The 72,089-nt window shown below is 36.8% G+C and overlaps 1 protein-coding gene across 1 annotated transcript; it reads right to left on the reverse strand.

Annotated features, from left to right (window-relative positions):
- Nucleotides 1-14,446: 14,446 nt before the first annotated feature.
- LOC126370818 (uncharacterized) lies at nt 14,447-50,570 on the reverse strand. The gene is made up of 4 exons (XM_050015840.1): nt 50,565-50,570; nt 47,119-47,665; nt 46,457-46,779; nt 14,447-14,512 (listed from the first exon to the last, which is right to left on the reverse strand). Exons 1-4 carry the CDS (start codon nt 50,568-50,570, stop codon nt 14,447-14,449), a joined length of 942 nt encoding a protein of 313 aa, XP_049871797.1.
- Nucleotides 50,571-72,089: the final 21,519 nt, after the last annotated feature.

The following is a 72,089-nucleotide window of genomic DNA, read 5'->3' on the forward strand; positions in this document are numbered from 1 at the left end:
CCGATGTGCTGCGGAAGTTCGAGGTATCGCAGATTACGTTGAGTGATTTGCGCAAATCGACGACTCTACCGAAGCAGCACATGAAATTCCTATTTTCGGTAAACGCGCTCGGTCTTCGATTGTTGAAGTTAAGCAACTTTCGCAAAGGCCGGTCATAGGATGGGTCACCACAAAAAAAAAAGTTTTCGTCTCGAGCTCCTCCGTGCTTCGGAAGGCACGTTAAGCCGTTGGTCCCGGCTGCATTAGCAGTCGTTAAAAACCATCAATCCGCACTGGGCCCGCGTGATGGTTTAAGGCCCGTTCTCCCTATCCATCCATAGGGAAGGCCCGTGCCCCAGCAGTGGGGACGTTAATGGGCTGATGACGATGATGATTCTTATTAAGAAGTCTAAAGATAAGCTAACATTAAAATAATAATCCGCGGCACAAGTGAAATTCACGGATTTTAATGAAACTAGTAGTAAAGCGACTGCTGGACTTCTTTCGTGACACGAACTATACAGGGTGTTAGTGACATCGTAGGTAACGAATGCTTAGGAGGGTGATTTAGACCATGATTCTGAGTTGATATCAAGTGTATTTTTTATCACTGATGTTTAAATATAGGTATATCAGCATAAGGGTATATTTTGTATGGGTCTTGTAAAGTACCTGGTAAAAATAAATTAATATCGTTTTCAATTTAGAAGTAATACCCAGTATTTATAGAAGAGAAGTAATTTATTTCTTTTAGTTAGACTCGCGTAAGGTTTCCTATATATTTTGTGTAACGCTAATATGATTAATATTTGAATTAAAATATAGGAAAATGTCAACAAAGGAATTGCATAATTAATAAAATGAAGATTTATTTCAATTTTTATTCCCTATAGGTCGCTTAATTTATCCAGAAAATGAGCTGGTGACTTTGTTGAATTAAAATATAATTGGGTAATTCTCTCGACACCGGGTATCTGTTATGTGTTATTTGTACAAAGACACTTATTTTATCTCGAAGTTGAGTGTGAGAAAAAGCCTAGATTTCCCAAGAGCTTATAACACTGATAAAAGTGCGTGTACACAAGTAGAAAGAAAGTTCATGCATCTCAAAGGAACATAACTTCCTCACAAATAGATTACCGTCTTTTCTTTGCAAACTATATTATTGCGGTTATCAACGATAAGACTATAATACAGTGCCAGTAATTTTATAAATGTCATTATTAATAGATATTTTCTTAAAAAAAAATGTTTCGGTTTCAAGCCGTTTTACGTCCAAATATTGGTATGTGCTGGGATATAAATGCGAAGTATATTTTGGTACCATACCAAACAATTATTTATTGAGAAAAAATATTCGAAGATTTTTGTAAGTAATATTGAATGGGTACTACTTAGATATTATAAATAAATATTACCGCTGGACTGAATGTCAATAAAAAACACAATACAAAAAGAAACAGGATACATAATAGGTAATTAGGTACCTAAGGGCCTGACAAAAGCCGATGAAAAAAAATCACATGTGTTGAGCCTCTCTTATTTTGTTATTTTTGTGGATGTTTCTTTATTATTTAATTTTAATATCTTATTATTTAATTATAATAACGCATATTCTGTGTAAGTTTCAACCGGCTACCTTATTAGGTGTTTCAAATCGTATTCGGTTCGAAAAATGCTTACCCCCCTTCACAGACGGCCAGACACACAACACTTTAAGTTTATTAAACGTAAGCCTGTACAGAAATCAAAAAGTACTCCTAATGTCATAGCCTTAAAGCCGAATACAAACATTGCAAGGCATGTACCCCGCACGCTATGCGCCCCACGCCTCTAATATAATAAGCGTCTATTTTAATGTTGTTAACACTTTCAAGGACAGAACATCTACAGTCGTTCCGATTCCAAGGTGTCATACTACCTATTATGAACCATCAATGACCCATGGTCCGTGAAAGGGTTAATAAGTATAAACAAAAAATCCTTTAGTAGCAGAAGTCCGGTTACGAGTCCGGTTGACCGAACTAGCGCAACTTTGTAGTTGCCCTAGTTGAGTCAACCGAACCTGTGCTACTAAAAAAGGCGCTAGTTCGGTGAACCGGACCCAACCGGACTTCTACTACTAAAGGCAAAAAAGTATGATTGTTTTCAATTTAGAAGCTCAATACTGCGGGTCTCGCAAGAATAAATGGCAGGATTATGTTTGTTTTACACCGTATCAGGGAAACTGAAAATTCCCGTAGCAGACGTCTGGAGCTCGAGAAACAAACAATTTGTTTGCAATCCCACCCGTAGGGGCGCGTGAACTTGGCTGAAACAAATATTAAAAGTTACCAACTTCAAAATGAATACCCATTATTCAGTACACTTTTATCTTTTGCTATAAATTAATATTAATATAATTTTGCTTTCGAATATACGGCTTCAATAAACATAATGGCCTTTCCTAAAAAATACTCGTTAAATGGACGGTGAACATATTCAATATTTGAAGTGATGAATTAGCAAAATGAGTTTAAACGTGTGTTTTTGCTCTCTTAACCTCGTAACTATTGTGCTTGGAAACCACAGAACATAATAATATATATATTGTGTTTGGATGTCTTATTTGGATATCTTACGACTTTAAAGTTATTATTCGTATTTATAGGTACATCGTAACGACTACTTTGAGGGATGATTCACATCATGATTCTGAGTTGATATCATGTGGAATTTTCCGACAGGAAATTATCCATACTTGTATGGCTATCTGCATATACCTGTACGGGGTGTAAGTGACATCATAACGAATACTGAGAGGGATGATTCAGCCCAGTATCATGAGTTAATATCAAGTACAATTTTCCATCGCAAACGTATAGAATTGAAATTAATTAAAAAAAAAACTAAAAAAAAACATGAATTTTGCGACGGAAAATTCCACTTGATATTAACTCAGAATCTCAGTATTTGTTACGATGTCACTAACACTCTGTATATGCATGGCATGTTTGACCCGAGAAAAAATAAAAAATAGGTATTATATCGGTTATTACGTATTACTTTCTTATAAGTAACGGATCGGCATACCAACAAGTAAGTACATACGTCATACCCAGAAATCTGTAGTACAAACTATGTGGAATATGCATGAAATTAAATTGATTGACAGATGGAAATTACATTTCAATCTCAAAACCACAACAATTAGCGAAGACAATACCTATATAATGCCAAGCAAATGATTGACGTTTCCAGCAATAGTTATAGAAGAATAAACTCTGAATAGACAGAATGATGTATTTAATTAATACAAACCAACAATATACTAAGGAATGTACTGATTGCTGCGAATCTTCATTCCCTTTAAGTATATCAATTGTAAAGTGAATGAAGCTTCCCAGCAATTCGAAGAACCACAGAAACCATAATCTTACACTGTCGGAAATTCATTAAAAGCTGGTTTCATGATAAGACTTTAATTGCGTTCAAAAATTACATTTAAATTACGAATAATAAGAATCGAAATATCAACGCAATGAGGATAAAAACTGCCTATTTCTCCCATTAAGTGTCGCTACTGTTGAGAGTTCTTAAATTTTGACAGTTCTCCATACTATGTGAGTAAAAAATATATTGTTTTGGTTATATGTTTTTTTTTTACACTATAGCCCTTTGTGCAGCGTTTAAGGGTGTTGGACCCTAGCTCGGCGACAAAAGATGGCGTAAATGTTGCCATGTGTTGTCGAAATTATTATTTTTGTCATAGATAAACTGAGCTAAATGAGCTTTACATTACTACCACTACTAGAAGACCCACACAACCTACAAACAATAAAAAATATTCCTTTTTTCCTTCCTATGTTCTTCAGGTTTACTCTGGGTCTGAAGTTATATCCTCTTTTTGTTACAAATAAACCTTTATAAAACTTTTTTTATTATTAGCCTATTTAAAACACTTCTTTTTTCGGTTTCCGGATTTGTAGATCTGCCTCTCACATTGCAATTTTTATTTTGGTACAGCAGGTTTTAATATATTTAAGAGATTATGTTACTTATATACTTGTTTTATTTTCTTGCTATCTTGAAATCACAAATCAGAGTAATTTATTCAACGTAATTATCATGGATAAACTTGTTTAAGGTCAATATAACATATTTGAATTTACGTCATTTCGCAAGGTGTTATGGCTGATGAGAAGAAATGACAAGAAACTGCAACAGCAACAAATCTTTTAAAAACCAATGAGGGTATACATTACACGTTATTTAATAACTAGAGGAACACATTCAATACCAGACATTTTTATAATTTAGGTAGTCATTAATCTTATAATAAGCTTTTTTACATAAAGTAAGCTTCACATGAGCTTTAAATTTATTTTCGCAATAAGTACATGAATAACGCAATGCATGGAACAAAAAAATACTCGTTCTACATATATTCAATAAAATTAGTCCTCGTATTCTACCTCACTGGTATTTCTATTATACAAATAGGTTTATAATAAGTTTGTTTATAAGGCTGTAGTATTTCCCCAATCAAACAAATTAAACTAGTCAAACTATTACCTGTACTCCGACATGTCTAGATCAATTCCCTAAGTTTATATTGACCTCATACGACCCAATCTCAAGAGAGTATTAACTTATCCGCATATTCCGAAAATCCTTGATAGCCATATTCGGAGAACACGTGACTTAGATCGTAGTGTCAAGGGTTCGACTCCCGGCTGGGGCTTTAAACCACTGAATTCGACTTTATGAGTTTCATGGATAATTTATATCACGTGGTTTACATAATCTGTGCCCGCCTCGCCTCCTACTTATGACATGAGACTTAAATATAGGTATGCGACTTGACAAGGTGTGAGTGTATAATATACTACACACCTCTGGCTACGCCTTTGAGGATACAGGCGTGATGGTATGTTATGTTACAAACTTATCTCAAATACAAAGTAAACTCAAATATACATCCCGGCTGACGAGCGGGAGTTCGTGTGACCACGCCACGCCGAAATATCGGCGCGAAGTAAATGCGACGTGTGCGTACAACCTAGGACCCTAGCCAAGTTTCAAACGACAGAGATTATGACAATCGACAGTGATTGTGATAAAAGAATGTCATAACCATTTGCAACTTGGCTAAAGCCCCTGGAACATCACAAGAGTTCCAGCCTTCTGGAACACACTATTGAGCGTGCTTTGAAATTTAGTCCAAATAAAGCCATGCTCCAAACAGTAAATCTGGAATATGTCGAAACAAAATCCAAAATCATTAAATGTTGAAATAAATACCGTCGGGGCTCTCCGCTTCGTTGCCCCGATCATCTGACGGAAAAATGAGGGTTCACTTACCAAATGTATTTAATTTACGTAGGGTTACTATTGGGAATTTGGAGCGCCGTCCTATACCTATCAAATTTGAGAGGTTTAGAAAAATGATGTCTTTTCTATCTTAAAGCTACAAACTTTTATAGATGACGTTTAAACGAACAAAACGATGTGATGAGCAATAAAACATGAACTACGTCGTGATCGAAGCGTTGAACAAATCTCTATGAAAGTTGGTCTTTCAAAGGATTTCCACCGAGCCGGCTATATTTCATGGCTTATATGGCGCTCCCGGCTCCACCTCGGATATCCTTGCGTTTCATCTCCATTTTATTTTCGGCTTAGATAAGCCTGCAAGATTTTTTTCAGACAAATAAGATACGAGGCGGTCTGGGGCAAGTTAATTTTTCCCTTTCTTGTTTACAGTCAGAGCGTTTCATGGAGTATATTCGAGGGAGCTTCTGTTATAAAGTTGGTATATGTAAGTATTTATATGGATTCCTGGAACGTTTGTACAGAAGCAAACGTGAATGTTGTTGGATATTTTCATTGATTCATTGGTTGATTGAGCATGGTGATTGAATTTCGTGTACATGAAACCGCGTGTGTCGCAGTGTAAATAAATTCGTTAATGGTTGTTATTGCGTGCCCCGTACCGTTCGTGACGAATTACCAAACGAGAAGTCACATAGAATAAGTACTTGGAGTTTTAACTTTCTGATTTGTTCGTAACTAATACTTAACCCTTTTTAGGGTTCCGTAGCCTAATGGCAAAAAACGGAACCCTTATAGATTCGTCATGTCTGTCCGTCCGTCCGTCCGTATGTCACAGCCACTTTTCTCCGAAACTATAATAGCTATTTATAGTTTGTCTATTAACACTGTTGAAACTTGATAAATATGTGTATTCTGTGAACCGCATTAAGATTTTTATGCAATGATATAAAAAAAAACAATAAATTTTGGGGGTCCCCATACATAGAACTGAAACTCAAAAAAATTTTTTCATCACACCCATACGTGTGGGGTATTTATGGATAGGTCTTCCAAAATGGTATTGAGGTTTCTAATATCATTTTTTTCTAAACTGAATAGTTTGCGCGAGAAACACTTCCAAAGTGGTAAAATGTGCCCCCCCCCCCCCCCCTGTAACTTCTAAAATAAGAAGAGGATAAAACTAAAAAAATATATGATGTAGATTATCATGCAAACTACCAACGAAAATTGGTTTGAACCAGATCTAGTAAGTAGTTTTTTTCTAATACATCATAAATCGTAAACCGTAATTTACTTTTATATTATGTTACTTGCTGTTACGGAACCCTTCATGGGCGAGTCTGACTCGCACTTGGCCGCTTTTTATTTCTAAATTTGATTAAGGTCGTTGTATAAGTATTCAATGGCCGTGGCGGTGTTAGCCGTGGTCGTATGACAATTTGCCCTAAGAGTTTGCTTACCATGCCATGCGACGACGGCTATCTACTAAACATCACTAGAAGAATTTAAGATAAATATACCTACCAATTTTCTTGTTGCATACTTTTTAGAGCGTGATTTTTCCGTTTCAGTTTTTAAACTTTTATTATTATGTTTGTCATTTCCATATCTCGGAACTATGGAGTCCCGGACTTTTGGAAGGCGTGCGTGGGGCCGAAGCCAACACGTAGAGGCCGGAGCCCCTTAAGACAATTTAATCTAAATTTTGTGTGACACCAACCGGCGATTATATACCTGTATGCACTATGGGAGTGCACCCAAAGACAATCCCCGGTTCGTGTAGGGCTATTGCAGATTATGGGAACAAAGGGAACTGGGCTATTGGGTTCGGGGTTAGTGGACCGGATACTATTATTAGCCGGTATGATCCCAAAACTTCTATTTTTGTTAAAATTCAAGGAGGAGGATTTAGAGGTATTTGAGCTAGTAGCCTACGGCTGGAGTAGGGTAATAATGGGGTAGGATACACGGCCCCTCCGGTTGGTTATAGTTCCGCGCACAGGCCTGCTATTTAAAGGTTATTTATGTTATTATTACTCGTCATCATCACTTACTTAAGAGCCACACTAATATCGGCATAGCATTCTCCATGTTACTTTTTTAGGGAAAAATATGGCAGTGATTTCCCTCTTGAGTTCCTCTCCAAATTATTAGTCGTATTCCCTTTAAAAAAAGTTATTGCTAATAAACCGTCGAATGAATCTCAAATAAAATAAAAATACTTACTCAACGACAAAATGTGGATACCTAAAACATTGTTACATTTTAATTAATCCAAGCGTAGAGTCTGCCACAAAGCCTTTGAAATCCATACATTTTATTCTTCTTTGTAAGGTTTTCATTCAATTAGTGGTTCACCAGTTACTTTAGGTACTAAGCCAAACGTTGAAATACATAATAAAAAGCTAAATATAATATATATGCATATAAAAACAACACGACAACAAAAGGTTACTTATAGTCATTTTGGTTGTATTTAAATGAATATTACTCAGGTAGGTATTTTCGTTGGTGATGATCAAGTAGGTCTCCGCCAGGGTTACTTTCTATCAACATTATATTCAGTTAATTATTAGACTACGACTTAGACTACTGACGAAGCCTGCAGTGGATTTACATTCTGCTTTTTATTATTATTATTTTTTAGTATTATTTGATTATCTGAATTAAAATAATAAAACTAGACCTGAATAGGAAAAAAATGTTTTTAATTAGTTTTATTTAGTAAGTGTTTAGAATCAGTTTTTATTTATGTAACTATCGATTACGAATACATTACGTATTGCATTTTGTACTGTTTAAACGGTATTTCATAGCTTGGTATTGGCATTTAATTAACAATATTCCTGTGGATTGGAGGCTTGTTGTCTTCTTTTGTTTTTGGCTTTTTAGTTTTTTTTTTTTTTTTTGAAAAAATAAACATCTGTCCTTTTTTATTCGTCTCACTGCTACGCCTCCGCTCGATCAACTCGATGGGGTACAGACAGCATTCCCCACCAAATAGCTCCACTGCAGGATGGTGTAGATTTAGGGCTGAATTAATGTCATCTAAAAAAACTACAAACATAATATTCATCATCATCATCTCCCTGGCGTTATCCCGTTTTTCACGGAGTCCGCTTACCTAACGTAAAGATTAGACATGGCTAGTTATTTTAAAGAAGCGACTGCCTGTCTGACCTTTCAATACCAACCTGCAAAGGGTCACATAACTTCGAAATACATTTCTCAATTATGTGAGTTTCCTCACGATGTTTTTCTTCACCGCTGAGCACGTGATAATCATTTACGATAAACATAAATTCGAAAACAAATTCGAAAATCATTAGTTTAGACCTATGCTAGGATTCGAACCTGCGACCTCAAATTGAGAGTCAAGCGATCTACCACGGCTTTATTACAGAAAACATATTAAAACATCGAATAAAAGTAGTCGATCCGTTTATCCACATCCATGAATACGCATGAAACACGATGTACGTGCTTTATTCGGCTGGGCCCGCAGAACACCAGGTTCGTGGCTTAAGCCGCCGCCGCGGCTTATCCTGAGTGCGGTCCATTTATTGACACCACCATTCTATTTATTATTCATTTTATGTTTCTATTATGTTTAACTTTTTTGATATTTTCATGTTGATACTGTGGCGTCTTCCAACAATAAATACTTTCTTTTGTTTTTATGGTAGAGTTCTCTATCCGAATCAGTAAAGTATAAGTTACAATTAACTAACAGAACTTGCTTTCCGTTGGTAAGCTTCCGCTGTCGGACACTTTGAAGAGTTTTAAAACTTTTGTGCAGATATCTCGGCGTGACTACAACTTTAAGTTACACCTACAAAGGATATGTGATATCTCTGTTCATTGTCTTCACTGTGAAACCATTTAGAAGTCGACATGTATTTTAGAACGTAATTTCTATGCTTTGGGAACGCATTAAGACCCTTCAGATATGTCTTAAAGTAACCATTCCTTGTTTTGGGAGAAAAAGACACCAAAGTACTTAATATTACCTATCAGCCAAATCCGAGCACTACTTTAGTTGTGAGAGAGGAATAAACAAATTGACAAACGTTCTCTTGCGTCTATAGTTAAGTAATCTTCTATTTATCTATTGTCATAACAGAAAATTATCAGAAGCCTAAAGAAGAAATACTCTCTGCGAAAATTTATCACAGTCAAGTTTCGTGCGATAAATTCAGTGTTTATCCTTAGGGAATCCGCACTAGACTCGCGTTGAATTAAATACAGGTCTATACTGAAGCACGTACTTTAATTAAAACAAGATGTAAGTACTAAGAAACCAGGTTTGAACTGGATGGTTCGTTTGTAGAAAAAATCTACTTCTACTATCGTGTGGGTTGTGAGGTGGAATACCAGCCTCATCAACCCGTCTGTCAGCGTTATCATTGAGCCGCCAAAGGCCCCTGATATGGCTCATGTACTTTACAGTCACTTACATCAGTAAGTAGTAACCGGGACCAACGGCTTAACGTGCCTTCCGAAGAACGGATCGTCTTACTTTCGGACAATCAGGTGTTTTTTTTTATATCTCCTCTCCGGGATTCGAACCCTAATTATGTATATAGTCGTGACATTATAAATATTATGTTAATGCTTACTATAAAATACAATCCCTTCTTAATGATTATCATTTTTTTATCAGTGTTAATATTAAATTGAAAGAAAGAGGAATCTAAAATACTAAATCTGCGATTGTACCCGACCCCCATTCATTTAGCCCAAAAAAGGGGCTGCGTTTAAAACCGCATCCCGTTTTCGGTCGTAAAGCGCGCATTGGTTCATTAAAAAAGGTTTCAAAAAGCTGCGCGTAAACTCCAGTATAAAATGTGAGATAAGGGAATTTATTGGAAAATCGTAAAACTTAATGTCTACGCAAATACCCTGTGTTACAGGGCAAAATGAAAATCTTTCTTCCTTTATTGCCGTTGCGATTTTTCGTTGGCGCCTACGGGATTTTATTTTCAAATTATATATTAATATGCGGTATTGCCTTGTACGTAGAGGTAAAAGTAAAACTGCGGAACAGAAGCGGATATAGAAGCCGCTTTTTACCAGTCTCGCTGGCGAGAGATCTTTTTGGTAAAGTCGGCCGTTAAAAAGATGGATTGGTCTGTTAACTAACCGCACAGTAAGCTGTATAACGGGTATTTTTCTCTCTAACACGATTTTTCTTTCAACGTTTTGAATTTTAAAAAGCAACACTACGGAAAATACTAACGAAGTTTCGTATCTTTCCTGAATGATCAGTTAATTAGGTCATGCAGGGTTTCTATTCAATGACAACGTGGTAATTAATGGCTCCCGCTGCTGTGGAGGTCGGAGTAACTTCAATAGATCAAGATAGATAAATAAAATTGTACTTATAATAAATAAAGGGTTTTAGTTTTAAACTAATGAACCGGGTTGAAATGCAAATAGGTTATCGTTAATTATAGTAGGTAGTGGCCCCGATTCCTGCAGACACCTCCTAATTTTACTTTAAGTTATACCTGTCATTTTTTTACCCGCCGAAAAGAAAAGGGACGAATAATTGACAGCTGTTAATTTTAGGAAGAATGAGTAAATGAATGAATATCCCGGGCGAATGAAAAAGGTATCTCGCTGGTATGCAAACCGTTTGACGTGTGCTGTCAATATAATTCTGTCGGGTTATTGACCAACGTAAAATTTTTAGACGGTTGATTTAGATTTGTACTTAAAATAGACGTGTGTTCCATAAATTTTATGCTCGTCGATTACCCGTCCCTTTTCTTTTCGGGGGATAAGAAAATTACAAATATAACTTAAAATAAAATTAGATGGTGTTTACAGGAATTAGCACCAATATTAAACTAAATCTGAAGCCCTTGGGCGGCTTCAAATCTCGATCTATTTTTGAAGTCTTCGCCCACTCGCAATAGAGTTTTTTTAACCTAATATAAGGTTGTTTTATTACATTATACAGGTTGTTAGTAACAATCATACGTAGTTTTATGTCTACCTGTACGTACTTGTACGGGGTGTAAGTGACATCGTAACGAATACTCAGAGGGATGATTCAGATCATGGTTCTGAGTTAATATCAAGTAGAATTTCCTGTCGCGTTAAATTCATGATTTTTTTTTTTACACTATCTATAATTCAATACGTTCAGAATAATGAGCTGGATCATAATCGTCTCACGGTCACTAATATCCTGTATTTATCTTTCAAAGTAGTCTTGAATTTATACAACTCAGAATCTAAAGTAAGTAACAATAATTATGACAGAAAACGAAATCTTTAGCTTAATCTTAGCTAATTAATTAACAGCCCAGACCGTTTACAATGACTTATTATGCTGGTCACAATACAGAACTAATCCTTGCATTAATTAGATATTGTTTCAGAGAACAAACAAAGCCAAATAGAGCAATCATGACGTACAGTAATTGCTTGCGCTATTAACTGTATAAATAGTACATTTGGACTTTACTCCAATGACAAATACTATTTACAAAGTAATATTAGTACACATAGACGATACAGCGAGGGGTGCAGCCGTTAAGCGGGATTTTGTATGATACGACGTCACTTCTGTGTAAATGCAGGTATATCATCATTAATTGAAGCGCCACGCTCTTCTCGGTGTAGCATTCTCCATGCTACTTTTATTGGGGAAAATAGGGCAGTGGTTTCCCTTTGGCCTTCCGCACCGCAGTACTTTGTCTGACGCGAGTGGGATAACGCCCAGAGTAGTCCATTTCAAAGCCGTACTAGGACTCCTGTCCACTGACAGTTACTGCTGTCCTCTGGCAGGTTCCAGGTTACAGTCCCTGTGACTTCTCTGACGACGAAGATTTCCGTCTCAGCCCCTGCATCCGTTGAGGTCTTCACCCGTATGCCTGGGCAAGGCTGTTAAAGCTATAACTACACAGTAAAGCTTTATTATGCCCTGGTAAAAGGCACCAACCTAAGATTTAACAAATAATTATGTGTGATTGAAATGAAATGAAATATTATTCTGTGCATGGTATTTAGGTTACAAACAGCCGTTATTTTTCATTGAGTATCACTAAATACTGCGTTTTCAGGCATACACTCAGATTATTTAAGAACAATAACAAATAAAAATATCAATTTCACAAATATTCTACACGCTTAATACATGCTTTCAATTATACACTTAAAACCTGTTATTTGTAATCTAAATATTCTTTCACGCTGTAAAAGCATCTATCTGCAAGCCACAGTTTAACTGCTACGCAAAACTTATTGAGTTTACAGTCTTTGAAAGTATCCGGTATTTTATTAAATATTTTGGATTTTTATTGGAGTGGAAACATGTTCGACGGCTCCAATTCGGACCTTATTCGAGATCAAACGCGGAGGGGAGGGCTTTGACACCAAACGAAAAAATCTGAATCCGAGAACCAGTGTAGAACCAACCACGGGAAGTAGAACAATTACCTACATAAATGGAGCTTAAAGGAGACGCCATACTGTGAACGCGGTCACCCGGATCAAACCGTATCTGACATAGTGAACGAGTGCCCCCTACACCGGTTCCCAGGTGGCATACCCCAGTTGCCTTGTGTAACGGATGCAGCAGAGACTTGGTTGAAGGAGCTTAAACTGGACATATGATCCACGCAGGATATTTTTTGCCATACGAAATAATAATCATGATCATTTATTTCGCGTTATTCTCGCTCTGTTTATAATAAATACCTTGATTTAAACCTAAACCCCACTTTTACCAATCCTCATTCTCAAAAATCAGTTTTATTTAGATCAATCTTCACTTTTACCAACTTAAATCGGCAAATAAAAGATTAGCAACTTACAACTAAGATTCATTGGTGTTCGGGTTTTTGTAGTAACTTTATATCAACTCGAGTAATCCATAAAAATCCCGTCTACTACATAGGAAATAAAGTGCCGCCGCCTCTGTGTATCATATAACTTTAGAAACGTAAGCACAATATGACCTCTAAGAAAAAACGACCCCAAAAATCTAGATCATTTATTAGGGTTCCGAACCAAAATGGCAAAAAGAAACCCTTACGGTGAGAGTAGGTTCGTCCGGTTAATTTATTACATTCATAACGTAGATAGTCCGACTACAAATTTAGGCAAAAATTCTTCTTGCACTAACTAGAGATGATTAGTTACTCACTAATTAGTTACTAGTACTTAGGCACCGCTACGATACAAAGCAAAGTTTTAATAACATATTTTATAAGTCCTCGAACAGGTTCGAAATATAAAATAAGCATGAAACAATACATAAAGTAAATTTGCACTACAAACAACTAAGTACGTAGTTAACGACGAAAAACAAAATTTTATTACAAAACTGAGAACAGCGTTGCTTTAAAAATCAACATAAAAATTTTCATCATTAATTTAAGAACCACGTACTTGTCGGTGTAGCATTCTCGGATCCTATCTATCAAACGCCAATTCTTTCACTTCCTTATAAGACACGACGTTTACCTGTTCTTTAATCTGTCCCATCTAAGGTCTTCCCCTATCTCTCTTTCCTTGTAGCTTTCGTTTTACCACAGATCATATAATACTAACGGTTTTACGTTTATCAATATATTCGTCGTGTCTTATTAAATGTCCAATCATCTTGCCTCAATAACTCTCAATATTTGCTCTTTTCCCTTACTCTTACTAGCACTTCCTCAATAGTAACCCTTTCTTTCCAGTCTCTCTCTATCTTTCTGTGTCGGTGTCCAAGTTTCACATCCATAGAGGGCTATATAAATGTATAATGTTTCTTTCAACTTTTTTACACCATGAAAAACCCTTAGGATAATCACATATTACGCCGCATGACGAAGACGATCTAAAATCAATAAATCTTCTCTATCCCATATAATGACGAAAAAGTCGGATTAAAGAAAATTTCGGAGCTATCAAAACTTAACATCTTAAAGTTACTTTTGACGCACCATATTTTTATCATAACCAAGAAGTGTCACTTATTATACAGCATAAAAATTGTCCTAACCGCGTTTAAAACAAAGCATAAAACCTAGAAGGCTGTAGAAAATTTACGAGCAGCATATTGCGTTGTAAAAAATGATAGCGGTTTTCTCGGGAGCGACTCATTTGCCGCTTATCACCCTTCGTCTGATAACGGCACGACCGTAAAAGGATGCTAGTTGACGAGACATGTATACTTAGGCTTATCTTTGACGATGACGGGGAAATACTTCATAATATTCTGGCGAGATCAGATACGGACTTAGTCTTAACAGAAAGATTTAATTATCTCATTTGTCGCTTGTTCCTAATCTTTTTTCCACCATTTTGAATTTCGAAAAATTGCCCAGGCTTCGTCGAAAGTAACGGTACTCTCTTTTTCTTACTTTCTGCACCTTTTTACCCGACTGCGGCGAACCAAAAAGAAGGGCTATGTATGTATATAACGTATATACACAATTACACATGCCTATCTGTCCTAAGAGTTTGAGTATCTCGGCTAACTGAAGAATTTTGAAGAAATATACCTATTTTCTAGTTTCATAGTTCATGGAGCATGATTTTTCCGTAGTCGAATTTTAGTTTTTAAACTTATATTTTTTACTTATACTTATATTTATATTTGTAATTAATCATGGACATCATTGAAGGGAACATTTACGCAGCTTATTTAGTAACAAATAAGATCAAAATACCTCTATCCATTATTAATTTGTGGTTGGACTTATTATTACATTTACCAGAAATAAGCTAAGTACTTATTTTAAAATAAAACATTTTTAAATCCAACTCAATGTGCTGAAAATGGTTCAAGGAAAAACAATACAGATTATATACTTACATTATTTTTTATTAAAATAATGCGTATTTCCTACATGATTAATACGTTCTGATGACACGGGATCCTCACCCGGACCCAACATATGGAGTGGACAAGGGTAAATTATAAATAGACAAAAGTGATATTATGATGGAAACAAAAATAATTAATTTTATATAATATACCTAGTACTGGAACTAAACATACATACATAATCTCACGCCTATTTCCCGTTGGAGTAGGCAGGGATCATGGAATTCCACTTACTACGAGTCACATATCGCCTTCACTTCGTCCATTCCCATAAAGCGAGCTCACGGAAAAAATATGAAATAAAATTGAAGTAAAATTGTAAAATATTACAGAAACCTAGAGTTACCTAGTAGTGTGATTATCTAAGGTACTATCATCTGGTACGTAGAGCAACACGGACCTCCGGCGGGCCAAAGGGTATCTGCGACACTTTCTATTTGATGTGACTTATCGGAACACTGAGGGCTCTCACCAGGTAGAAAATGTAAGACAACAAGCCCAGTTCGCGTGTGAACCTCTGCTCAGGGCGTCGTCTGAGAGGATTATATTTGAAAGAATTAATCGACCCCATCGGGTCGGTACCAAGAAGCATTGAATGTGGGAAATCGTCGACCACACCGGCGTGGGCGCTATCAGGGTCCTGAAGTGTTTGTTGTCGCGAGCTGATTGTCCACTTTTATAGATCTGCGACATGTTACTATGTGGTTGTATCAATTCTCGATAGAATCAATTATCGATAAATTCAATAAGTCGTTTCGGGAAATAATTGAACAAAATAACTTAATATTTATATGATAATATGCACGAAAAGCTGTATATGTAAATTCCTTGCTCTCGTCTTTGACATTTCTATTGATAACTGACTACAAACCGGTAAATACTATCCCTCGGTGACAAGATCAACCGGTAAAACAGTTACAAGGATAAAAACTAGTTTTAACACTTTGGCAGAGAATATTTTTTTATTTATTCAGAACAACAGTTTTACTACTGCAATAACGGAAAAATCCAACACTAACAAATCACAAACAGGGTAACTATTATAAAATAAATAATAAAATCTTACGTTGAGCTTAAATAATAAATGGAAAATTGCATAATCAACTTTAATGAACTATAAAATATGTCAATATCTGGATGTTGAGCAATCATGGCATTGAGCAATGTTGCGTATGACTTCGTTCCCTAAGTTTCCCTAAGTCTGACATAAATCGGCGTATATATGAAATCGACACTACTGACCGAAACTATTAATAATTAGATTAAACTAAATAGTTTAACAGTTTTCTTTGACATTGACAGTGACGATGGGCTAGGGTTGCGATAAAACAAAGTTCAGCCCTGGCATTCTGGATAGCCTTTTGTTTATCTGGATTCACAATTCAACCCAAATATCCCTCGAGAGAGAAGCAAAAGTCGCCGGGTAAATCCTAAAATAAATAATAAGATCTTCTAACAAAAAAAAAATAAAGCACCGGAGTATTCAATTCGAGAAAAAACAGTTATTTTGATCTTTCACATTTTCTGAAGAAATCCAGATGTAATAAATTGTAACTAACTAGTCGCTAGTTTATTAATAAAAAGGCAAGTTTACCGTCTATTTCTTTCTTTTTGTTATATAGGTTTTCAGGTTCATAACTTCTGAAAGAAAAGCTTATTTTACTTAAACCTGTACCAAGCGGATTTACGATGTTAAAGTTAAATTGCCGGAAGAAATGATTCAAACTTTTTTGGTAAACAATATACACTTTCAAATATGTTGGAATAATATTAATAAATATATAACGAAGTCCTGAAATGGTTCTTCCGAAATAATAGAGATAATGAAACTTGCACCATTAAAAACTGTATTAAAACCGAATTGCCCAGCTATTATAATTAATATGCAGTTATGATAAAATTATGTCGATTCTGTCAGAAACTTCTCTTTCAAAACTTTAAATTATTTTAAAACTAACACTAAGTTGCATGTTTGCAGCCACGCAAGCATTTTAGTAACTGATTGCTCCGGCGTAAAACTTATGACAAACTCAGGTATTCGCTCGAGGCAAGAAAATTAATTTGAACTTTTAAACTTAGGGTAAGACTCAGCTTAAAACGAATTTATAACTTATCATCAAAAATACAGAATTAAAAGTCTATATCTTATCTTTAATAAAATGGTTATTCAACTTCTAGACTGTTTATTATTCTTTTGGGGTCGTAACTGATGAAAAATAATTTCTAGTCTAGTGAGGAGATCGGTGGCGCAGCGGTAAACGCGCTTGGTGATTGTTGAAGTTAAGCAACTTTCGCAAAGGCCAGTCATAGGATGGGTGACCACAAAAAAAAAGTTTTCATTTCGAGCTCCTCCGTGTTTCGGAAAGCACGTTAAGCCGTTTGTCCCGGCTGCATTAGCAGTCGTTAATAACCACCAATCCGCACTGGGCCCGCGTGGTGGTTTAAGGCCCGATCTCCCTATCCATCCATAGGGAAGGCCCGTGCCCCAGCAGTGGGGACGTTAATGGGCTGGTGATGATGATGAATAAAATAACTTGTTGTAATGTAAACATATACGTAGATGTAAAAGATGTGTTGCTGTCAAGTTTCTTGTCATATTCTTCTCCTCAACCATAACACCTTTAAAAAAGTATAAAAGCCTTCAAAACCATCAACTTTCATCTGTGATAGATAACAATTAATTTGAGTTCGAGTATAATGTGACAAAATATCATGCCGCTAGGAGGTCGCTGCTAGGAGGTCAATATCGAGGTTCTGAAATATACTCAACTATGCAGCTAAAGTTTCCCTGTAAGTGATATTTTATGTGCTCGTATAATAAATAATTAGTACTTATTAATAAATTCGCTCAACGAGAGACTTTCCAGGGTACGTTTGTCAAAAACATTATAGATGGCGCTGTACACTTTTTCCTTCGTTTAACCTTCTAATTTCATGGATAACAGACATAATTATGCATCTTTTATCTTTTTTTGGGTATAAATGATCTTTTTTATTACACCCAGCCACGATTACATCTTCCACCCATTTTTATTCTGATCAAAATAAAGAGAGGCAATATTGGTAGCAACATAATTCTGATCTGATCCAAATATCAAGCAATAATTATGTCTGTATATGCTTCTGCCATTACATTGTATTTTGGAATAATTATGTACATACATACATACATAAACTCACGCCTATTTCCCACCGGGGTAAGCAGAGACTATAGAATTCCATTTGCTTCGATCCTGACACACTTCTCTTGCTTCCTCCACATTCATCAATCGCTTCATACACGCACGCCGGTTCAGAGTAGATCGTATTGAACCTTTTCTAAGGACATCTCCAATTTGGTCATCATAAGTCCTTCTCGGTCTTCCTCTGCCAGCCCTACCATCAACTTTCGCTTTATATACCGCTTTTGCAATCCTATTATCCTTCATCCGCTCTACGTGTCCAAACCAACCTAACATTCCCTTCTCAATCCTAGTCACTATTATGTACTTACCCAAAAATAGGTAATTATCACGTTAAAGCTGTACAACGCCATCTATATTGTTTTTGGTGGACGTACCCAGGAAAGTCCCTCAGTTTTGCGCAAAATATAACGCAACAACTCTGGTTACTAACAGCTCCATAGCATAATTAAAACACATAATAACGGGTTCTTACCGCGTTTAAATGGGGATATGAGACTCCCGATATTTCGACACTGTTGCAAGTGCCATGATCACGGGATGACTGATGAGATTGGAGTGGAGTAGGTAGAATATCGGTAGTCTCATATCCCCCTTTAAACGCGGTAAGAACCCGTTATTAGCTCCATAGCGCTTTTCCCGGGAATGTGGGTACTAACAATTACCTAAAACAACGCTTCACATACTCGTTGTTAATATTATTTAAAAGTAAGTAGCCATTTCACCATGGAACAGCTGTATAATTTAATTCCTAATGATTTTCCTGTACCCAAAGGTTGCCTGGAAGAAATTGCTGCTTGAGCAATAAAGCCGCTTGTTGTGCTTTTCTGTATATGTTGTCTTTATTTCTGTATTTTTTGGCAATTGTGCTCAATAAAGTATTTTTTCTATCTATGTAATGAGTTCTAAAACCCTGCTATATTTTTACTTTATATTTTTTTGCTGCAGTATTATAAAAAACGTCTTCGCTTACAAAGGCAATGAAAGTCATTGGTGACAAAATTCAATGCTCAGTGACTGTAGATAGATTACGAGCAGAAATTACTCGACAAGTTTTGCCAACGGATGAAGTAACTTCAGAGACGATAAATTTCAAGATAACGATGTTGAAGATTAGCACAATCAAACTCCGCTGGTTGGCTGCTCCTAATTGCACCCTTTAGATGTAGCAAGCCTATTTGTAACTATCACATTAATTATCTATACAAAAATATATACGAGCGCTTTTTCCAAAGTATTAAAGACCGTTATAAGACTCACTATCTATCAAGTTGGTTTAAGAGAAAGCTTGGTGAGGCGTAGGTACTCAGTTCATCTTGGGATGGATGTACCTCTTAGCACAATTGGGTCTTGTACTAGGTTAAAGATTAATAATGAAATTCTGATTACTAAATAAAGACAGATCTAAAATAAACGAAAAACATTTTCTTTTTACTATTTAACTTAAGTATTTATGAATTTTAATCAAGAAAAAACCTAAGACCGACATTTTATCACGTTTTTCTGTGACATCACACTTTTTCATACAATCTCCATAGTAATTTCGTGTTTTGACGTTTAGTAAAAAGTAACTTATTTGACTGGAACCCTATACATACAGGCCTGAAAGTACCCTGAATTCCCCGCGCCGCGTCGCCATATCGCGTCGTCGCAACACTTCTAAACAAATTCAAATGACGAAGCATCACCACCGAGGGGTCGCAATGGACCCACAACATACCGATTAAGTACCTGAAATACAAAAAAAAAAAACAAGATAAGAAAGCACAATATTATAGCACAGGCAGGTAAATAGCGAAGCGCATTTTCTGTCTTGCCCTGTCATCTGGATATCCTCAAAATGAGTTTCCTGAACTGCCCTCCGTAAGTGGTGCTATTCCGTAGCCGGCAGCCTCTCACATGCCAGGTCAGCGACCCATAAAATGGGTATTTCCGCACATTTGCCCAAAACAAGGTTAATTACACAGGCAATTTAAGTAGAAATATGCCAACCGTTATAAAGGAGGTGCCATATTATTATATTAAATAAGCCCGCAGCAATTTGTGCATAAAATTATCATTACGAATTTTTGTACGCCTAAGTAATCTGGGAACCTCGGGAGCACATTTTAAAAGAGCTCTGTCTGTGTATGCCAAGTGAGGAGATTAGAATTGGGGTCCTAAAATAACAAACTGACTGAGACCCAGTCATCTTTGTGCCTCCATTAGGCTACGTCTTTCTGATAAAGGAAACCAGACAAAGCGGAAGGGAAATGTGAAACATTTTAACCTCCGCGACGAAATAAAATGTTACAAAGAGACTTATAACAACCAAAATGAAACATCCCTTCTGGCAATATTTAACTCCGTTTCAACAAAACGCGCAATAAATAAAGACATAAAACGCCTTATTAGTTTGTTTAGTGTTCATACGCATTTTATGTTCATGAGCGGGGGACAAATTAAATGATTGTTAAACCTGCAATGCACTTTCGCTGTTAAAATGTATCCAGTAATATTGTTACGTCACATAAACGTTGTAACAATAAAACTTTAGGAAATATTTACATCTGCACTTAAACATTTACTTAAATCTTTTATACTACTGTCTACGAGGGTTTCATTACTTGTGTTCTTTAAGCAACTGAAAAGTCTGAGTACCACTACTGTGAAAAATCTTTAGATAGAATGACGAAGCAGGTCACCTGAAAGCCTTTTGACTTGGCATCAAAATATTTACTCGATGGCCACATATGCAGCTAGTACTACTAGCATTCATACACAGAGTAAACATAATTTGCCTACCAGTAACCGTAAACCCAATAAGTCGGAATCGTAACATTTACTTTGTAAAGCAACGCATTTTGCCATACCGGGTACTTACTATTTACCTCGTGTGCACCTTCCATACAATATGACGATGAAAAGGCATGTAAGTATCCTACTGTAATAAGGAAAACTTATACGACGAGCTCCTCTAAAGTCCCAAGCAAACAATTTATATGCAAATACCTGGTGATTTTATTCCTAGATACTAAATCTCTTCTCTGATTTAATATACTCGTATCCCGTGCTACAATCTTTGTAATTCAAAACAGCAGTATATGGCGGGGCACGCGACACTTTTCCTAAAGTATCTTTTCATCCGAAACAGTATATGAGGAGTGCAGTAAGCCACTGAATCGCCTGCGACGAAGATGGCAACAGTAAGACCACTTTATGGTCCCTCTAAAGTGCACTACCGCATAAAGCCACATTTTCGCGCAAAAGCGCTACACGACTGTAATGCAGAGCTATCTGTTTAAACATTAAGCGAATAACTCATCTTACCACATAATTTCATTATCAGAACTCTTTCTATAAGTAATGTAATACTGCCCTAAGATGTTTGGTTATGAAAAATCCGTATTTGGAATTAAAGTGACATATTTTACTAGCTACTCAATAATTTGAGTAAGTGTAATTTTTATCCTATTTTAACTACACCGTAACATAACATAGCATCACGTTTGTATCCCAGAAGGGGTAGACAGAGGTGTATAGTATACACCCACTCGTCGCCAGCTATGTTTAAGTCCCATGTAATAGGGGGCGAAGCTATTGCTATCAACCACGTGATATCAATTATCTTGTTTTAATTCTTAAATGCAAAGAATTGCAACCCAAACCCATTCAGCACTTTTGAAGATACCTTCTACCTTCCTTACTTTCTTTTAACCATGTATTAATTCATGAGCAGAATTATTTTTATTGGGCTCACATTAAGGAAATGTAGGACAATTTTAATGAAACTAGTTAGGAGCAATTAACGCTATCTTCTTGCTCTAATTGTAACTAATTTCCGCTATCTTCACAAGTTAAGCAAAAAATGTCGTCTTTGATAAATTTATCGTGAATCGAGAATCTTTAACTATTTCCTTATTCTCTTACTTCTTTTTGTCGTTTTCGTTGTCGTAACTAATTAGGTACGAGGAAACTTCGGAACCACTTTCCACGCCAGACACGCCATACTTTTTTTTGACCGTGTGCTATTAACCCGTAAGTGCGAACAAGACAGTCTGTGCGTGCTAGCCCTGGCGTAGAGGCTTACGCGGATGAAGTCGGCGCTACGATAGGATATGGTGCTATGACTTGATAATTACTGTTCTATACGTAGTATTAAGGTTTGTGGTATTAACGTGGTGGTTTAAGGCCCGATCTCCCTATCCATCCATAGGGTAGGCCCGTGCCTCAGCAGTGGGGACGTTAATGGGCTGGTGATGACGTAGTATTTATTATTCTTTATTGTATGCAACTAGTAGACGAAAGCAGCAAGAATAAAATACGAATCCATAATACTTAGACGGAACACAAAATATTAATTGAAAAATTACCACTATGATTTGTTATGAAGCTCTCGCTGTCTAGGATTTATATGAAATCCATCGTTTAAAAACGAACTGTTCAAAACGTTCAATGTTCTGTATGTAATCTATCAACTCACGCTTGGTGCAATTGATCACAAAAGTGTTGCGTATTTACAATCTTCAGACCATCTCTACAAGTATCTTCTACGCATATTTGGCAAGACTCACCAATTTCAATTACTAAGTCAATGAAATGTCAACTGAATCACTAATGAACATAACTTTGCAACCGTCTTTGAATATTCAATCCCAAATTCTTCCTAACTACCCCATTGTGGAAGATAGTCTTTAGTAGAGCCGCTTCATTGGAGCGTTTGTTATTGAACAATGTTAAGTGTAGCGAATTATGAATGATCAAAGAAATTATACTGCTCAGTAATTATGGGACGTGAGTAATTGTTTTCCAAATCATTTGCGGTACAATAATTGTTTTGAGCCTTGAAGCTCTTGGGGTTGCCAATAATTATTAACCCTAAATATATTATAAGTATAGTCCGCTTTACAAACTCAATGGGTTGCAACTCCACCTAATTAACGAGTGAAATCGGAGGCAAATTTAAAATAATAAGTCATTGCTTTAAAACATATTTGAAACTGGGGGGTTAAAATGGCCACATCAAAGCAATTCATCTAAGAAAGCAATATTGCTATTTGACATTTTGTTTGCATTGCGCACTTACTTTTATATGCGCAAATGTCAAATTGCAATATTGTTTTCTTAGATGAATTGCTTCGATGTGGCCATTTTAACCCCCGTTGATTACGATAAGTAAGTATACTTATCAAAACAGATCAACGTCTGAAGGAGACGGTTAACGGTTTTCCAATATTTATATTATAATTATCATTTTGTAGACAAAAAATGTAATTATAATAAAATAAAAATATATATATACAGGATGTACATATATATGTATATAGATGTGGTAGAACGTCACGATCACACTTTGATCGTAATAACGTGGTGGACGCTCGCTTTTTGTTCCACCCCGTTTGAGGTCTCTAAGCCTCCGGGAATTTAATATTTCGAAGTCTGCAAGTGATGTTCCGAGATTCCGAGGTTTAAGATGATCCTGTTTTCGAAAGGGAAAGTTTGACGTAATCCGCAGAATAATTTGCTGAAGACAACTGACACAGACTAATCCTGTGGAGGGATCAACGACTAATCGACGACAAGTCAACCGATCACCGTTCAATTTACTTACTCATCGGGTTTCGTAATTTGGTAAAATTTTGATGGACATGTTAACACAACATTGAACTGAACACAAACAAGTTAGAGAACATGGTTCATCCAATCATTGCATTAAGAACGTCAGGACGAAAAGTATTACTACTTTTGTCGACTGTCCACTTTTGTAATGAAATCTACTAAAAAATCACATAACGTACACACAGGTCTTAAATTGGTCACGTTCTTGAGCTTTTCTAAATTACCTACTAGAATTATTTTGTAGAGCCATAATTAGGTTTACAACTATTATATTAGTACATGTTTTAAGTTTACGCGGTTATTATCATAATTAAAACACATAATAACGGGTCCTTACCGCGTTTAAATGGGGATATGAGACTCCCGATATTTCGACACTGTTGCAAGTACCATGATCACGGGATGACTGATGAGATTCTAGTGGAGTAGGTAGATCCATAATTTTCTACGGGAGTTTTTTTCGGGAGTCTCATATCCCCATTTAAACGCGGTAAGAACCCGTTATTATGTGTTTTAATTATTATATTAGTATACGATCGAAAAAAAATAAGTAGGTCATAGTACTTCCTTAGCTATGTTACATACTTATGATCTCGGATAAATAATGTCTTAGAGATAGACTCACGGGTCACATACTGTTTCATTCAATGTTTTATTTGTGCTGGGCTGGTAATATTCCATAGACTTGTACCATAGAATAAAGAATAACCTGGGGTCCTTTAAATCACGGGTGAATAGGCATTTTTCTGGGTAAGCTCGTTCCATCGTTGATCTTTTATTCTTCTCGTGGAAGAACGAAGTCAAGAGCAAACCCATCTTAATAAAAAAAAATACTACGTATTTGTAGAACGGTCATTCTCGTCTCGCATCAGTGCAGATTAGATTAAGTATTGTAAAAATACTTTCCAGAAAAGCCGTGGTAGCCCAGTTGGTAGAACACGTGAGAGGCAACTCCAACTTCGAGGTCGCAGGTTCGATTCCAGCACAGGCCTAAACCAATAATTGTCGAATTTGTTATTGAATTCATGTTTGGATCATAAATGATTATCACCTGCTCAGCGGTGAAGGAAAACATCGTAAAAGAAACCCACATTCAGAGAAATGCATTTTCGGAGGTATGTGACCTAACCTGTATTGGGCTGGTTTGCCCTTCGCGGGTTGGAAGGTCAGACAGGTAGTCGCTTCTGTATTAAACCGGACCTGTCAAATCTTCAGGTTAGGTAAGCGGACCCTATGAAAAACGGGATAATGCTAGGGATATGTGATTGTAGAAGTGCTTTCTATGGCTTATTCACTACTTAGCCAATATACTGAAACACTGATGTAGGTATAACTGTAAACCCATATTAATTGATTTTCCATGCTTCTACAATTTAAAATGACGGTGCAGGCATGAATTAGAGATGCCTTTCACCTTTCACGAACAGCCAATACATCTCGGATGAACGCAATTTCATATTTTCTCTATCACGTCACGACGACGTCGACATGTCAGAAGGCAATTTGGCCCGATCTTCACAGTAGTTCATATCAATCAATTGGTAACATTTTGGCGTTTTACATATTGACTTTTGATATATCTACTAATTCAACACTATTTACAGGTTAGCCTCAGAAAATATGTAGGTATTTTTTCAAGCACATGAGCTATCTCACGATGTTTTCCTTCACAATCATCCCAATATCTAGGCGTGACTCGTTCCATTTTTGAATATACTTATTTGTGCTCTCTTCTTTCATTTAGTAATTTACTCCAACAGCTGTCCTTATTCCTTAGCGAACAGTGTCGCCGAGATACCTACAAAATTGACTCCATATACAAAAAAAAATCCTTCAAAGGTCCCACTTGAATCGTAAATTGAACCCAAATAACCTAATAATAGAACTCCAATTACTCCTTTATTCTTTACGAATTTACGTACACGCGTATTTGATAAAAGATTTTCTGGAAACAATATCTTTTAAGCGACACACACGTAGTTACAAAGTAAGTGTTTCTCGTCATGACTATTAGCAACATTTCATAAGGTTCATATGAACTGTTCTTGAGAATGTCACTCGAATACGGGAAATGTTCGCATTCGTCCATCGAGATCAATAAGGAGGAAATGAAATACGAACTCGGAGAAATACGTAGCCTGGATATCAGGTCGGTACATAATATATCATCCAGCAGATCGGAAAGAAAATTTACTCCTTTGTTAGGTAGTCTAGAGCGAAATGAAGGATTGTCTAGTACTTACCGTGAAAGAAAAGAAAAGGTGAGATTGTGTTATACGAACCATAATCGAATAAGAAATTACGTCTGTCTAATCGAATAAGAAATCTGTCATCCTCCTACGTATGGTCTGGGACACAATGAAATAATGTCGTAGAATCGACATTGTCTCATACCTATTCATGTTAAACTTTATTATAGTAAATTATTTATATCATTACACAGTTCAAAACTTAAGATTATTAACGTCTATGTTATACTAAACTATACTTTTGGCGGCGAGGGTGTGCTGCCGCCAAAGTATGTTGTGTTGGAAGTTGTATATATGCGTCTTGCCGTGTAAACTTCGATACCGCGTTTCACGACTGCTTGAAGACTGCATTATTGAATGTGGCGCCATCTGTTACATGTGAGCGGAACTAGGTGGCCAACTAGTTGGGTCCGCTACATCCTTTTGCAAACAAAATTATTTATTGGTTACTCATCATTATAAATTATTTTTCTTCATCAATTTGATGAACTATTTATCGGCGATTGGTTGATGACCTGTCTGTTATATGTTATCTTTTGATGCCTTATGCTTGTAATATATTCAAGTAATCCCAAACATAAATGTTATTAAAGCAATAAAGTTGATTTTGAAATTGTCCTTAACCTTGTCTGTTCAATCCAGTGATTATGATTACGAGTAGGTATATTAAATTAGAATATTTATACGGTTCACTTATCTGTTTAACGAAGTTGCATTAGTAATGACGAAATATCATATTAATATTAAGTAAGTAATTTAATAGTAAGTAAGTAGTATATGAGCCATGTAAGGGGCCTTTGGCGGCTCTATCATAACCCTGACACCAGGGTTGATGCGGTTGGTATTCTACCTCACAACCCACATGATAATAAGTATTCAAAAGTTAGCATAGTATTCAAGAGGAATGAGCACCGTTTCTCATATCAACGACAAGTGACTGAACGCATAGTACGTATAGAATAGTCGTTGAGATTAATTATGTAAAGCAATGGAAAGTCTGTGTGGTATCTCTCTCTCTCTCTCTCTTCTCTGAGTTTTATTTTTTGTTACCCAAGGTAGCAACTAAGTATAGTCATGAGCAATATCATGTACCCACTTTAGAACTCTGTCGCACTATCATATTTGACATTTAATGAGACTTACGGTTTAATTTGTCAAAAAAGTTAATGTGACATGGTCCCAAATTGTATACATATTAATGCTCGTGACCGTACATGTCAAACTTTTTAAAATGAAACCACCATGAAGAATGATATCGACAGCAAGTCAACGGGATCTGAAAAAGGAAATAGAACAATAGATTCGGGGCTCAGAACAAAGTAGGTAAGGGTTTTAACCTCTCATCTGTCGAGATAACAGACACAATAGATTGTGTCTGGTCGAGATCTGCGTTCCGTCTGACAAGAAATTTAGAGTATTTACGTAAAGCATCTTGGCCTCATTCTCGAAGATATTTATTTTACATCCGTATTTATACAGCGAAATATTTCTCAATAAGAAATACGATATTATTTTTCGAAGGCAAAAACAAAAGGCGAAAGAACAATATGGGTAGGGGAAAATTCGTTAATCTCATTTGCAGCTCGGGGAAACGAAAGTTTATTTAATGTGTTAAGTGCTGTTAATTGCTCCATAAATAAAGTTTCGGCTTAATCGTTGGCTGAGATCGCTAAGGAAACTCGGCGAGGAAGCAAGATGGTGATTTCTCAATATAAATGGCTTATTAATATAACTTGCGCCATTTTCGTGTTAGAAGATTGTAAGGCCAAGTACACGTGAGTGTGTATGATGTATTATTATATTATCTAGAACTTGTAAACTAGTTAGTCTTGTCTATTACAAATTAACGATAGATTAAAGAAAAGAACAGCGTAAACGCAGTCAAAAAATGAACTTCATTTAAGAAGGTATTTAATTTAGTAAGTAACTGTCTTTTGAAACTTGTATCTATGGGTTAAAGATAAATTTATAAAATGCTAATCTAGAAATAGAAGTCAGAGTACGATGATCAAAATCAATCTCAATTTACTTTTCAACTAATTTTCGAATTTTATTTATGAATTAAGTAAGAATGAGTACGACGTTTGACCGCTTTTATTGATGACGTCACAGGACAGTATTTCCATACACACTCCAAAGAAAACTTTCGTTTTGATGGTTCGTAAAAAGTATCTCATTTGATGAGGTTGTCAAGTAGCCTTTTGGTTAGATTTGTAAGCCCGTTAACAAGATTAAAATTCGAAACAGACAGAACAGGACAAAGTAACTCTTAATGGCATTTCCAATTTAAAAGCATCACTGCTCTAATAAAAGATCTGTAACTTGTAACTTGAAAATACTGCTAAGAAAACGATATATGCTAGGAGAGAATTTAAAGAAACTGTTACAACTAGGTAATATAATACGCTTTAATAGCAATAAAGCTGCGATGACGCGATGGGAGAAAGCGTGCCTTGCATTTCATGTTCGCAGGTTCGAATCCCGCAATGAATTTGTTTTCTTACTCAACATACATACATAAACTCACGCCTATTTCCCACCGGGGTAAGCAGAGAGAGAGAGAGAGTTTCTTACTCAACTTATTGATTAAGAAAAACCTCGTGAGACATCATAATGATTATACATCCAAGAAAGAAAAAAAACATATTCGGGTACATTAACGCCGAAAAGAACATACGTGTTGTACGTAAACGATAATGAATATTTTCGCCCCTATCCTTTTTTCTCAATTTATCTGCTTCGAGGGTTAAATATTTTGTGAGATATTTCAAGTGTAGAAAATATAAAAAAATAAAACTTTAAAATATTTAGTCTTACACATAGGTAAGGTACCTCTACCATTAGGTGACCATGTTTCAAATAAATGATCAGTTAATGTTATTGTACTAATTATGTCACATATTTGATATCGCGCGAAAAACACAATCGTAAGATACCGTTCGTCGTATCGTTTTCTAATTCTTAAAACACAGATTCGTCTAGTTTAAGAGTCAGAGACTTCAAAACATTTTTGTAAATTTCTTTTTGAATAAAGATTATTATTATTTTATTATTATAACACAACATAAGCTCACGACTATATCTTAATTGGGGTAGTCACACCTCACCGAGCTTTCTGTTAAAAATTGTGTCGCGCGAAATACGAAATCACATTCACTATTACCTATAAACGAGGTGAAATCCACGAATTCGTTTTTATCACAAAGAAACACTGTTCCTGTTTGTAACTAGTGCAATTATTTTACAAGTGCTTTTAGGCGATAAGTCTGTACTTAAGCTAAAACGAGCGCACCTCGTTTCACGAATACTTGAATACCCAGGAAATACTAACATTTTAAACGTTGGGTAACTTTAAAGCTACCTTTCTTGACGAAAGTGTTGAAACTACTTACTTTGAACACTTTTCTTGTATAACGATATAATTATTATGAGCGATTACTTAGTAATCACACCTGGAAACCTGGAGAGAGTCCTGGAAGAAATGGAGGGAGGCCTTTGCCCAACAGTGGGACACTTTAGGCTCGATAAGATAATTATAAGAACATGATATTAAAGAGGTACAATTTTTCGCAGTATTAGAATATCTTATCGTACAAAGATTGGACAAATATAGCTCAGTAAATAATGCTCGTTCACCAGAAATGTTCTGAGGCGAATGATGAAATTGGAAAAGATGAAAGAAGAGTGCAAACACTGCGGCGATTCGTGATCGATCCTCGTGGGGTAGGTATTCGGTTAAAGTATACAGAGTAAACACAAAAAGGACGGTTTACCTTAACTTCGGACTTTAATGGTATGCGTTTCTTCTTCTTGTAATTATTTTTTGTCAATCCACATCGCCACAGACGCCTGGAACCTCAATCTTTAGATAAAACTGATTCGATGGTCATTAGACCGCTTTGACTCGGGCAACGGAGATAAGAAGGGCATGTAATTTATTACGTAGTAAAACTCTTTTATTTGACCAGCCTTAGCTTAGAATCTTTTTCTTGCTTCTTTTAGTTTTAATGTCGGATTTCTCCTTCTTGAAATAAGTACTAAAAGAATTTCAAGCGCTTTCTTTGCTTTACAAAGGCGACTTTTTAATGTTGAAGGACCTTTTGCCAATAGTTGGAATTAAATGAGCTTCTGATAGTTCCGGCGAGTTTAATTAATTGAATAGTTCTGTGTATACGATGAACGCAGTTTAACAAGGCCTGCGGCGGGGGTGGCTCATTCGGGGAACCCGCAATATGGCCGGACTGTAAGTAAAATTTGATTAAATAGTTGTACACTGTCGCTTTAATATTACATTCACGTACCTTTTTATTTACTACTTACAACTAAGTAATGTTTTCAAATGAGTTTCCACGGTTCAAATACTTAATACCTGCTACCTATCTACTCGTATGACGAGATTGTTAATTTTCAAAAATATAATTTAGCAAAGCCTATGTATTGTAAATTTTTGAGATGATGATGATGATGAATAATTCTTACCAATTAATGATTATGATGATAATCTACTTTATTACAGCTGCTTATCTCACGGTACCTTACTCTATATCTGTATCGTTGTTTCCCTTTGTGTGCAATAAAGTATTTCTATATTATATAAGTATTTATATTTTTTTTTGTATAAGCAGAAAGAAAAACCTAAGTAATGAAAGCGCATTAGTCATAGAACTGCACTCGAGCGCCTGAATCCAAAGCTTAGAGCGGGAAATCTCAAGACGGAACCATCAACACTATTTGTCTGAACTTTTACTGGCTCTAATAACTTAGAAGATAATCCCATGGCACAGAACACTCGCCATTCTTTCTTATTTACGTTGGATTTAGTGAGTCGCTAACGCTATTGCGAACTAGTTACACCCGGGCAATCAGACTAAGCTGGAAACACATAGAGGCGGCATCGGAAACGTTCACATAATTTGTCGCGCCGTATTTTCATACAAATTCCCGCTCCGTTTGCAGTACTGTTTGTTGGTATGAACACCAGCAAAGTCAACGCTTGGACCAATAAATGCAGCGACTGCCGCATCTACAGACAGATATAGGTAATCCTTTATGTATGAAATTACTAGTTAGTGTCACTATACTGAATTTATTGTTAAGAATGGAGTGTCATAAATCAACAGGTAAGAAACAACAAAATCCTTAATTTTAATTTATAAAATTCATCAAAACGATCAATTGTTTCGTAGTTACGATTTTAAAATATTAGCATAAGATCTTCCTATTTAACTTTAGTGTGACCTTCAGTAACTAAATAACAAAAAAATTGACTAGTAACGTTTCGCTACAGCAAAGCTCTATGCATAAATACATACATAAACACACGCCCATAATCCCTGCAGAAGGTGGGTAAGGTTACTGTGCCCAACTATCAGACTTCCTTGTGTTCCTAAAAATAAGAATTAGAATTGTACCATCTTTGTCTTCTAGTAGCATAACACTGAAACATTCTGTAAAAGTCGGACAGAAATATAAATAAATTGGAAAATCATCGTTAGGCATGAAGTTTACAACTTTACTGGAGTCGAGGCGTCTATGCCTTGTTTTCATTTTGTCGTCAGCAGAAACGGAATCGTATAATGGTCTTCAATGGAACCTCGACTCTCTTACTCCTGGTGGTAAAAGCATGTTTCTATTATGGGATTAACTGTCTGAAAAACTGATATTAGGCAGCTAAATTACTCAATTGTATACCAATCTTTTATGTTTATTTTTATTTTTTTTTAAGAACGTCTAGGGCCCTGTGCCGAAGTTTTTCTTGCAGCTTCTTTTCCCCGGCTATACAGGTTGTGAGAAGCTGCAGTAGTTTTAGGCGGATGAGACGTTCGTTATGTAAAAATTGAGGATTCAAAGTGTAATATGTTACCTACTGAATAAAGATATTTTAGAATTTGAATTTAATTTGAATTCTTAAAGGTAATATAAGGAAGATAAGCGCCTTTTGATAATCCGTGCCTCGACAATTCTTGACGGTGTGACTATCGCACTTAAGACAATATCACGCAACTTTAAAAAACAATACATGAATATGAGTATGTATGGGTAGGCCCGCTACAAGGTGGACCGACGATCTGGTGAAGATCGCGGGAAGCCGCTGGATGCGGGCAGCGCAGGACCGATCGTCGTGGAGATCCTTGGGGGAGGCCTATGCCCAGCAGTGGGCGTCATACGGCTGATGATGATGAGTATGTATGAAAATGAACCTTTCCTGTATTTTATGAAGAATACCAATACAATAAACTTAGGTTCTGGTACAATGCAGGCCGCAACGCTGTCAAGCGCAGAGCCTCGCTCATTTGTCAACAGTCCGATATAACAGGTTAGCTAGCTAACCGCTAGTGACGCCATTTGCATTCGTTCGCAGCTAACTTTACTTCATTATTCTGTGACATAGTATAATTTATAATGGAGCTTTACTCTAGCTGTATTAGTCTGAAGTCTGAGCTGAAATGCATGCGTAGTTAAATGATTTGCACGGTTTTCATGCATTTTGTATCGCCTAATGGGTAATCAAGTTGTACTAAAGAAACATTAGCTGAAGATCTAAAACTCATTCAATATTTCTTGATTATAATGAATATATTGGAGCAGTAGCACGATGGCATTAGCTCTGCACCCATAAAAGCAAAGGCCATTATAACTAAGTACTTTCTTAGTAGTGAGACGAACATTAGACCATTGGGTATAGGAAAAGGTTTTCACGTTAAATACGCCGCAAAATAATAATTCCACTTGTTTAACGAGTACACGATATGAAATACTGTTTCTCTTTAAATACGCTGGAAAATCCTGGTAATTATCAATACCCAGAAATGAGGTTAAGTATACATATTAGTATTTTAAATATGTTTCATTACTAATAATAACTCTTTACAGTTATTACTCATAACATGTGGTTCGAAACGAATATTAATTTCCAAACAAAATTGCAATTACAGCCAATTTATAGTTGGATTTGTGACTGATAATATTTGAATATCTGTAATGCACATTTGTAATTTGGCTCTCTTAATTAAAAACGTAAAATGAACACTTTGATAAACATAGAAATAAATTCAGGTGGATTTGTATTCTCTGTTTACAAACATGACATAACGTAATATAAACAGCTAAAATGTATTACGTCCCACTGCTTGGCACGAGCCTCGTTTCAATCAACAGGAGGGAGAATATGGAGTATACTCCACCACGTTGCTCCAGGACGGGTTGGTGGAAATGTGTGGGATTATAGCCCGGGACTAACGGCTTAATGTGCCCAAAATCATCTTAGCAAGTAACTGGTCCGTCTATATGTTAACTCGTTACACTTAAACCGCTGTACTGATTTCATCTTTCATATAATGGTCGATCATATGGCAATACTTGATATACTTACACACAATCCCATATTCGGTATAAAAAAAGTTTTCTAATTATTTACATTTGTTCTGTAAACATTCTCGAATGTTTCGGAACTTTTAATTTGATTAAACGGGTCTTTTTTGATGGATGGGCGTGCTAGTCTTTAGAGGCGGTTTGAATAAAGCTCGCGTGGGGCCTACCTCACGCCACGATCGGATATCGAATGGGTGTGCGATTTTAGTATAAAGTTGCCAGTATCAGAACATATATTATACAAGTTCGACGTTAGATTTTTTTATGACATCATCATCTCCATCGCCTCCCTAACGTCATCCCGTCCATCACGGGACACGCTTACCCACGTTTACTGTTTTAATGACGTCAAAACTCACAATTTCATGCTAACAAAGACATTTTGTCATCTATAGATATTAAATCTTCACTAGTTTGGCACAGAAATTGCATCGCGCCGTGAGAACGCTCGTATGAAATGAACCAGCAAAACATACGAGTGCTACTATGTGATTGATCGGTTTGTTTTCGTTCATTCGTTTCCATTTTGTTCGAAGCAAATCTATCCCCGCATTCATTTCGACGGACGCTGTTTGTACTTTAATTTTTGTTTTTTACAAGATTTATGTTTTGGAATTTAAATGTCAGAAAATTTTGCTAAAGTAAAACAATACAAAACTGTTGTAGCAATAATTTGTACATAATTACGTTGACAATTGAAAATGTACAAAAAGGTGGCATTTTTAATAACTAGCCATAAATAGATAAACGATTTAGCCAAAGATATATGACATTTAATTATATGATGGAAGTATTCAAAGGCGATGAGCGCGAGGACAGAGTCATTTTACAGTAAGTAACTACATTTTAGTTATTTTAGAAACAAAAGAAGGAAAAGCTACTAAAGTTAAAATTCTTTGTACAATTTTGCGACTCTTCTAGTGTTGTAATAGCTTTCAGTATTACTCACAAAAACATCATCATCATCATCTCCGCTCCGCTTGTTCCGGGTCCGCTTACCTAACCTGAAGATTTGACAGATTCGGCTTTTTACAGAAGTGACTGCCTGTATAACCTTCCTACCGGCGCAAGGAAAACCAGCTCAATACAGGTTAGGTCACATACCTCCGAAAATGCATTTCTCGGGAAACCTCCTCACTATGTCTTTCTTCGCCGCTAAGCACGTGATACGTGTTTATGATTCAAATATGAATTCGAAAACAAATTCGACAATGATTAATCACAAAACCACACAACGGGAGTCCTTATTGCGATTTCTTCCAAGCATTTCTTTGAATTATTTCTATTGGCGAGGTAATTTAAGTACACATAAATAAATAGGTAATTATTTTAGAACCAGGCGGAAATAAGTAATTATAATTAAGTAAGTAGTTACAACAAAGTATACACATTCCAGATTAGAACAGTAGGTACGTCGTAACTTTGCCGTAAGTGGATTTACTGCCATTACTCGTATCAGATACATTGTTGTTGATTGCTATGTAAAAATGTATGTACTTATCAAAATCTCAAGTGTATTGTAAACATAAAGGTAAAAGTGTCTTTTCAATTACAGTATACAGAGAAAACTACCGACATAAAACTAGACACACCATTTTAATAAAACCTGTTCTCATCTGACAACAGACCTTCCTCGCCTTTGCACAACTCGCATTCTGAGAAGTTGGCATTTTGAGAAGTTGTCATATTGAGAAGTTGGCATATTGAGAAGTTGTCATATTGAGAAGTTGGCATTTTGCGAGTGGTCAGTATGAGATGAAAGGCTCCTAGCAAGTGTTTTCTTTGAAAACCTACTTACAGGGTAAGAAAGCTTTTTATTTTATGACCTCGAATCTCGCCTATGAGAACCATCGACCACATTGTATGGAACACAAAAGGATGTCCATGAGGTTTTTTGGTGAGTGATAAACGGGAGCTGGAAAATAGAGACGTGTCGTGTAATAGTACCTGCTACCCGAGTACCGCATACTTAAGTAACACGTTACAACTCTTTGACAGCCGGCAGTAACTAGTACGTAACTTGTTTCGTCACTAAGTTACAGGGTTCTAAGCCTGCAGTAGTGTCAAATTTGCATACTATTCATGTGTAGTGTGGATACGTGCATGTAGTTTTCAGAGAATGCTGTCCGTAGCGCCCGGATTTCCATTCAATTTTATTCACTCACCGTTTTACTAGATATAAAGTTCGAGGGAACATTTTGAATTTGTCTCAAAATATTTAGTTTTAAATTTACACCTGAGTTGCAACAGTTCTAACAACGTACAATTATTATGTATTGTGAAAAAATGTATCATAGATTTAGGAGGAAATTTCTAAGTCTATGATCTGTGTCCTGAAATAAGTGACGTAATTTTCTCTTCATCAGCTGCTGGATATACATTCCTCCGCATTATTCTACTACGTATTTCCAATATTCCCTGTCTACAGTACTACTACAAGGACTGTTCTTATTTAAATTAAATACCATGAACTTATACTACTTTACTATCACATAATTTCAAGTAACATCACTATTTACAGGCGCGGTCCGCCTACACGAACGCTAAATGTATCGCCTATGTGTAGGAGATTAGCGGAGAACCATTAATTTGTTAGCCAAGTGACCCTGTTTAGCAAGACCCCTGGTAAACTACCCGATAGCTTACACAATTTTTGCGCTCCCGGCCGTTTTTGTTAGCCTACGCTACAATATAAATCTCCCTCCTCTTTTTGTCTATCGCCACATGCAGCATCAGCTTAATTGTTCGCCACCCAAGATAAAAACGTAAGTAATAATATTTAGTTATTTTATTTCAGACGTCATTTTATTGTGCAAATGTTCTTTATTAGTTTGTAAATAGGTACATAATTATATGAAAAAAAATGCCTAAAGAACTAAATAGATAAAGTACAAGTAATAAATAGATCCTCGTTATGTCCCAGTAAACATGCCAAAAAGCAAAGCTCCGACAGCGTGCCTACAAAGCTTTTAAATTACATACATACATAAACTCACGCCTATTTCCCACCGGGGTAAGCGGAGATTATAGAATTCCATTTTCTTCGATCCTGACACACTTCTCTTGCTTCCTCCACATTCATCAATCGCTTCATACACGCACGCCGGTTCAGAGTAGATCGTACTAAACCTTTTCTAAGTGCATCTCCAATTTGGTCAATGTATGTCCTTCTAGGTCTTCCTCTGCCAGCCCTACCATCAACTTTCACTTTATATACCGCTTTTAAATTAAATATATCCAATTTAACCTTTCGTTTTTCTTTTAAAATGGAAATGTTAAACAATTTATTGCGATGCTTTTTGCGAGTATATTACAGATCTTTGACGCGAGAATCATAGAATCACTCACTTGTTTAATGTAAAACGGATTTGTCCGACCCTGTTTTCCACTATGTTATTTCTGCCGGGCACTTTTCCTATTGAATTTACATGCACCAAGCGCTTCCATGCCTGTCGCTTCATGCATATGGATGGCGTTATGCAAACTGCAACTCTGCCTTCCATTGAATAAAAATATTTCAAATGTGATATTTCGTCAGTTTTGTGACTGACAATGTTTGTTTTAAAAAAGTAATTTCCTGAGACCATCCACTGCAGAAGCAATTATTAAATCAAGGAAAACGTTTTTCCTTTTAGAATTTAATTTGAGCCGTTCGAACTCAACATCTTTAAATTGTTGGTGTTCTTAGGTGAGTAATGATTTTTTTTAAATGCTTCCTATTCAATTGGAAATAATTGTTTGTATATTTTTAACAACGAGTGACTGCTGGCATATTGAAACGCAAAAAGCAACTCGGAAACACAAACATTGGAACAAATTAAATTAAACCCCTACAATTGCCAGAACTCGTCGCGAGCAACTCGAAATGTTCACCAAAGTGCACAGTTAAGGCACCACACAAGTCTCTATTTAAGGATGTGTTCACCCGACTTGACTTCACTCACGATTGTTGATAACATTAATAAAACTCAATACACTTCAATTTATTTTGAATTACATACATCTCTCGCTCCTGATCAGCAGGTACGGAGTTAAGAAGAAGCAAATATCAATTGCTTTTCATCCCTACCATTTCGTAGACTCACTTCTGAGTTACGTGTTAGTCGCAGTGTCGATGAAAAGGGAGCTGTTTTATTCAGCTAAAAATTTCACTATTTAACGAGCAGTGACACAAACAGCGAAAAATTGGATTTGAAGCTATCCAAAAATTGGGCTCACACATGATATGTCCAATACTATTTCAACAGAAACAAAAAATACTCATATAGGTATTAAAATGTAAAACCAACGTCTATTTTTGGTGGTCGTTGTGTAATCCATTTTTGAAATGATGTTTGCACGTAAATCTACCAGTTAATCAAGAAGACAATGACACACAATATTTGGTAACTACTTACGTACCATCACTGACGAAGCATTAATTAATTATGCATTAATAAAAAAGTTACGACCATATCCCAATTGGGATACATAGAGGAACACTTTTCACCTATTATGATGGTAAATCTGAGAAACGATCCGGCAAGCATAAGTATGTTAAATAATATGTTCTCTATATCTCTAATACACCAATCACCTGATTGTCCAAAAAAGGAAAATGATTCCGTGCTTCAGAGGGCACGTTAAGCCGTTGGTCCCGGCTTTTAGCCGTAAAAACCACCTCCACCAACCCGCATTGGAGCAGCGTGGTGGAGTATGCTCCATACCCCCTCCGGTTGATTGAGGGGAGGCCTTTGCCCAGCAGTGGGACGTATGTAGGCAGTTTATGTTATCTCTAATACAAGAGCAGATAAAGGAACAAATAGACTTCACAAGAAGTTTAACAGGTGCCTACAGCTATCTAAACCAGTAAAACACAAATGAAAAAGTCGCAAGTCGCTCGTACAAGTCTACCCACGGTCTTAGCACCACGCAAGACTACGACGACAAATATTTTCGTGCAAGTTCCAACTGCACCCGGCTGGTTCTAATCTTAATTTACAGTTGCGAGCAGTTTGTTCGCAAGTTAGCCGGCGCCGCTCCGCTTGCAGGTGAGCTGAACAACAACTTGAATCCATGCATTTCTGCTTTATTGGCTTTGACTGAGTTTCCACCAGCTTAACTGATGTCTTGGTAGCGCAAGTTCTAAGTGATATGTTGTGAAGATGTTCAGCCTTAGCGTGTTCTTGAATGTATTAGACTTGTTACGTGTTAGTTTAGGTTCTTTGTTGTTCTTGCGTGACATCAGGTGTTCGTGTTAAACTAATTTTGATGTAATGCAAGTCTTGTTACGGTCTGATTTTCTATTAATTTCAGACGAAGCGTACGAAAGCTCGCCGGGTAGGTTTGTAGGAACGGTATGCGTCCTACATTGCATTATTTACGTCCTCTTTCGGTCAACGGTGACAAATGTAACCAAGCAACCAACATACCCGATATTTCCGAATTAAGCAACTGCCATCGTTAAATGAACTTATTGAAGCTACTCGTGTTATATTTTGAAAGCACGTGTAGTTAGTGTGCTACACAACGGAAAATAGAACCTGTTTTTTTTATTTTTTCCGTATGCAACAGAACTTAAGAGTACTCTAAACCGGCGAGCATGTATGAAGGCTTTGATGAGAGTGGAGGCAACTAGAGCGGTGAGTTAGGCTCACAGTAAGTTCGATTCCGTGGTTTCTGTTACCCCAACAAGAAATAGGCGTGATCTTATATATGTATGTATTCACATATACCCCGACAACCGACAACCCCCCTTCTTGTCGTAGACAATTATATTTATTTTAAGTAATATACAGCTAAAAAGTATCAGATCATCTCTGAGCAGTTCACAATAGCACTATAATAAGTCCATCACACTAGGTTTTTCAAGTCACTTTTATTTTATAAAAAAAATAAATTGTTGCAATCGTCGTCGTTGACGTCACCGTAGCATAATATTTTAACCCAGAATAAGATAAGATCAGTGTTTTCTTTTAAATCTTAGGTGTTTGTTCTCAAGATTTAGATAAAGAAAAAAGATGGTACTTAGCACAAAAGATTTTCCAACGATTGACCAAAGTTTTCTCCCACCGAAAATACACGTAAAATAAGTAAAATAATAGCGTTACATAAGTAAATATATGTATAGTATATGTGTGTAACGAGCATTATCTTAAAATATTTGTATTATAAGATCTACAATAAAAAATACCAATACTTACTACTCAGTATTGTATTGTATTGTTCCCTTTCTACAAATAAGTAATACCTAAATGAAAATAAAATATAAGTTTAAAACCCGACTACGGAAAAATCACGCTTTAAAAAGTATGAAACAAGAAAATTGGTCTCTAAAATTCTTCCGAATAGTGTTGTTTAGGATACTATAGGTCTACCGGAATCTGATGGCAAAAATAAAAAGTATCAAGACGTTTTTATCCAATTACCCGAGTGTTGCTTACTATAGAAATTTTATTTCCCCATTTGCCATCAGATTCTAGTACACCTACATCTTGTTTTATACCTTTTGGAGCGTGATTTTTCTGTAGTCGGTTTTTAGTTTTTAAACTTATATTTTTATTTATATTGTCTTGGGGTCTTATTTATTAAGAAAACTTGCTTCCGATACGTGTTTGGAGGTAAAACCTAGCCGGAACATGTCTAAGCAGCATGGGTAAGCAGTCATGTTATCAATTCAACGTAATTATCGAGTAAATAAAAGAAACCAGCTAGTAATATGTTAATATTTGAAATTTGCAAATTAAGCCCTTTTATTTGATTCCCACCACAAATCCTTTCGATTTTTTTTCTTAATTTATGTCCTGTAGAGGGCGGCGCATTGAATTTAACGTAACGTCACATAGCCTGTAACCACCGGACAATCAATACTCTTCTAGTGACATCTCATTTGTTAAATTCTGACAGGTGGTGTAGGAATTAGGTTAGACGTGCATACAGACACCGGTCAAACACATAACCAGAATATATTCCAGGTAATATTTACCGCAGTCGGGTGTATATTACCTTAAATATATTTGAGGTCAATACGGCTTAAACGAAATAAAGTAAAATGCGCTTCAATATATTTAAAGTTAAATTAAATGGCATCACTTTATGATTGACTGCTTAAGAAAGTATGAACTTCAACTTATTTACTAATCTCAGCACTTAATTTAATTTCCAAGCAACTTTTGCAAATGTTGCAAAGTTGTTTTAAAAACAACAACTTCTCCTTTGAGTTTATGACAGTTTTAATTAATTATTCACTAAACACAAAACTTATTTTCCCGGATAACTAGCAGAGTCAGTCGCGTATAATCAGCGGAAAAGTTCCATGCATGGCCCACCGAGCAAAAAAAAAACTTAATAACTTAGTATTCCTTCCTTTCCTAGGGATGACCTTAAAGTCAATTATGGGCCATATCTCACTATGACACCATAATAGCGCCATCATTAGTAATATAAAATCTAGTAAGATAATAATCACACTTAAGCCCCTCTCACACTCTGATACAACTTATTCTCACATATGATGAAAGACATAATAATTACAAGCCACTTTAATTTAGTAATGTGAACACCAAAATCCTCATCTTTATGCAATTAATTTATGGCCACACAGTTTGGTGGTTTATAATTTCACAGTTAGGTAGAGTAGTTGTACAAACTCAAAGTTAGTCAAAGGGATTCAACTAATTTGATTTCAGTGTTCAGCTGCGGCCTGTGTCTATTGGACCTGGGACGATAAATTACGAAGCAAGAATTACGAAGTAACAGAAGTGACTGTAACAGAATGTTGATGAACTTTTGACAGGTCCGTCGGTAGATACTTATTTACTTATATTAGAAAAGTTTTTGTGTATATTATTATTTCTTCTACATAATCATCATCATCATTGGCCTCATACGGCTGTTTCAGAAGATTTATGACGTCATTTCCTCGAAGGAAAGCACTTTCATATAATCAGTCGAAAAAGTAATCGTCACCAAAACAACAACAAAACAGTATCATATTGGGGTAGATAGGCAGAGATCACTGAATTTCTACGTTATACAATGAACCTGAAAGACCAGTTCTTCATCAAAATCAGTAAGGTTTTTCCAATTTCCAAGGCAAGAGTGAATAGACTCTTTCAGGTAAGCGTATCCATGTCGTCATTTACCATCAGATGAGATTGTGTTCAATTACTTGACTATCTCCGATAACAAAAACGTCCTTTAAATACATAAATATGTAGCTCGATATCACAAGGTATTTCTAACCAGTAATTCTTAACGAAAACTTCCAGACGTCTGTGTGAGTGTTTAACAAATTTTACGATTTACACAGACTCTCTTTTGCTATACACATGTTAGAACTAATAAACTAATAGTCAATCGCATTAGTGTAACCGTATAGTGTTGCTTATTGTATCGTCATGTCTATCACATACACTTAGATACGTGATCATGCTCAGATAGAACTGGATGTAGTCTCAACTACTTACCTAATTAGTTAGGTAACTTGTAGAGAAATGAGAGACTTGTGTAGAACTCAGTAGTACCATGTTCCTTGAGGTCTAAAGACGACAAGTGTGAGTAGTTTTTACACTCATTTATCAAGTAACCGCGGCCAAGTAGTCGAACGTTTGGCTTTGACTGGGAAGTCGAATAGGTATATTTTTCTTTTTGTTTTTCTCAGCTAAGACGTATACTTTGTTCCAAAGCGAGCGCAGGAAATTAGACGGAGTGGAATTGTGCACCGGGCCCGGAACCTTTTAAACGGAGCATTTTATGACCTCTTCAGCTGCCTTATGCTGATATTTCTCGTTTCAGCTTTTAAATGGATTCCAAATGAGTCTATAAATTTCCTTCTATTCAATTAGACATCATAATACACATGTACATGTCACTGATAAAAGTTTTCCAATCGTAAAAAGCGTCGAGTCATGTTCAGTCAGACCCTTTTTTCCTTGTATTCCAATAAACTGAGTTTTTTAAATTCGGTCGAACATTCGACTTTTAAAACGAAATTCAATAATGGTTTAAAGTGAACAGCTATCCAATTTTGTACCTCTGTGTTCGACAATCAACAAATTAGCAACGATGTTTAACATTACTCGGTACAGAGGTTTGCCTGCTTCCCAAACATTATAACATTGAGGACCCAAATTAATTATATTCTGGGGGCTTCTACCCGTACAATTTTGGTTAACATTTTTAGGATTCCAAAAGGCCAATTGAGTGGTATCACGTAGTGCTAGCTCACGCTCGGTCCCGCGTGACTCACTTTAAAAAGGAACTGAAACGATTCCACAATTTTACTCATGAAGATAACTGCATTAATCAGAATCAAAATCAGAATCAGAATCATTTATTCAACGTAATTATCATGGATAAACTTGTTGAAGGTCAATGTAACATTTTTGAATTTACGTCATTTCGCAAGGTGTTATGGCTGAGGAGAAGAAATGACAAGAAACTGCAACAGCAACACATCTTTTAAATCAATGAGGGTACATTACAAGTTATTTAATAACTGGAGGAACACATTTAATACCAGACATTTTTATCATTTAGGTAATCATTAATCTTATAATAGGCTTTTTTACATAAAGTAAGCTTCACGTGAGCTTTAAATTTGTTCTCTGACAAATTTAAAATATTATCTGGTATTTTATTGTAAAAACGTATACATAACCCCAAAAAAGATGAATTTAATTTACTTAATCTAGAATTTTGAACAACAATTTTATTTTTATTCCTTGTATTGTAAGTATGCCTTTCACAGTTTCTCGGAAGGAGAGATACATTTTTACGCACATACATAATGTTTTCATAAATATATTGACTTGCGACCGTCAGTATATTTATTTCTTTAAACAGCTCCCTTAAAGAGTCCCGACAACGCAGATTATAAATAGCGCGAACTGCCCTTTTTTGAATAATGAAAATAGTTTCTACATCAGCGGCTCGACCCCACAATAAAATACCGTAAGACATTATGCTGTGGAAGTAGCTGAAGTAGACAAGTCTAGCAGTGGGTACATCTGTGAGTTGTCGGATTCTTCTGACGGCATATGCTGCTGAACTTAGCTTGCCCGCTAGTGATACAATATGTGGGCCCCATTGAAGTTTTGAATCTACAGTAATTCCTAAGAAAACGGTGTGTTCAACAAAATCTAGTTTCTCGTCGTTAATTTTAATGTTATTATTTGCTTTCTTTACGTTTGGTAGAACAAATTTAATACACTTCGTTTTCTTAGCATTTAGAACTAGATTATTTACTGTAAACCAGCTTAGAACCTGCGACACAGCGCTGTTTGCTTCGTCAAGTTCCTCTAACTTTCTATCGATTTTAAATATAAGAGAAGTGTCATCCGCGAACAGTACAATGTCAGCTTGGTTCTGTACTACATAAGGTAAATCATTTATGTACACTAAAAAAAGGAATGGCCCCAAAATGGATCCTTGAGGAACTCCCATTTGAACATGAGAGCCCGAAGAAGTCGTACTATTGATTTGTACCTTTTGTATCCTATCACCTAGATATGAATTTAACAAACTGAGAGCTCCATTATTTAATCCATAGTGCCTCAATTTCAAAAGCAAGGTCTCGTGATCCACGCAGTCGAATGCCTTAGACAAGTCACAGAATACTCCTACGGCATTCTGCGACTTCTCCCAAGCATCGAAAATGTGTCGAACAAATGTGACACTCGCGTCTGTTGTAGACCGACCCTTAGTAAAACCAAACTGCTGGCTGTGAAGTAAGTTATTTAAATTAAAATGACATAGCAGTTGGTCGAGAATAATTTTCTCGAAAATTTTACTAAGTACTGGTAGAATAGAAACCGGTCTATAATTCGTGGGGTCTGATTTTGTGCCCGATTTAAAAAGAGGTATAACTTTACTGATTTTCATTAAATTTGGAAAAGTGCTATTTTCAACACTCATATTAAAAATGTAAGCTAGATATGGTGCTAAGATATCAATAACAGAGCTCATCAATTTGACAGACAATCCCCATAAATCTTTCGAGGTTTTAAGTTTCAGCTGTTTGAATATTTTAACAATACTACTCGGATCAACGCGTTTAAAATCAAATAATTCAGTGCAAGCAGTAACATTACTTTTCAACAATATATCAGCTTGAACAGGAGAGGACCTGAGAGATTCTGTAGTTTTTACAGGGATGTTCGTAAAGAATTTATCAAAAACTTCAGCTACATCTTTATCTTGTTTAACTAACCCAGTGCCCGATTCTATATTATATTCTAATTCACGCGGTTTCGAAGCGTTTGTTTCGCTATTTATTACTTGCCAAACTGCCTTTATTTTATTATCCGCGGTCTTTATTTTACTACTAATATGCATCTGTTTGGCTGTATAACACACTCTTCGAAATATTTTAGAATAATTTTTGACGTAGCTTTTAAAACTATCAGTGTGTGTATACGTTTTTTCCTCATATAAAGAATAAAGAGTATTTCTACTTTTGCGAATGCCTACGGTAGCCCAGTCACTGAACTTGAATGATTGACTGTTGGTAACTACCTTTTGAGGAAAATTATTTTCAAATTCTTTATGGATAATAGTAAAGAAATCCCTGTAAAAATCGTCAGGATTGTCTGTATCAAAGTTTGGACAAGGTAAGTTACTTATAAGACTATTTCGATATTTCTCTATCCGAGTATCAGTGATGGGTCGTGTACGAAATTTAATTTTCTGAACATTTTTAAGTACTGGAAAACTGACCAGCTGCCCACTGTGATCTGACTTAAAACAGTTAAGGATACTGTTGTCTTGGAAGTCACAATTGCAAAAAACGTTATCTAAACATGAGGCAGTTGTTTCTGTAATTCTAGTTGGCTCCATAAATATATTAACAAGGTTAAAAGATTTAAACAAACTTAGAAATCTAGTTGTAATTGAATCTACTTCATATAAATCAACGTTAAAATCTCCACACACTATAATGGCTTTATTACTTTTAGATATGACCTTCAGTACATTTTCCATCACTGATTCAAAAACTGTGAAGTTAGCACTGTATGGGGGTCTGTATACGGCTACAACAATATGTTTCTCTGTTTCTATACATGAAATCTCCATAGTGCCCTCTATCGAAAGTCCAGTAATATCTTTGCGTTCTTTATATTTTAAACTATTTCTGATAAAAATAAGGGAGCCACCACGTAATTTGATCTTTCGACAGAAAGCGCTAGCGAAATGATAATTTTTAAAACCGAATAACAATTCATAATCCTTAAACCAATGCTCTGTAATACATAAAATGTCAATAAAAAATGTCTCTAAAAATAATTCTACGTCTAATTCTTTGCCAGAGAAGCCTTGAATATTTTGGTGAACTAGTTTTAATATTCCAAGCTTCTCTTTTGTCTTATTGTCTAGTTTAAAGATGAAGTACCATTCGTGGTACATTGCTGACTACCGTCAATAAAAAGTTTTGTACTGTAAAAGACAGTACAGTCAATAAGTTTACTGCCTGGTCTGGCAGAAGTGTCTGTAATATAAAAAACTAGTACTGAACATATAATTTTTTTAAAGTACATAGATAGATATATTCTATCTGTCGTTATTATACAATTTCGAATAAACTTATTCAAATCTAAATAAATAATATTACTATGATGACAGGTTCTGTTATAAAGGTGTTGGTTGAGAGAAAATATATAATTATTTTCCTCACTAGCTAATGTATTTGAGTATGGAAAAGAACAAATAATTAAGTTTCCACACTCAACAGTCATTAGTGACCTATGATACCTAGTCAATTGCTGTTTTGTGAGCCCTGTACTATTGCCTACTAAAAGAATAACGGTAGTGTTTGTATCATATTTACACTGGAATAATTTTGTGATGATTTGCGAATATGACGCGCCAGGCATGCACACATTAATAATGTCATGATCACAAGAGTTTTTTAGAAGTAGTCCTAAACCTATGCCTATATCGTCCGAGAACACAACAGTCTTTTTCGTTAGACGTGGGACACAGTCTTTCTGGGGCGCGACGATGTTTGGCAATGCGGTCGCGACCTTTTCGGGCCCTCGCAGCGCCCCACCTGTCGGCGCAGCGGGCGCGGGCGCCGCGGGCGGTGGCGCTGTCGCTGACGCCCCGCGCCTCGAGACTCCGCGAGCTCCGACCCTCCGCGGCTCGGCTCCCGGCGGCACATCACCGGCCGGCGCGACACTTGGCAGCGCGGCACACGGCGGCTCGTTGTTGGGCAGTGCGGTGTCGCACATCACTGCGGCCAGCGGCGCACCGGCGGGGAGCACGGCACTGCATTTCGCTGCTCTGCGTGACGCAGCCCTACGCGGCGTGGCCCTTGCCGACGCAGCACTAGGCGACGCGACACTGGGCGGCGCGGCTCTGCGTGTCGCAACCCTACGCGATGCGGCCCTGGCCGGCGCAGCACTAGGCGACGCGGCACTGGGCGGCGCGGCTCTGCGTGTGGCAGCCCTACGCGATGCAGCCCTGGCCGGCGGCGCAGCAATAGGCGACGCGGCGATGGGCGGCGCGGCTCTGCGTGTTGTAACCCTGCGTGATTTGGCCCTGGCCGGCGCAGCACTAGGCGACGCGGCACTGGGCGGCGCGGCGCTGCGTCTCACAGCCCTACGGGGCGTGGTACCTCGCGGCGCGGTCTCGCGGCGCGTGGTACACGCGGCGCTGGTGGACGGTGAGGCTCCAGAATCTACGACCAGCCCCCCGCGCTGCAAATCCTCTCTAGACTCGCTGCTTGTTTTGGCGCGTAGTGTTTCCAGCTCCAGGTTTCGGTCGTGCACCAGAGACTCAAGCCGTTCCGTGTTAATTACCAGGGACTCTGTTGCCTTGATGTGTTCGGCAATTTCCTTCTGTGCATTGTCATATAGTTGCTGTATTCGGGCTAATTGGCGTTGGAGCTCACAATTTTCTTGTCGTAATTTATATTTTTCTTCATAACCTTCATCATCATCACTATATTTATCGCTCATTGAAGTGAGATCTATGGTCATGGACTCATTATTTTGGCAATTTTCTTCATGGACTAACTCATTGTATAATGCCAAAGTTTGTTGTGACTCATTGGTAGAATGTTGGTCCTCATGAGCTTTTATTGTATTATAGGCTACAGCAACCTGTTGCTCTAGTTCTCTGATACGATTTAGAGCAGCCTCATGGTTGTTTTGACATTCATCCTGTGAGTTGATCACGGATTGTAAGTGGTCCCTCTTACATTATTCTCTTCAATATCATTAATGCGTTAAGAATGGTTATACTCGTAAAATAAAAAGTTCAAACTTAACGTTTTTCGATATATTAAAATATATCTAAACACAGAAATATACTTGACGAGAAACACAGAAAGTCACCGGAGAGTTGATTCCCACAAGCTTGGACGTCGCTTCTTTGAATGACTAATTGAGCCTTTGACGCAAGCCCAGCAACTCCAAGCTTTGGAGGAAGTAATATTTCTGAGATTAGAATACTGGAATTGTAACTAAATATCGGAAATTTGATAATGTTGGGAAATATTACCAAATAGCCGACCAAATTATTTACCAATCTTTATTTGTGGCGTTTCTTCGTACTCCACCTTTTGAAGGTCACTGAGATTTCAATATTTATGTTAATACAAAAACCGAATCCAAGTACTTAGCTAGTTTTTTTATGAAAACAAGATCCGTATTTTCGTATTATTTTAGATAGTATTTCATTTAATAACAATCTTTTTGTTCAAAGAACAACAAACCCATCCTTACTGTTCACCACGATAGGGTATTTATATTGTCCCCAGATCCCCTTAAAATTCTGCCTAGATACTCCCGTGGATTTTTGTATACGAAACTGTGGAGCCTCGGCACTTGAGTGAGTAGAAACCTATGAATAAACCATCAGGGGAATGTGGATCCCGTGTCGTATGTGCGCTGTTGATGGACGAGTCAAGAGCTGCAAGAGCTGATGATCGATGCCAACTATATTATACTACTAGGATAGAGTATAAGTACTCGTACATGCTACGTAAACTGACATGCCTGATAAGTATGAGTTTAGCGGGGTCACGTCGTGTGGCTATTGGTCGGAGCCCGTGATAAACTTCGTGCCGCGCACGATAAGTAGCGTAGGTACTTGCCTGCAGAAGTCCTGAGCATGGACAAAAGTAATTAAGAAATACTACAACGTAGTGTAATTTCGCTTGACAACTTGGCAGCCATTCCTTATATTACTATTTATTTTCTATTATTAATTTTATTTCTTTTTTGCGTGATAGATTACCTTGTAATTTTTAATGTTTTTCTTTCATTTTTTAGTCTTATTTTTCTTTTTCATTCATTGTTTATATTGTATATTAGTTTTTATATTGTTTTCTCGTCATACAACGCATTGGGTTACACTGTATTGTTGTGTGTACCTTTATAAATAAATAGTTATTCTTTTAGAAAAAAACATGCACAGTATAAACCTGTAACATGGCACGCGTCTCTGCAGCGTATGTTGTCCACCGTACGTTATCATGTCGCGTGTAGATAATAATAATAATAATAAGTAAAATAACAGTAAATGCCCGCCATATTTAGGTTTTCTATTATTTTTTTATTTTTCATAAAACCATATTTTAACATTCAAAATCAAAATTCATTTATTTCAGACATGATGGTCCATATTACATTAATTACACACTTAAAAAAAATCAAAATTACAGTACAAAAAAAATATTACATGACACAAACACACACACACTTGTTTACATGTAAATTACATTACAGTACTTGATAAAATACCAATGCGTTAAAAGGCTCAACATTACATTTCTGTATACCTACTTAATAAAATAACCTCGTAAACAATGGGATTTGGATTTTAAAAGGCATCTGGGCCTTACGAGGATAATATATTGAAAATGTATACTGTAACTTCAATAATTCCCACTAAGTAAAGACAAACAATATTTTGTTTCTTTCATCATTTAATGGATTATCCAAGCTGAACCGTGAGATAGGACTTACAAAATTTTAATATCAAAAGGAATTTAACAAAACTATTTTATGTAAAGGGATTTCCTATAAGTAGGTATACAATGAGTATGTCTGAAATAAGTATAAAGAGAGCGATACACGTGTTATGCTTCAAGAAGATAATAATAATTTAATTTCGTCTCAACAACATGTAGGTATGTAGCTATCTAATACAATCTCGTCCCTGGAGTGTTTGCTTACTGGAGTTCACATAGAGTAGGCGAGTGTTTATCCTCTGGTGATATGTCAAACTCATACGGAGTTTTCTCAGGACGCTATCGCATGGATGTGCGCTTTAAAATTCTTCTTCTTCTCTCGTGTGGGTTGTGAGGTGGAATACAAACCTCATCAACCCTGGTGTCAGGGTTATTACTGAACCGCCTAAGGCCCCTGACATGACTCATGTAACGACTACATACTTACAGTAGCGTGTGGCGAAACGTTTGTTCTTTTCAGAACTCCAGTCGGGCAAACGAGACGCCTTGTTCAACAAAAGGTGTCTGACTTCGAAAAAGAAAGAAGGTCAGATCTGGAAAGAAAACGTGATGGTCTGAAAGCCCGACCACCTGCGGCAATCACCTATAATTACGTAGGGGGTGTGCTGACGTGCCCAAAATGTGGGCGCACGTTTTCACATAAAATTGGCTATACGAGCCATCACAGAGCTCACCAGAGAGCAGACTTTCCAAGCCCTTGAATGACAACCGTCAATGAATCCACCAGCTGCTGTCGCTGTAGTCGAAATCGACTGTGAAGCATCATCATCATCACATACTTACATCAGTAAGTAGTAACCGGGACCAACAGCTTAACGTGCCTTCCGAAGCACGGGTCATCTTACTTTCGGACAATTAGATTATCAGCCTGTAATGTCCTAATGAAACTAGGGATCACAATGTGATTTTTATGATATGTCCCCATCGGGTTTCGAACCCGGAGCCTCCGGATCGTGAGTCCAACGCTCAACCACTGGACCACGGAGGCTTTAAAATTAGGAGGAATTAAGAAATAGTAAGTAATAGGCGTTAGAATATTTTTATGACGTCATAAATCATTATGTTTCGACAATTTGTAAATTTACCTTCATCTAGCCTATACTCAAATTTTCATGAGGAAGCTCTCTTAGTTTCTTCAAAGGTTTTCACACAAAGAGGTGGTAGGTACCGCGAGCATAGTAGAACCATAGAACAAACGCTCAACGCCCACATTTCGCAATATAAGTATGTCGTAACAGTGGGGGTCGTAACATCATCATCAGAATGGAGGGTGGGCGTTAGAAGAGTGGGCGTTAGAAGACAATAATGGCCGTCATCAGTATCACAATCATTTTATTTACTTCCACATAGTTTTTGTATCACGATTAAATAAAGTCACAGCATAAGGTACACACTCACGGCAACGTCACGGTATTCGTAACGGTTACACAGTCACTCGTTATCTAGCGCGCATAAGGACGTTAGCGCGAAGGGGCCCTCCACCACCCATGGTTCCTATATTCGGACCGAATCCTCGGGACATGTGAACGTACTTGCTAGGTGCTCTTTTCCGATCACACTTTCTTGACGTCCCTACAAGTTATAGGTGAGCGACTATAGCACTCCACGTTCCGATCGTAATTATTCGACACGTCCGTTCACGACGAAGGTTCGCGGTAGACTGACCGACTAGAACGGCAGTGCACGTCCGCTCGACACGACGACTCTGTGGTGACTCTCCCGACTTCACCCCGCTCTGCTCGTACGCCACCTTTCGTCGGAGCGTTGCAACTTCATGACGGAAGTGATGTAACTTCATTTTATTTTCCGATTTGATCAATTTCTCTTCTTAATTCATAACTAACTCCGACAAGTAAGTATTATAATATGAAATCCTGACGCTGAAACGCTTGAATTTATAACTGATAACTATCTACATTATGATTGACATTTTTTTTTAAAGCGAACAACGAAGACCTGTAACATTTTTTCCGCAATGTTTTGAAAACATTACAATCTTTGTTCTAGAGTGAATAGGCTTTTGTTAGGAGAGCATGTTCCACCTTAGGCCATCTTATCACTTACCATGAATAAGACTGTGGTCGAACACGAACATGTAATATATTGAAAAGAACGCCCGCGAACTTAACCCCATAACGACGCACAACGATATTGATGACCCTTCAATTTAAACCTCAGGAAAATAAATATTACCTATATCAAAATATCAGTGGGACATTTATTTGTGAAACGCATGATATATTATGTTATATTAGTGATGGTAATAAAGTAATGTAATAATATATGTAATTAAGCAGGTGTTTATAACTTATGTTTCTTATCAAATTATAAACTATAGCGCCCACACGATTTGCACAAAATTCTGAGAACTTTGAACAATTATTAATAATTATGATATTTATGAAATTTAACGCATAGTTTCTCAACTAATCTCCTTGACAAGAGAAAACTTTCATTAAATTCTGAGAAGTTCTTCATTCAAACGTGTGGTCCAATGTTAACAGACAAAGGTCATTACACTTTAGCTAATCTTGTCTGATCCCAACCCGGACAATGTGAATGGATCGTAACTATTAACAAAGCATTCCTTAAGCCCAGCTATCTCCCATCTCTCCACTATAACTAAAGCCTAGCCTTTTAAAGCCACTCAGCGGTTTTACAAACTCATCTTTCGCCAAATTAATTTGCCACAACGCAATCTTCTTAAGTCCTCACGTATATTGAAATAAAGTAAAATAACAATATTCAATTTGCAACGGGCTTTATTGGTGTTAGACTGAAATCGAATGTACGCCTGTCAACACAGGTACCTGGTGAACAGTGTCTAAAGTATCAAAGCCGAGAGAAAATTGTTTCACAGGAAATTTACAAGCGAAGCTGTGGAGGAAGGTGTACAACAAGCCTTGTTCAGAGTAGATTTAAATCTTGCAGCGGAGCGTAGCACAGGAAAGCAATTAATTAAATTGTTTTGTAAGAAGTAATCTCAATAGGTCCGACTTCATGTAAATTGAGAATCTGGACAAATAATTTGAGTTTGCATGAGCTTGAACTTTGTGGGCAACAATTTCTAAGAAAGTTTTGACTTGGATTATACACATTAATAAAACTTATTATATTTTTTCTTTCAGGCAGTCTCCTTTGTCTAATCCTGATTAGTTTTCCAGGCTAGCGCGATTATTGCGAAATCTTTTTCGTTTATGTCAACAACGTTCAAAGCTCTCCGGGAAAGGCGAGCTTATTTAGTGCTGTTAATTAAGGCATTCCCTTCTGAACTACATTGTACGTACTTTGCTATTTTCTTGCTAACGCCAGAATATTTATTTGGCTTCCATAAATATGAATGGTTTTTTGGGATAGGATGATCATGAGAACAAATGTCGGGCCAAGCTCTAAACCACTGAATTTGAATTTCGAATTCATGTTTTGTACCATAGATTGATGTGGCGTGAGTAACGGTGAAGGAAAATGTCATGAAAGAACCGCCATACCCGCGACATGCGTTTCGGAGGTATGTGACCAAACCTGTCAATACTTCAGGTTAGGTAAGCGAACCCTGTAAAAACGGGATAACGCAAAATTTTCAGCATTCACATTAAACTCATTTTATTTATTGCACCACATTTTGAAGGTATTATCGCGAAAATGATTGTATAATAAAACAATTTTGTTGAGAGCAAGATTATGCGTAATCCTTGCGTGAAATCAAACTATTTCGATTTGCATTGATTGCATAAGTTCAGTGAATATGGTATCTAGTTGTATAAATTATTAGTTCTAGTTCTAGAGCACACTCAACTATAGCAATAAAATTAAACGTTACCTAAAGAAACATTTCCTAAATTCGCGTTTCTACAAAAGTAGAAATAGTTACGGCCTACTCTTTATTTTTTCCTTTACCCCACCATGAAGACTATCCTTATTTTCAATCGCGTACAACCCTGTGAACACAGGAAAATGTCAAGAAAAACATATTTATAATAAATGATGTTGTTCGCACTCCCTTCGCCTATCAAAATTGATACAGCGCATAACATATTATAACGTGGTAAATTGAAATTCATACACATGGTGACAGATAGACGAACAAATAGATGGATGAATATATTGGAGGAGCAAGGTTCTTTGTGGCATCTCAAAATAACATACATTATATACATAAAACACTAATTGCTAAAATCTACGTCGCACTAGCACAATCTGTCATAACATATTGCATTCCGGTCTGGTGAGGTGCTACAAAAACAAAGTTTTTTGATGTTGAACGAGCACAAAGGTCACTTGTCAAAGTTTTGTTCTTTAAACCATACAGATTCTCTACTGACACTTTGTGCAGAAGCAGCAACCTCCTATCAGTGAGAAAACTGTACATTCTAAACATAATTATTAAATACCACTCCTCACTACCTTACAATCAAAATCTATTAAATAAAAGAAGAAAAGGTACTGTAGCTCCCTCACATTCCGTGCGTACTGTTTTTGCTCAACGGCAATACGGCAACTCTATCCTTGACATTTATCCTATGAATTTGTTCTCCTGCAAAAAAAAAACCATGACTGCGTGGTTAGGATCACTCTCATACGAGCAAATATATATGTCACTCATAGTGCTATGGGCAAAAATTTGACATTTAGTTTTATTTTACTCTGAAAATCTTTAGATTACACTCTTTCTTTTCATTTCATTCTTCATTCTTTATAGATCATATTTGTCATATTTGTTATTACTTACCTTGACTCACAAACTGTACTGTACCTAGTGAATTGTGAGACATTCCTGCCACAAGTATCCTAGGATTACTTAACGGGAGGTCTCGACCACGATGTAACTAAAATTTGAGAAATAAAGAATATTTTATTTATTTATTTTTATACATAAATCCTAATGGGAAAGGCAGGACCACAACTAATCATAAAACAACGTGCAGCCACTTTTCATACGAAGCCTATGATAAATATGATGAACATTTTCATCACCATATTGAGAAGAAAAAACAAGCGCCTTTTAGAAAAATCACATTTGGATATGATTTTTGGTGACATAACTTCGCAAAAAACAAACTAGTTTCAATTCAGGTAAAAATTTGTGGCCTCAATTATATTCGAATTGAAAGAAATTGATGTTTTGTTAAATAGATTATATCAAAATGTGATTAAAGCACATAATACCGGGTTCTTACCGCGTTAAAATCAGGGATATGAGACTCCCAATATTTCAACTCTGTTGCAATTGCCATGATCACGGGCTGACTCATCCAGTGTATCAGAATGTGATCTGATATTTCAAAAAGGCTATTTAGTGGTTTCCGCTATAAGCCTTACAGGTGATCAGCCCGTCTACTACTGCCCACTCATTCCAAAAGAACTAAAGCAAAAAATCGAGCATAAACCGAAACATTCAAAATAAGACCAACATTTTACTTGACGCGACAAAGAAAATGAAGACGATGTAACATTTCTCACCTCCTCCTTACTAGCGTCGTATATTTATACGTCGTATGTGACATAAAGACGGGACATTAGGAGAATATCACTCATAATCATCATCCCATATAATATACTCTGGTGTTGGACACAACCGCCAACGCGAACACAAAATTGAGTGGACGTTTCCTCTATCACAATAACTCTCGTATTCCCGCAGTTGCCTTTATTGTGTGACAGTTCACCGAATATCTAAATAAATTTTATCAACCACTTAAGTGCTCCCGACATGGCAATTGGACGAATATTGAAATTTATAGACACCATTAAAATTTATCTTTTCGAATTCTTACGTTCCATTTGAATGGTTTAATAATATCAACAAAATGAGGTCCAAACTGCCAAAGCTCTTTACAAAAATTGCGTATTGATTTTCGTATAAACACTTTACGATATCTTCTCGGGCTGTAATGATGTCGTAATAATAAGGCACGAGTTGTAGGCTCTTTTATCCAGGTAACCAGTAAGGAAAGTAAAACACTAGAGTATGAACTGTCGATAGTAGGCTCAACACAATTTTTGTTTCCAGAGTCTTTCAGAATAATTAGAATCAGAAATGTTTACCTTTAGAAGAATAATTGCATGCTGTGACAAATCCAGGAGTAAGAGGGCACATGGAACCGCAATTCTCACGACCCAGTCTGTTGTTTTCGTCGACTTACGTATAAGCTTAATATTACAGTAATATGAAAGGCTTTATTTGTGTGCAATAGAGTGTTTTATTATTATTATGAAACGTAAAAATTTGTATACACACTATTCACCGCGATACCAGCTACGATTCTTGTCATCTCTATATCTCCACTACAGTTCACATTATACAAGGTGTCAGTGACATCGTAACGAATACTAAGGAGGATGATTCAGACCGTGATTCTGAGTTAATATCAAGTGGAATTTTCAGTCGCAAAATTCATGTTTATTTTTTAGTTTTTTTAAATTATTTTCAATTCCATTGCGATGGAAAATTCCACTTGATATTAACTCAGAATAATAAACTGAATCATCCCTTTCGGAATTCGTCATCGACCATGATTCTGAGTTGATATCAATAGGAATTTCCTATCGGAAAATTCATAAAAAATTGTGTGTTTTTCTAAATTATTTTCTGTTCCATACTTTCGCGACGGAAAATTCCACGATGTCACTAAGTCCCTGTATATTAGCCCCTATAATAAGGAACGTGTAGGCTTACGATAAGAAATGATTCCCGCACTCTGTTATGACACATTTTCGAAGATAACCTTGCCGAAGTCGACAACATGACACACTAATGTCGATACTTATTAACCGCAAATTACTAACTCAGAGGTATTAACAGAAACTAATCTAGAATAAGTCGAGAAACTAAAGAGACTTGTAGACAGCCTAAACTACATACCAAATTATGATTCGTGAACTTTTGATTACTTACAATCTAGCAATAAAGCCGGCCAATCAACTCGCGACAACAAACACTTCAGAACCCCGACCGGGTCAGGGTCGGTACCCCGCCGGCATGGTCTACGATTTCCCTCATTCAGCGCTTATCGCTATCGACCCGCTAAGTTCGATTAATTCTTTCTAATATTATCCTCTCAGAGGACCACCGAGGCCCGCGGCCAACTGGCAATCCTCAGACCTGTTGTCTTAATTTTTGTAGCGGGTGACAGCCCTCAGCGCTCCCCATTTCTCCGGCCAAGTAAGAGAAGGCGGACATCGTGTTTTATAAAGTTAGCCAACAATTAGCTAAGGATAGCAACAAATGAAAAATGCTTCACCGCCAAAGCGTGGGTCTTAAGGATCAAATCAGAGCAAGAACAGCAAAAAGACTCACTTTCTATACATAAAATTATTACTATATAAAAAATAACATTATTACCATTCTCATAAAATACAATATCTTTCGACTGCGAAAAAATGCTCGAGATGCCTCCAGGTGACAATGGTAAAAAAGTGAATTATTCAATGTTTTCAAAAAGTAAGTCTCTGTGGTACACTGACTTGCTTGTCAATCGGGGAAGGCCGGTTCAAACCCCGGTACCGGAATTAATTTGTTTGCTAATACAGTTGGCTCAACGATTATAGTCGACGACACGGCTACCACCACGGATACCACCTATCACGTTGGTCTAACAGAAAACTCGGTGAGGTGGGTACTCAGTTCATGTTGCGATGGATGTGCCTACCGCAATTGGGATATAGTCGTGAGCTTATGTTTTGTTATGTTATGTTTCAGAAGTGCTCGCCTCTTCAATGCGCTTGATCTGCGCTGACCCGCAGTAAAAGAGAAATATTTGTTTTTCAATACCGTAAGGATCCCCCTTAGTATACCGCCTGCTATAATTACAGTCGATGAAGGAAGTTCGCAACTTCAGGCGCGGTTAGTCTTTGACCGTTTAGTAGGTTCGCGCATCGGTGAGCACGGAAAGTTGCATTGTAAGCGGCTACGCCTAAGTCGGGAGCTTCGGACGGCTTAAACTAACAACACAGTGCAACGTGTCGGATGGTGAGGTTCGCATGCATGAGAATCTCTAGTTTTTTTTCTAACGTAACTTATTGCAGGTTTGCCTTAGATGGCATTAACTACTTGGCCGCAGGAATGAGGAGTGCTTAGGGCTCTCACCCGGTACAAAAATGTAAGACAACAGACATGAGGGTGCCTAGTTGGGCGTGGATCTCGACTTAAGGCATTGTCTGAGATCCTAGTGGGCTCATAGCGATGAGCGCTGTATGAGGGAAATCGTCGACCACGCCAGCGTGATCGGTACCGAGTTCCTGAAGTGTTTGTTGTCACGAACTAATTTGCCGGCTCTATGGCTAGAGTAATCGAGTCGTCAGTATCGTATATTACGTCCTTCGTGAATCTCGGGCAAAGAATGTAATGGCGATTTTCTGTCACCGCTTCTTCTTTTTTGGCCATAACACGTTCCGTGATGAACGTGTCTGTAATGTAACACGTTCATCTAAAAAACGAGTTTGCTATTAGACATTTGCACGTATAAAATATTTCACGTCTACAAATGGCAAATAAATAAATGAACTGCATCAATTTGCCTTTCTAGTGCCCCTGTGTTATAAGGTCGATTAATGATTGTAGGATGAACTCAAATAGAATCTTAACTATGTGTTCAGAAAAAAATGATTTTGATTTTTAAAATGATACTCTGATTAATGAGTACTTAAATAAGTCATCTAATAAGTAATCTACACTATTACACATACAAATTCTCCATCATCGCTAGCTTTTATACGTTTATTAAGCATAATCCCTTATCACATTTCGTTCTAAAAAATCATAAATATATCAACTATTTCGACATTGGCTTGAAGATTTACTATCCACGAACAAGCCAATCGAATAAACCTAGGTAAAACGACGAGTGCACGTCTGCCGGGTCGAATTTATGGTGTTCGACTGTGTAAATACGTTTTGCAATACCGTCCCAACTGCGTCCAGCCGGCTCTGCACGGCAATCACGCCGCGCGGGCCGCGAATTATATCGAGGGATTCGACCAAATAGACGGAGGGAATGCTATCTATGTAGATAAACGTCGTACGGCTATTGGCCCTTGACGTAATTCGCACCCGCGCGACGCATGCGTCAGGGCTATAGTGCTTCCAAAAGAAAAATAAAACCATGGCGCACATAGTGCACTCTCTTATACATATCTAGTCCAAATATCAAGCAACAAATATTTTTATATTTGCCTCTGCCATTGCATTAAATAAATAAATTAATTAATACGTTTTGAATAATTATGTAGGTATTATCAATAAAAAAATAGGTAATTATCACGTTAAATCTCCAGCGCTATTTATGTTCTTTTGGGGAACAGAACCCGGAAAGTCCCTCAATGCTGAATTTAATCACGCTGTGAATCGTCACATCGTATAAAATGCCTAACTACCTGATAAAGCGTTAATAGGTACAATAATACCTGAGTCATAAAGAAAATAGATATAAAATTTTAGTACGGTGCCCATACGAGAAAGCCTGGCTAGTAAATCTAATTTGATAGAGGTCGATCGAACCACCGCGTTTAGGTGGTACTCCCAGATAGGTATACACTATACCTACAGTGAATATCATTGGTGACAATCAATAGCGCTGAATTATTTAACTGCCGCCCAACAAGGCTTAAATATAGCCGAATTACGAATAAGTAGTTACCAACCAATGTATTATGACAAGGTCCAGTGCCAAAATTACATAACTAGGTCATGTAAGACATTATTATTACATATTCAATGTAAAACTTTTCCAAATGCGTAAAAGATTTTTCTATTTAAAGTATTTTTGGGGAAAAATATAGGTACCATGTCACACAATTATAAGCCCAAGACACATTTTTTAACATTGAGAAATGCATTACGCATACCATACCAATTGTGTAATCACTTTGTGATCCCTAGTTTGGTTAGGACATTATGTTGACTTTACTTTTTTACTGATTGTCCGATAGTAAGATGATCCGTGCTTCGGAAAGCACGTTAAGCCGTTGGCCCCGGTTACTACTTAGTGATGTTAGCCATGTCAGGGGCATTTGGCGGCTCAGTAATAACCCTGACACCAGGGTTGATGAGGTTGGTATTCCATCTCACAACATACACGATAAGAAGAAGAAGACCAGTTATGTGGGACACCCAGGGTGGTCACACACGGTATACCGACTAAAACCCAACGGTGTTCCTGCCTGTACCAATTGGCGGGACCCGGAAGAAGCACAAGAAACCTAGTGCTACATGTTATATTATTACTGGAAATTGAATTACTTATAACGTCTATCCACAAATCATCTACATCACATCGTGGACCATGAATGTGTAATAATAACATATGACATGCCTAATAATTTTGATCGCTCGTACGATTCTACTTACCTATGTATATCTAGGTATATGTATGTGTACTTGTAGTGTCTACACTACATCCTTCAAATACCGCATTTCAAGCAGTTTCGTGTCTATTTTCTGACCATTAGAGACTTCACTCATGGATGAAAGAAAACAATAAGTAATACATATTCTACGTAGATTGTCGCTACATCATTATTACCACAGCCTGGACACTTCATACAAAAATCTCGTTCGTACCGTGTGCCACTTTACCCCGTGCAAGCGAGAGAGACAGGCAGTCTACGCGCGCTCACTTACTCCTTACCCGCTTACGTCTTAAAGAGACTAAAGTGGCCACCATCGGGGGGTGAGGTAACTCGTTCCAAGCTCGCATTAATGCGGAGCGTTGTTTATTCTATGCTAACAAAAGTATTATTATTCCACTATGACCCAATCCAATTCTTTTTTTTTTCTACAAAAAAGGTATGGTGAATTCAGAATAATTGGTTTTCGACACAAATAGGCAGTAAGTTTTCCATGAAAGTTTATGCGTGTTCCGTGATCCGCATGCGGCAGGGCTCATTGAACTGATACCCCCAGGCAAGCTTGAGTGCTATCACCTCCATAACTTTGATACAGGTCGAGTGGACCATTGGCATGGCCATTTTGATGTACCTATCGAAATCGAGATCAGCACCCAATGGCATGTACACTTTTGCTCAGCGATGAGGGAACCTACAGTCGATTTGACACACATCGATAGCCATTGATTAAACTTAATCGAAATGACATGTTGGCAAATGGTTGCGAATGACAAATCAATTCACTCTAGTGATCAGAGCTAATTCAATGATGCTTAATAACAGTGAACATCACAAAACTCGCTATTGAATTATTATATTTAAAGTAAGCGAAAATGAAAAGGTTTTATATTGAGTTATATTTTGTAGGGGTCTTCATAATTTATTGCACTTGCCTTATCTTAGGTATTTAATCTCGTAATTTTCCTTCGTAATCTCAAGATGCTCTTAGTCATAATGAGAAGATTAAAAATTCTGGCTTCAGTAATTGCTTAAACACTTAAACCAGATTTTCCCCAGGGCCGCTCAAAATAAATTCGTGAGCTTTCTTTACTTCACCTTGGTAATAGTGCAAATAAAAACCAGCTTTATGAAATCCTCAACCCTTAACTATGTTCACCTTTGCTCCTGGATACCGACTAGTCAATATAAATTATCTAAAATAATACAGAAATCCGACAATCTGGTGAAGGTCGCGGGACGCCGCTGGATGCGGGCAGCGCAGGACCGATCGTCGTGGAGACCCTTGGGGGAGGCCTATGCCCAGCAGTGAGCGTCGTACGGCTGATGATGATGAATACAGAAATAGGTATATACAGTAAATTATATACTCAGTATATCTTATTATCAAGTTCCCAATAATGTATTTACATTTATATAAGCTTTGAATAATTCAATTCCGTTGAAGTTTCAAATCGGTATTGAAAAGAAATTAAAAAGTATTTAAACAGTTAAAACGTTTTTCCATTCCGCTCTCTCAAAATAACAACAATAAAAGTAATGACCGACGAGCTATATGCGTTCAATGAAAAACTTGAGTTGTGATGTGATTCACAATATTGGATTATTCAAGAATTATCATAATCGAACGATGGGCCTTGAAACGAGGTAGTATTGTACTTTTTTCATCGCAAACTCATATCTTCTTTCAAATTGTTCAAGATGTTTTGCAAGGGTTCAACGCAATTTTCTGCCGGGTTCAAAGAAAATGATATCGGCGAAAGTAAAACTTAATTTATATAAGGGACTAATTCGCAGGATCAGCAAAGTTGCCGTTTGGCTTCATCTTTCCATCGGGAATCAAAAAGTTTGCAAACAAATCGCCAGAAACCCTGTGGGGGAACCGTTTCCGATTATCGGCAAAATTTATTCGGATTCCAGCCGTCTACCTATTTAGCCCGACGCCTCGACTTGCCTGAGCAATCAAGATGATTTAGATGCCAACACTCTACGCTATCCCAGCTATTTAAATAGAAGCCCCTTATACATATACAAAGCACTTTATATAAATAATTATAGCTATTAATTCCAGGAGTCGAACAATTGGGTCGATATAAATAATAAAACCTACCAAGTTTCTTGTAAGAAACGATTTTATACAATTGACAGGAAGGCTTTGTACAACTTCTAATGCATGTACTTGTGGTTCAGATGATACTAAAAAATAAGAAAACGAACTTTAGATTGTTTCTTTCTAACCTACTTAAACTTATGTAGTCTCTTCTCGTCGTGATTACGATATTAGCGAGTGAAATCAATGATAAACAACCAAAAAGATCACAAAATTATAATAATGTAAAAACCTTACTTTACACCCCCGTTGCTATGCTCCATATAATCGACAATACCTAGGCAATGGGGGTTGCCAGATCTGACGCCAACACTTCTGATGTTTTTTTAAGTCTACTCTCCTGCATTCTAAGGTCTTTATTGAAGTGTTCAAACGGAAAAGATCTCCAACGGTAAGCGAAGTATGTCAAGTAGTCTTAACAACCAACAAGGACGGTGGCTCCAGCGGGTGCGCTGTGCAGCAAGGTATGATTGTACCCTTTCAGCTGATTGAGAGGCGAATGTAGTACCGCAATACTCAGCTGTGTTTTTCGTCAGTCGATACGCGTTCATTTGTTCAAACAAAATGTATGGCTCGTACGCCTTTCGATAGTCAAATCGTGCTGATTCGTGCTCTCGGATCCGGAAAGTTGATGCAAAAAACATGATCTATCGATAATACTTGAATAAGTCACCTTGAAGTTAATACAAACTCTTTTACGAACTGAAGGCAACAAATTATTACTCGTCTGTGGCGAAGCAAAAAAAAGGGTTATTGTGTTTGACCGCTACGAGTACCTGTATGTATGTATATCACTATTCGGAAGACTTTCAGAGAAATATTTTCTAGTTTCATACTTTTTAGAGCGCGATTCTTCCGTAGTCGGGTTTTAGTTTTCAACTTATATTTTTCTAAGTTTATTAGTAATCTAAATGGGCGAGGCATGCATGACGATTTATTTAGAGTGCAAGTAGTGAAAGTGGTGTGTCAGAATCGTAGGAATTGGAAGTGGAATTCCGTGGCTTCTGCCTACTCCAATGGGAAATAGGCGTGATCTTATTTGTGTCAATCAGCTACTATAAACAATAATTATGTCATCTAGTCATGACCGTTAGTTTAACTGGTGCCTTTTTTTTCGAAAAGGTCATTTTTTCTTGTACCTATTCTTCTTTTTTTTGTTGTAGTGTTGCCTGACTGTAACTTTTAATACCTTTTGTTATTCCGTTTTTTTTTTTGTTCTTTAACTACCAAATCAAAATTCTACATGCATGTTAATTACATAAGTTGTGTTTGCACGTCTGTAATTGGTGCAAGCACTAGTACTAGCCTCAAGAGAGTTATATTCATCGTTGTGTGTTTGTACTGTCGATGTGCCTAATAAATAAATATATTATGTTGTGCATTTCTTCGAGGCAATGACGTCATAAATCGTCTGAGACAGAGGTATAAGGCCAATGATGATGATGTTGCAAATGAGGCAGGAATTCCAGACTACGTTCCTCAAAAGCAATGTAAGATGGCGCTATAAAGATTATCCTTCGTTTAACCTTCTAATTTCATGCCTAACAGATATTATGCATTTTATCTTTGTTTTTGGGTACTTACATATGATAACCTTTTTTTTATGTCACCCAGGCACAATTACATCTTCCACCTATTATCATTCTGATCAAATTAAAAAGAAAGTAAAGTAGGTAGTAACATAATTCTTTAGAGAATACCTATATATCAAGTACTTAACAATTATTTTTAAGAAAATCTCGACAGCACCAACTGTATTAGTTTTGGGGAACGTAGCCTAAAAAGTCCCGCATTGAAATAAGAATCTCGTCCAGTCTAAGAATTCACATCCACACTTCAACGCTTAGTTGCACTCACATAACAGCTCCCGTCTCCTTTGGAACGCACTCTACGCTTATTAAATAAAGTACGACTATAACGGTTGGACCGCAACTCTGTGCCCAAAATGTTAAGTGGTGTTAAAATTTTAAGCCTTTTCCCATTCCGACGAGGCGTCCGAATGAAATATTTCGTTGAATGTCTAGTTGTGAGTCTTGTGAGCTCAACAACACGGCAGAGTTTTCAAGTTCGCAACTAATTTGCCCATCCATTTCATTTATAAATTAATTTTGAGTAGAAATTCAATTCTAACGACTCTGGTTAAAGGTAAATATTAATGTAACAATTATAATGTTGAGTAAACTTTAATTTAATACATAAAGCAGCTTAATTCGGTCCGTTTTATAACGTTTTTGCACGAAATTAAAAGCAATCTTGTAATTTTAGCAGGATGCGTACTTACATAATCCACTCGTTTCGGGTCAAATAATTATACTCGAAATACCCCATTTATTTAAGTACCCATATATTAAATACGTATAATGTTAAATGTTTGCATACTTACATTTACATGCAATTTGTTTATTTGAAACGTTAGATAATTGCTAAGATTTCCTTACTATTTTTATAAATTTTATATCTTAAGATTAGAATAACAATCATACAATACCTAATTGTGAAACTCATGTGAAAATTTACATACACGCATACACATAAGCTCACCAACGTTATAGGTGGTGAGCCGTAACGTGAATTTTATATTACATTCATATTTATTTTAAAACTATTACGATGCTGCTTCAAAATGCAATCTCAGATCTAAAACACATGTGCAGAGCATAATAAAACGACATGTCTATCCCAGAACGAGCTGCTTACTTACAGATTCAGTACGTAATCTAAGAGAATACGTTATACTCCGGGGCTCATTTTTCACGATTGACAGTCAATCCATGTAGAAACAAAAGAACATCGGGCCCAGAACGACCCTTTGAGAAGTGTTCAACACGTATGGGTTCACATCACGTACTCTGAACGCGCCGGATCACAATGAACAGATCCCATGGGGGGGCTTCCTCATCTCTTGCCATGGAATACAAATTAGTTTTACCATGTACTAGATTTGGAAATTTAAGGCAACCTTGCCCCACTGAGAATTCCCCAAGCAACAGTGATAGATGGAAACACGAAACTGTATACACTCGTGATTGTTTCCTCAAGTTAATCCAACTACGTAGCTTTGCAACTTAAACTAGATTAAGGCGTACAACCAAAATATAAACTGAATTAAGGAGATCAAAAATTATCAGAATGACAATGACAAGGTTCACGAAACGACGACAAAATCTCATATTAGTAATTTCAAGATACTGCATACTGCACTACCAAAAGTGCAATTCAAAATTCCTTTACGGCATGCTGTCGAAGCAGAAAACAGTTTTATCGTTGATACGTTCCTTCTGAGACTCAAACGACTACGTCTGTTTCGCTTTGGCAAACGCAAATGGCATTAGGATGAAAGAGAAATGTGTACTTTTGAGACGAGTACCGGTTGAAAGTTTTTGAAATTTTCGCAATGTGAGGGTTAGGTAGCAACGAACTACAGTTAGTTACTCCCTCGGCGTCTGAAGTTGTGTGTAAGTTCATGCATTCCTCTCTCCACGGGGTAGCGTCATTGAAACTTGTTATGAGATAAAATTGCTCTGGTTTATGCTCTCGTAGTTTCAAAATATACACTTTAGTAAAGTTTCGAAATGTTTTACGAACTTTTCTTTAACAAATTTTCTTTTGGTCTTTGAAACGTCCTTGTTGAGAAATGTTTCGTCTGCGATGAATTGCAAGTGTTATTTAGCTAGAAATATTGAACCATTTATATTGTCCGCTTTTCTCACAAAATGTACTATAATAGAACCCCCTACACCTTTTCAAGTTTTCGATATCTAGTGCGGGCTTCATTGCATCCTCGACTCAATTGGATTACCTTAACTTTACCTGCTTAAACTTTGAAGTTTTCAACTGAAGCAAGCCATATTTTACCTACTAAACCTGAAACTTTACCATCTGTTACTTTTTGTATTATGAAGCCGAAGATTATGGTGAACAGCAACATATACAAGTAATTTAATGTATATATTTTGCATTTTTTATGTAACACCATATCAAAAAGGTTTTTTAGTGAAGATAATTTCAAACCAATGAAATCGTAAAAGAATGTTTTTGTGATGTGCAGTAAAGATACATAATATAAGACTCCCGACTATATCCCAATTGGGGTTTCTAATCAGGGGTACATCCATCGCAAGATGAACTAAGAACCCATACCCTAGCTTTCTGTTAGGCCAACGTGATAGGTGGTGAGCCGGATTGCCATCTATATAATGGGTGAGCCAACTGTGTTTGTAAAAACATAACTCATTGGTGCAAGACCGATACCGATATTAGGACCCCGATACCGACCCCGCCGGCGTAGTCGACGACTTCCTTCAATCAGCGCTTATCGCTAACGAACCCACTAGGGTCGATTAATTCATTCAAATATTTTTCCTCTCAGACGACGCCCTGAGTCGAGATTCGCGCCCAACTGGGCACCCTCAGGCCTGTTGTCTTAAACGTTGTACCAGGTGAGAGCCTTCAACGCTCCCCATTTGTCCGGCCAAGTAGTTAATGCCATCTGCGGCCAATCAGGAAGTAAGTAAAAAACAAAGGTACCGACATTCAAACCGTCGCTCCCCGATTTAGAAGCAGTGTACCACAGGACCACAGTGACTATTGGAATTACATAAAGATTGTACCTATAGTTTTTTTTTTTTTGACGAATAGGTATACTGTTCACCATCGAGTGCGTGTAGTGCCCCAGTTGGCGTGGTCTGTGCATCTTCCTGCCAAGCTCTTATGAGTTAATGTTATTATTGTTATTGTTTCTGCCCACTGTAACGCATTAAATAATGTTCCAAACGCTATTCTCTCTCCCCGGTCTCTAAAATACTATTCTCGGATGTTTTGGTGAACTGGTTTTCTTTGCAAAGTTACCCTGTTTCTGCGTGTTTGAAAGTAAGGCTACCTAAAGAAGGTGCTTTCTTTAGAGTACATTTTACTTCACAGTACTTGCACGTTTTATTAATCGTTTACTTCACACTCTAGTGAGTGTGTTGTATGTCGAAGGCCACAAACTTACTGTTTTTGGCGTTAGCGAAGTGTGTTCTTTCCAGTTATATTTATACTGCACGTATTTATTATGAGTGTTAAATGTGTTTAATTACATTCAAATTAATCTCTCATTTTCAATTTTTGGTCATTTATTGGTTAACAACCTGTAACGTGTTTAGTATTGATATTAACGATAATATTTTCACAAAATATCCAAACGAGCATATTTATAAATTAAACGAACCAAACAAGAATAATTTCACATATCTCCCTACTGTAATCATTATCCTCTTCATACTACCTAAATGACAGAAAGGATGTCTCTTGACCTTGACACGTGTGAGCTATGCTTGATTTTCTAAGGTTAATCGTGATCTTTCCAGTTCCCTTTTCCATTTTCTTTCTATCTATTTTTTCCTCATCTATCACAGCTTAGAAGATAAAAGACGCATCAAAAGGACAAATGGCAAAAAAGCTCCGCTACATTTCTATCTTTACAACACGCGCAAAACATTGGTCCCGATTCCTATAGACACATTCTAATTTTATTTTAAGTTATAAGTACCTGTCATTTTCTTATCTGCGGAAAAGGGGGAATAAAATAGGCATCTCGCTCATATGCAACTCGTTTGACGTGTGCTGTCAACTTAATACTGTCGGGTTGTTGACCAATATACAATTTTGAATTTGTTTTTAATTTCTGCCTAAATTGACGTGTGTTCCAAAATTTTATATCTGTCGTCTGTTACCCGTCTATTTCATTTTAGGCGGATAAGAAAATGACAGGTATAACTTAAAATAAAATTAAATGGTGTGCGCAGTAATCATTCTTAATAAGAAATATTTTAACTTAATATCCTCATAAGGGTTATGGGTTACACAATCTATTGTGTACTGTATATCGCGAACTGAAACTTGGAGAGTTTTGCGAAATTGACACTTGATTTCTGTATAATTTATCTTACACAATGAGAACTCATCCAAATTCCGACTACATTTTTCATAATTTTCGACAAACACAACCGTCTCAAGAAGAAAATGAAATTCAAATGAAATATTCGCGAGTTAAAGCGGAACTGCCGGCAGCGAGGGAAGCGATCAACGCGCGTAATTTATGACGTAAACAGTCGCATTTTGTGTGCAGTTTGCGGCACAATAGCAGTAAATCGCTGCGGGCCGCAGTAGGCGACACGCATTATGTATTGTAACTGCAGTTGAGCTTTTGCTGTACTCTTTTGTTGCCAATATTTATTGATGGAACTATCAGATTTTATCATTTAAATTCAATAGGTCACACCTGAATTACTGTATCTAAGATATTAATCAGCCTAAGATGTAAAGTTGTTGTGAATGAAAACATAAAACAGATATGATTCTCTGCTCGTAGGCTCTGATAAAAGGACGTCCAAGATACTTGCAGCACTACTTTGACAGCTAAGTTTTAGTTGCTTAAAATTAAATTACTTAACATTAAAAAACTGTGTGAGGCATTCCGGGTACATACATTCATGTAAGATATGGTACGTATCTTCCCTCTTTCCACAAACTTCGCAGTTACTTATAATTTTTAATAATGCAATTTTGTGAATACCTTTCGTAAGTCATAATTTGTTTCAAAGAGACAATTTTAAATCGAAAAATATTGTGGCTCGGACGGGACTTGAACCCGCAGCTCTTTCTATTTAATTATTTTTTTCTATTTTTTTTTTCTCTTTGTGAGTTTCCCTAATCATAGGTAAGTGCTATAAAACCAAAAATCATAATTTGTTAATTCACGGGTTACCTGCTTCAAAAATAGTGAGCTTAGTTAACTAAACATATTTCATCAAAAGTGCGTAAATCAGCATTGATCATAAATTAAATATTTCAGTAGCATAATGCTATGTTAGTGTGACCGTACAAATAATCCGAAAATATTGTTCAAATAAAGTAGAATTGGCCTCATAAAATATGGGCTGCAAAACAGAATTACAGCTTTCATCAATATGAAATTGGCGAGCGCGTATCATCGTTTAATAAATTAATGATTATCCACATAATAACTCTGGGAACAAAGAGACTGTTATAGAATAACTTGCTACATTGCTGCAACCAAAATGATCGATTACGCAATACTTGCATTATTTTCTACATTAAAATATAGTAGTATTTGACACCTACGTTTTACCATGAAATATATTATTATCTTTCCCATTACTTAAATATAAATAGAGACTTGGCTTAGGAAGAGAACAAGACACAAGACAAGATTATTTACAAAACAAGAAGAAGAAGAGAAGAAGAAACTCTTCTCTAGAAGTTTTTTATTTTTAATTTTCTTTAGAAGAGAGAGAGAGTCTTTACAAGAGTAAAGTAATAGAGCTCTCACTCTTGTTTTCTCTCACCCCGCCGGCGTGGTCGACAATTTCCCTCATTCAGCGCTTATCGCTATCGACCCACTAGAGTCGATTAATTCTTTCAAATATTTTTCACACGATAGAACTCACATAACTAGACAAACATCGAACCGCGAACAATCAAATAGAAAGCTTTCAAAATATATGGGTTTCTGAGAAAGTGTCTCAAGAAAAGACATTTTTGCAGTTAAAATATCTTCCCCAAGACGATGAGATTCCGGCGAACATCCGGGCATAGTTTGTGCATTCCGCGCCGCTTGCGGTCGGCATATCATTGCACTGAACTTGCAAATAGGCGGGCCAAGCGTCGCGGATATGCTCGGACGGAACTTTCACAAGAATTTGAGCGACACCAAAGTTTTTTCCAATTTCCTTGGCAGTTCATAATTTGAATTTGTTTGGTTCTTGCATTTTTTCGTAAACCGCATCACGTGACTTTTTATCTAGTTTCGATAGTTACAGTTATTAGATGATTTTTAGGGTTCCATACTCAAAGGGTACCTACCCCTAACCAGGGAGTAGGGGGTAGGGACCATACTAAGAGTCCGATGTCTGTCCGTCTGTCCGTCAGCTCATGTCTCATGAACCTTGATAGTTGACTATCTCAATAGTTGAAAATTTTACGCATGACGTATTTCTGTTGCCGCTATAACAACAAATACTAAGGGAGCTTCCATACAACAAACGTTATGTTTTTCCTCGTTTTGACTCGATATTAATAACGGCAACGGGTATATTAATATTTAAGGGGGATGCAAACCCACATGCAAATTATACCGAGGGCATCGATCAATAGCCTTACGACGTTTATCTATGTAGATAGCATTCGCTACGTTTATTGTTCCAAGCTCTCGATATAATTCACGCCGCGCAAGGCCCGGTTGTTGTGCAGACCCTGCTGACGTCTATACTCTATAATTGTTACTAGAAAAGAATAGGGATCCGTACTGAATCTTCAATAATGTAACCCAAGACATAAAAATTAGCCTTAAAATGTCTTAAACCGTTGATGATAAAACAAAAATATGTTCTACATTATTACAGAATATATATATAAAATCTACAAAAAACGCGATACTATATTATGTCGAACTATTGTAGTTATGTCACTACAACAACTTTTTTACATTTTAAAAGTTGAAAGAATTGCCAGCCAAAATCACACCAAGTTATCCATTCCTTCGTATAAATCCCTATTCAAATAAATTTCATATTCAAGACTGTTTAAATACCTGTAGATTACTTATTAAATTATTAAAATCGGACGTTCCATTTAAAAGTTATTACGAATGTAGGTTTTAAGAGTTCATGCGAGTACAACACTAAGACAAAAAATAATGTAGGCATTATGCTCTGGCTACCCGTGCAAAGCCGGGGCGAGTCTAAATAAATAGACTTTAAGATTTACCAACAAAACGTGGGTAAGTCAATTAATATCTTTGCGGTAATAATATCCCACAATTAAAACTTTGATATGTACTGTTTGATTGATTGGTAAGGGGTCTATAAAGTTTATTACGATCCTTGGACATTGGCCCTATTGCAAACGATTAAACTAAATGCGATTGACTTAAGGTGACATAAGGTGACATGTCGATCCCGTACATATTATCAAGGCCTGTGTGACTCGTGGTACAACCGCTTGGCACAACTGGTTGTACCATAGCATTTTTTTCCTGATGAGCCAACCTTCCGATGGTACAACTAAACACACATGTTATGAAGCCCCTTACCACCTAATCGTACCACTTCAGGCCACATATTCTTATACCAACATGACGTGAGGCTGCCATAAAAATGTAAACCGCATAACAATACACCCTGTGTCCTCAGTGATTCAGGTAACGTATTTACCCTACAGCAATATAACTTTGAGCGTGCACGTCGCCCCACTTCGTACACAACCTACTGCAAGGACCAACTCCGTTAATAGAAATAATCTTTTACCGCCTCCAAACTTTGATATCGCCTATATCGCTTCAACTGAAGTCTGATGGAACTTGCATGATGCTGGAATCAAATGACAGAGACGAAAGTTATAGACAGGTAACTACAGGAAATGCATTTTTGTAAATAAAGATTATGTTAAATTATACTTTTCGGAAGGCTTGCCAGGACGGGAAATTGTGAAACAGCAACACAGCGACATTTGTTACTATGTGGATTATCCAAGAGTATTATCGTCAACTACAATGAACCCAACTTTATTTTATGTTCTTCTTCTATCGTGTGGATTGTGAGGTGGGTTACCAACCCCATCTACCCTGGTGTCAGGGTTATTATTATTACTGAGCCGCCATGGGCCCTGACTCATATAACTACTACGTACTTATATCAGTAAGGAATAACAGGGACCAACGGCTTAACGGCTTATTTTATGTTTAAAAACAAATAATCCGTCTGTTCATATTTCAAACTGATAACTGATAAGTTTTGTTCTTGAAGGATATCCCCCTAAGGAGCCACGGAACAGTTTTTGTAAAAACTTTTGCCAGAAGACGTATTAGGTACTGGGGAGAAACTTATGCTTCCTCCCATAAATGTCGCAGTTTTTGTGAAACTGTATCATCACATCAATAACATATTTTTTGTGTCCCTTAATAGTAGCTCTCTGTTATTAGATAATGTGTAGATATAATACATTATATTGGAGCTTATTCCGCCTTTGATAAAGTATATCGTGGCTCAATGTATCTAGTTATTATGTACTTTTTAATGATAGCCTTTGTTAAAATAGTAAAATTTCTTTTTCCATCTACTTTTCATCCACTTAGGTGGTGATCGGGATAAAAACCTCA

The sequence above is a fragment of the Pectinophora gossypiella genome, chromosome 11 (genome assembly GCF_024362695.1).
Source record: "Pectinophora gossypiella chromosome 11, ilPecGoss1.1, whole genome shotgun sequence".
NCBI classification, from domain to species: Eukaryota; Metazoa; Arthropoda; class Insecta; order Lepidoptera; family Gelechiidae; genus Pectinophora; species Pectinophora gossypiella.

Excerpts from the sequence above, each read along its gene's own strand:
- LOC126370818 (XM_050015840.1), bottom strand. Across the intron at positions 46,780-47,118 it reads CCGCGAGACCGCGCCGCGAG|CGAAATGCAGTGCCGTGCTC; the intron begins GTACCACGCCCC and ends CACGCAGAGCAG. Across the intron at positions 14,513-46,456 it reads CACGTCTAACGAAAAAGACT|AATATTATGAAGTATTTCCC; the intron begins GTTGTGTTCTCG and ends TGATCTCGCCAG.